This window comes from Vipera berus, assembly GCF_964194415.1.
Source record: "Vipera berus genome assembly, chromosome: 12".
In the NCBI taxonomy this organism is placed as follows: domain Eukaryota; kingdom Metazoa; phylum Chordata; class Lepidosauria; order Squamata; family Viperidae; genus Vipera; species Vipera berus.
The window spans coordinates 17,795,834-17,858,013 of NC_138215.1; the positions used below are offsets into that span (position 1 = coordinate 17,795,834).

At 44.3% G+C, this 62,180-nt stretch overlaps 1 protein-coding gene across 1 annotated transcript; it reads right to left on the reverse strand.

The window, feature by feature from the left end:
• Positions 1-14,410: 14,410 nt before the first annotated feature.
• INSYN1 (inhibitory synaptic factor 1) lies at positions 14,411-60,593 on the reverse strand (the record flags this gene model as incomplete). The annotated part of the gene is made up of 2 exons (XM_081337088.1): positions 14,411-15,115; positions 60,432-60,593. 2 exons carry the CDS (start codon positions 60,591-60,593, stop codon positions 14,411-14,413), a joined length of 867 nt encoding a protein of 288 aa, XP_081193214.1.
• Positions 60,594-62,180: the final 1,587 nt, after the last annotated feature.

The following is a 62,180-nucleotide window of genomic DNA, read 5'->3' on the forward strand; positions in this document are numbered from 1 at the left end:
TTTGTTTATTAAGTCCATCCTCCCTGTATGGATGGAGGACATTTTTTTAAAAAATAAAACTGTCCATAAGTCCATAAGCATTCACACAGTTCCCTAAATAAAATTGCAAGGTGCAATTTGTGGATTGCTTCCTGTATTTCCTGGTTTGAGGGGGGGTGCTTTTGTGCAGGGATTTAAGAGCATCATTCTTTCCCCAGGAACATTTAAAAATTAATATGTACCACAATCAAGATGGGTCCTCCCAGCTTGTCCTGACTTTATGTCTCAGGATGGGCTGGGTGATAAGAGAGGCTTTTGAAAAGCAGCTGGGAAATTTGATTTCTTGGACTTTGTGATTTTGATGGGGGTCAGAATTGTTGGCAAGTCTTACCAGGTAGAAAGTGCTGCTCTCCGGCTGAGAAAAATTATACTCTTTTGAAAGTGTTTGTTTTTTTGTTTTTTTTAAAAAGAACAAAATAAACACCAGAAGCTTTGGAGATGGGTCAACTTACCACTATCAACCCAGGAATCAGGTGTGTTTGTGTGTGGCAATTGGTGAAGTCCTCTGATCCAGCTTGAATCCCTGAAAATTTAAAAACAAATCCAAGCAGTGAGCGGCAAAGATTTTGTTTTTGTTTTTTTTAAAAAAGTGCTTTAATTATTTATTGCTGGCAAAAACCAGGCCACCACCGGGCAGCTTAATTGCTAGCCTATTTTTTCGGCCAGCAAGGAAAAAATAAAATAAAATCAAGAGGTGCTTTTGTGACAGCTAAGCCCTGCTGGGTAGGAATGTCATAACAGAAGCACATAAATTATGGAGACTGTGTGTGAATGACATGTGGGGAGAAGCTTGCCAGCCCCTGTCCTAGTTCGCTGTAGACCTTCTTGTGAGAGTGTTAACACCTGATGGATAGCAATGATGCTCCGCTGGTAAATATTTGAGAGTCTTTACCCCTTTGAGGCTAGAAGATCATTGATTTCCTGGCATCAGGTCCTTCCAATCACCTGGGTGGGAGAAGAAACGTTATTATTTTGACATCAAGAAAAACATCTCCCTTCTTTTCAGAGTTTGACTGACTACATTTTGCTGGCATTCATATTCTGGTTTTCAGATATTTCATTGGGTTTTTGCCTGTGCTAATAATGAACAGAATCTATTGTTTTTATTTTTTTTCCCAGCATTTTAAATACTCTACTAGAGAACTCCAGTTATGGGACAGATTTACAGAAAGCCTTCCCATCCCTTCCCTTCCCTTCCCTTCCCTTCCCTTCCCTTCCCTTCCCTTCCCTTCCCTTCCCTTCCCTTCCCTTCCCTTCCCTTCCCTTCCCTTTCCCTTCCCTTCCCTTCCCTTCCCTCCCCTCCCCTCCCCTTCCCTTCCCTTCCCTTCCCTTCCCTTCCCTTCCCCTTCCCTTCCCCTTCCCTTCCCTTCCCTTCCCTTCCCTTCCCTTCCCTTCCCTTCCCTTCCCTTTCCTCTGCATTCCTGCCCTCCCCTCCTCTCCTCCCCACCTTAGGGGGAAAAAACGCATTTGGCCAAGCAGGAATGACATCACCTACTTCACAGCATCCTTACAAGGGCAAATATGAGGCAATTGCCGACGTGTTTTGCAAGATGAAAATGTAAATAATTGCCAGCAATGTGTTCCAAGAGCCCTGGTGGCGCAGTGGTTAGAATGCAGTATTGCAGGCTAACTCTTCCCACAGCCAAGAGTTTGATCCTGACGGGCTCAAGGTAGACTCAGCCTCCCGTCCTTCTGAGGTCGGTAAAATGAGGACCCAGATTGTTGAGGGGCAATATGCCGACTCTGTAAACCGCTCAGAGAGGGCTGTAAAAGCACTGTGAAGCGGTATATAAGTCTAAGGGCTATTGCTATAAGTTTAAAATCCAGGATGGGGGGGGGTTTCCCCCTTTCCCTTGTTTTTCTTTCCACCTCACCTTTTTCCCCCATCTTCTGCTGAGAAGATATGCCCGTCTAATTCACAGCTCATCCGGCAACTTTCTCTTTAATGTTAATGGCGCCAAGATGTAAGCATTGAAGTAAGGCTAAGCCCTGCAGACCTGCAGCTATGATCATCTCTAACTATAACCATTCTTCACATTTTTCCATTCTTCACAGTTAATGATGCTATAACGTAACAGGATGAGTGAATAATGTCTCAATGTACCAGGCAACATTCTTTAAACTCACATATCTGGTTCCATGTCCTACACACTTTCCCCCCCAATCCCCCCACCCCACCCATGAAAGGAGAATATTTGTAGCTCAGGGTTGAAATGAGGAGTCCTTGGTGCTCTCTGAGCTTGGCGGCTTTCTTGCAGACGTTTCATGACCCAAACTAGGTAACCTCATCAGTGCTAGAAGGGAGTGGGAGAGGAGGAGGAGGGGGGAGGAGGAAGAGGAGGAGGAGAAGGAGGAAAAGAAGAGAAGGAGAAAGGAGGGGGAAAGGAGGAGGAGGAGGAGGAGAAGGACAATTATGGGTTCCTTGGTGCTCTCTGAGCTTGATTTGTATTCTTGCAGATGTTTCATGACCCAAACTAGGTAACCTCATCAGTGCTAGAAGGGAGTGGGAGAGGAGGAGGGGGGGAGAGAAATGGGGTCCTTGATGTTGCTCTCTGAGCTTGGTGGTTTTCTTGCAGACGTTTCATGACCCAAACTAGGTAACCTCATCATGTTTCCACAAGCAATTCCGTCAAGAGACACACTGACCTGCAACCAGCCTCTGGGAAGTCAAATCAACAAGAGACAGCACTGACTCTCAAGCAACCCATGCAACCCCCCCCAACCAGCACTTCACCTCCCAATGACCTCACCTGACCCCACGTGACCTCCCCATCACAAGACCCACCCACAAGACTCTCACTGGTGACCCACAGCTGACCCATCACAAGACCCACCACAAGACCCAGACCTGAGGTGACCCTCACCTGACGTGACCTCCCCAGCCCAAGACCCACTGACCACATGAAGCCCTTATAAACAGAAGAACACCGACGCAGAGAACCCCTAAACGCCACTGAAGCTGTTACCCAGCCTGGTAACGCAACAACGTTCGGAAACCAACCCACCAGCTCAGAGAACGAACCTCCACCCTCCGCCTCTACTGGAGCCACAGATATTCACCCCTGTTGCAAATCACCACGTCTCTCAGAGGCATAACAGAAACGCTTTTTAAAACCAGCCCAGGTACTCCGACACCTCCGTTGCGAGCTTTGTGCAGAATTCTGAAAGGTCTGAGTCGTCTATTGCCTTGTAGGATGTCTGATACTCACCTGGCTGAGTTGGGAAGGTTTGCTAAAGGCTATTAAGGGAAGGGTGAGATCCTAAGGAAGGATGCTGCGACTTTCCTGCTATCGCTCCCTCGGAATAACCATTCGGCCGAACTCACCCACATAAGGGCCCTCAGATTGTGCAAAGTGCTCCCACTCCTACCTGCTTTGCTAAACGGATCAGCGTGTTTTTGAGTCTGATTTCCCTGTATTTAAAATTCAGTTGCCAAGCCGTGCAACTCCTGGGTGTACAATTAAAAATACATTTGAATGCATTACAGTACAATGATAGAACACATAAAATACCCGAGAAGACATAATAAAAGCCTAGCTATAACAACTATCAAACTTAGTCTGGCAGAACCATAATGGGCTCTCATAGGCCAGGAATGCTCTTGGCATACCCAAATCGGCTCTTGTTTTATTTCAAGGGCAGGTCATTCCAGAGTAGAGATGACTAAAAGCAAAGCAAAGCAAAACTTCTCTTTCTCCTGGGTGTCAAATGAAGATCACCTGAGGTCGTAGGAGAAGGGAAGCCCGCGGGATGTGGCCTGCAGACTGTTCTTCTCTGTCTTTCTCTGTCATAGACTCCTAGAGCTGGAAGGGACCTTAGAGGTCATCTAGTCCAACCCCCTTTGCCCAAGGCTGGAGTCCTTATATACTGTGCCAGCCAAATGGTTGTCCAATCTTTTCTTGAAAACCTCCAGTCTCCATTCTTCTTGCATTTCCCTCTCTTCTTTCCCCAGAAAGGAATACTTGAAATGAATTGGTTTTTGTAAGGGCCCAGGACTGCCCAAATGTCATGTTCTTGCTATTAACGGCAGTCATAGGATAGTGGGGTATTTGTTGTTGTCGTTGTTGCTGGGTTTTTTTTTTTGAAAGATAATGGTGTAGAGCCAGGGGTCTTCAAACTTGGCCCTTTTATGACTTGTGGACTTCAACTCCTAGAATTCCTCAGCCAGCCTGGCTGAGGAATTCTGGGAGTTGAAGTCCACAAGTCATAAAAGGGCCAAGTTTGAAGACCCCTGGTGTAGACAGAATGCAAAGCTGAAAGGAAAGCAGGAAATTAGAAGGCAAAGGCAAACAGATTAAATGAGGATAAAGCTTTAAATCAATTTAAATATTCATTTTCACAAGTGGCAAATAGAGAAAAAGAAAAGTTTTGTTGCAGGCATCAATTCACCAGCAACAAATCAGGAAGTGGAAACACACACACACACACACGCACAAACACACACACACACACAGACAGACATATATGAAGATAATTATATGAGAGATTAAAAAATGGTTGATGAGAGTTTATATTTAGCCATAATGCCAAACAATCAATTTTCCATGATGAGTGAGAGTTATTTTTGACCCTTGTTCGCCTTTTGGGGGGGGGGGGAAGAACAGCTTGCCATCCTTTTGCTAGAGTGTCAAGAAGGCTGCCCTACTAAACAAGCCGTGATTAACTCGGAAAAAGTGCAACATAAAGGTTTTAATTTATATCCTGCTGGGAGACAAGGAAAGTTGGGGGTCCCTTGGTAGATCTTCTGGAGATCTTTTATGATGCGCTTAGCCCTTCTGTGTATGCATGATTTTTACCAAGACTATGAGCTAATAAAGATGGACTTTATGATTTTTCCTGAAGCTCTTTTTAATGGTTCTTTTTTTAAAGAAAAGGTCAGCCTGTGGCTGCTATTACAACTAAGTTGGAGACATTTGAACTATGTAGTAGTAGTAAATATTGCATTTGGTGCCTCTCCTGCCAGGGAGATGGAGAAACAGGAGTCATAATTAGAAGGTCAAAAGAGGACAAAGAAGACCAGATTCAAATCTCAAACATGACAGGTTTTTAAGAAGAGGTTAGATAGTCACTTATCTGAATTGGTATAGATTCTCCTGCTTGAGCAGGGGGCTGGACTAGAAGACCTCCAAGGTCCCTTCCAGATTCTATTCTATTCTATTCTATTCTATTCTATTCTATTCTATTCTATTCTATTCTATTCTATTCTATTCTATTCTATTCTATTCTATTCTATTCTATTCTATTCTATTCTATTCTATTCTATTCTATTCTATTCTATTCTATTTATTCTATTCCTAGTCTAGTCTAGTCTAGTCTAGTCTATAATTCTGTCCTGTCCTGTCCTGTTCTGTCCTATCGTATCCTGTCCTGTCCTGTCCTGTCCTGTCCTGTCCTATCCTGTCCTATCCTATCCTATCCTATCCTATCCTATCCTATCCTATCCTATCCTATCCTATCCTATCCTATCCTATCCTATCCTATCCTATCCTATCCTATCCTATCCTATCCTATCCTATCCTATCCTATTTTCATGTCAGAAGCACCAACTCGCTTCTGGGTTGAAAGATTAGCTGGTGACATCACTGTTGTCCAGGGGAACATCCAGGAGGGGACTCCTTACATGTCCCTAGCAGGAGCCGGAATGAAGGATGGGAGCTCCCCCTGACCCAGGGCAGCATTCTGGTCTCCGACAGGGACTCCCTAATCTCCAAGCCAGCGTCGTAACCGGGCCCGCCTAACTGTGATATTCAATCATTTGCTATCACTCCACCCAGCCAACTTTACACAACTGTTTGAGCGTAAACTGGGATGTTTGGGCAAGGAGAACCACACAAACTAATGTTCTTCCTCCTCCTTCTCCAGTCCTCCTTCTTTAGATGTTGTGCCTTAGGCTATGGTGCCCTGGCCATGTCCACGTAAAGGTTGTTCCTTCGGGTTCTTTATAGTAGATGGCATCTACAGAACAGGCTTCTCTCTTGTTTTGACTGACTGAATGATCAACTGCATCAGAACATCTTTTGGTAGAATAGGCAGGTAAAAATGATTTGGCCAAATGCATAAATAAAGTTTTTTCTTCTCTCTGACTCACCTCAGGTGGAAGTAGGTGGAGAGAATGAACAAAGGTTGGGAAGAGAAGTCTTGATTTATGTCTGACTTCCACCAGCCAACTGGGATAAACAAAAGTCCAAGGATAATAGCTGCTCTGGCATCTTTCCCCCCCATTTTTCTATTAGGTCTATCTATATTATAGAGAGAGAGAGATATACATTCTCCGCTTTATTTCATTCTCTCCATAAAAGCTAACAACTGAGCAGCATTAACCTTTACGAACAGAGCAAGGAAAACTGCCATAAAGTTGACGTAAATAAACCTTGGCCTGGGAAGACAGTTCCTGGTCTTGTGGATAAAATGCTTCTTCGTAGCCCCAAAGGTGCTTTTTTTTTGAGGGGTGACTGGACTTTCTTGGTTTTTCCTTGAAGACATTTCGCTGCTCATCCAAGGAGCTTCTTCAGTTCTGGCTCAGTCTTCAGTCAGAGCTGAAGAAGCTTCTCAAACGAGAAGCGAAACTTCTTTGAGAAAAAAGCAAGGAAGTCCAGTCGCCCCTTGAAAAAAGCACCTTTGGGGCAACTGTGACCTGGAGGGCGGAGAATTTCCGTAGCAGCTGAGCAAGGATGTACGAGGCTTGGATGTACGAGGCGTGTGGAGATGTGCGTGTGAGGGAGCTTGGTTGTTGGGCGAATTCCAGTGACAAGCAATCCACGACCACCATGGATCCCAACATTTCCGTGGCTAAGCCACACGTTTGTTAAGTGAATTTTGCCCCACTTTACGACCTTCCTTGCCACAACTGTTAAGTGAGTCATTGCCGTTATTAAGTTAGTACAACGGTTGTTAAGCGAATCTGGCTCCCCCCATTGACTTCGCTTATAGGAAAGGGGGTTACGTGACCCCCTCAGGACACTGAAACCGCCTAACAGTGAGGACAATTAACCAGTGGAACAGCTTGCCTCCAGAAATCGTGGGCGCTCCATCACTGGAGGTTTTCAAGAAGAGACTGGACAGTCACTTGTCTGAGATGGTATAGGTTCTCCTACTTGAGTAGGGGGCTGGACTAGAAGACCTCCAAGGTCCCTTCCAGCTCTATTCTATTCTATTCTATTCTATTCTATTCTATTCTATTCTATTCTATTCTATTCTATTCTATTCTATTCTATTCTATTCTATTCCTATTCCTATTCCTATTCTATTCTATTCTATTCTATTCTATTCTATTCTATTCTATTCTATTCTATTCTATTCTATTCTATTCTATTCTATTCTATTCTATTCTATTCTATTCTATTCTTACTCTTAATCTTAATCTTCTATTCTATTCTATTCTATTCTATTCTATTCTATTCTATTCTATTCTATTCTATTCTATTCTATTCTATTCTATTCTATTCTATTCGAAATACAGAACAGTTTCCAAGCATCTGAATTTCGATCATGTGACCCTGAGGATGCTGCAATGGGTGTGAAAAACGGTCATCAGTCACCTTTTTCAGTGCCATTGTAACTTTGAATGGTCACTAAATGACCTGTGTAAGTCGAGGACTACCTGGACATTTCTAGCCCCAAACAAACAAAATCCTCTTGGTTGCCTGATGAAAGTCACATACCGGGGTGGGGGGTGGGGGAGGGCAGGGAGGGGATATAGAAGAACTTGATAATTCTTGTACCTAACGTTCCACCTTCAGCGATTGATTGATGATGATTAATTGCCATGAAATCTGTGTTGAGTTTTTGCAGCTACATAGATAACGTCTCTCCAAGGTGATTCTCTTGCCAGATGCTTGCAGGCAATTCTGTGGCGCGTTCAACGATGTACCACTTTCATTATTTTTGTGCAAAATATCAAGTCTCTTTTTAGGTGGAGTGACTTTATGGACCTGGCCTCAAATTTTCTGGGCAACAAAGCAGAGATACTGTCTGGCTGTCTTCTTCTGGGGACTTTCTTGTATTCCAACTCAGAGTCCTGGAGTTTTGCTCCTAATCTTCCATTTTGAAATCAGCCAAGATTGGTGAGGTGCTGGTATAATACAGTTTCCCCCCCCCCCTGTGAAACGAGGCTAGACAACTGGGGAAAAAAAGTTAACCTCTAGATTTGGGGGGGGGGATACAATTTATAGAATCCCTTATCACTGACCACTGTTATCTAGAGTTTATAGGAACTTCGAGCTTATCAGAGAGAGCTCCTAGAATTAAGGAGAAATTTCCTGACAGTGAGAACAATTAATCAGTGGAAAAGCTTGCTTTAAAAGTTGTGGGTGCTCGAACACTGGAGGTTTTTAAGAAGAAACTGGACCGCATTTGTCTGAAATGGTATAGGGTCTCTTGCTTGAGCAGGGGGCTGGACTAGAAGACCTCCAAGGTCCCTTCCAGCTCTGTTTTTCTGTAATTCTGTAAGACCTTCAGATGAGATGATCTTGCTCTCCTTACCCAATATGATTGGGGTCTATGTCCATCTCCATCACCATCTTGGGTGGCCTGGGTATCTGAGGGACTATCTTGTTCTTCTTTGGTGTCTGCCATCTTTTTCGACCTGATAGAGTTGACATATTTCAGGTACTATGAATTAAAGGGTCGTCTGATGGGATCCAGGAGATGGACCTTCTCAGTTATAGAATCTGGAAAAATATCCTCTAGAAGTCAACATGGATCTTGACAAAAACTCACTTGAGTCTTGAGTGAGGATGGATGTTGCATGTTGGTCAAAATAGTGTTTTTCAGACTTGGCCAGTTTAAGATGTATGGACGTCATCTTCCAGAATTCTCTAGCCCCCATGCAGCAAAACACTGGACTAGATGTTTATGGAGATTCTCAATCATCCAGACCATGGTTCTCCCAAAAGTGCTGGTTTTTCTTCCCCAAAAGGCAACTGGATTTTCTTGTTTTCTTTTTTCCTTTGCAAACATTTTGCTTCTCATCCAAGAATTCTGGTCTAGATGTTTTATTCTCCTCTAGATATTCATCGTTATTTTCATTTTTATATTGTTCCTTGCTGTTTTTAGTGATAAACATTATGGACCCAGCAGCCTTACATAAATTGGATAAATAATAAATGAATAATAAAATAAATATGGATATGCATGTCTGTATGTCTTGTGTATATATGAATGATAGGCCATAAAGGGGAAAATAAGAGCTAACCAGATGTTAGGAAACATCTGTCGGATTTCAAAGCTGCGTCTTCAATAAACATAGCTTAGGAAAAAGTCCTTCAGAACTCAGAGGAAATAAACACATACGGTTTGGTTGGATAGCAGTCAAATTTATGGGGATTTTTGTTGTTGTTGTTTTTAAAAAGGTAGAGATAGCCATCTTGGATTGCATATTAGTTTGAAAGAGAAAGCAGTGGGTGAATTGTTTAAAATATAGATCTGAACAATGTCACTTAGATTCATTGTTCCATTCATGAAGCTGCTGTTGGCTAAAAAAAGGAAGCTCTTTTTAGGACCCACAACAGCTTAATTCGGTGTAAAATGTTGGGCTAGGGGTTGTTGTTGTTAGCTGCGAAGTCGTGTCTGACCCATCGTGACCCTATGGACAACGTTCCTCCAAGCCTTCCTGTCCTCTACCATCTTCTGGAGTCCATTTAAGCTCACGCTAGGGGTTGGTGTGCCCCAATAATTCCTTTCTCTCTCATTCTTTTGGCTGCCACAAATGTTTTATTTGCTGTTTCAAGATAAAATCCATGCAAATTGCAATACTAGACCCATAGATCAGGTTTATTGCCAGGCAGAACAGTAGGTATAAGACCACATTATGGTTTCATTCATCCCCATAAGCAAAAAAAATGATATTATGCCTCTCTCACAGATGGATGGATTCATACATCATGGGTAAAAACAGCCACTCTAGCGTGTGAACGTGTTTTCTCGCTGAACATGTAGGGCAAGTCCCCCAAAATGGCATTTTACGATATTGCTAAATATCGTAAAGCATGGTTGAATAAAAACCACATCCTAGCATCATGGCTCAACCTGTTTTGTGTCTCTTGATGGCAAAAAGATGCTTTTGTGCCAAAGGGAACTTAATTGTTCCATTGTTATTCTTTAGGGACGCGGTGGCTCAGTGGGTTAGGACGCTGAGCTTGTCGATCAGAAGGTTGGCAGTTTGGTGGGTCGAATCCCGAGTGCCGCATAGCAGAGTGAGCGCCTGTTACTCGTCCCAGCTTCTGCCAACCTAGCAGTTCGAAAGCACGTAAAAATGCAAGTAGAAAAACAGGGACCACTACGGTGGGAAGGTCACAGCGTTCCGTGCGCCTTTGGCGTCTAGTCATGCCGGCCACATGACCACGGAGACGTCCTCGGACAAGCGCTGGCTCTTCGGCTTTGAAACGGAGATGAGCACCGGCCCCTAGAGTCGGAAACGACTAGCACACATGTGCGGGGGAACCTTTACCGTTTACCTTTTACTACCTCCAACAGCTAGATGGTTTAGCATATCATCTGAACAAGACTAGTGTTTCAAAAAAGAAGGATGTAGTGCTCTCTGTTTTGTTGCAGACGTCTCATTACCAACTAGGTAACCTCATCAATGCTAGAAGGGAGTCGGGTGTGCAGAGTGAAAGAGGAGGACTATGGGGTCCTTGATGCTCTCTGAACTTGGTTGTTTTCTTGCAGATGTTTCATTACCCGACATCATAAGTGCCAGAAGGGAGAAGGGTTTGCAGAGTGAAAGAGGAGGACTCTGGGGTCTTTGGTGTTCTCTGAACTTGGCTGTTTTGTTGCAGACATCTCATCACCCAACTAGGTAACATCATCAGTGCTAGAAGGAAGTGGGATTTGATCTCTGTCTAAATACAAGTGGCTTGCTCCACTCGCTTCTAGCACTGCTGATGTTACCTAATTTGGGTAATGAAACATCTGCAAGAAAATAACAAAGCCCAGAGGGCACCAAGGACCCTTCATTTCGACCCTGAGCTACAAATATTCTCCTTATAAAAGAAAGACGTCCCAGTTAATTTTGTTTTCCGAAGCAGACGAAAGCTCTTCCCAAAAGCTTATTTTCTAAGTGCCGGGAAGAGAAAATCCTCCCAGTTTATTTTTGTTTTTGACATTCGAGCCTGCGAGAGACTGTGGTTTGATATGTTGTTTGTTTGTTCTTAAAAAGCTGCGGCTCCATTTTTTTTCCTCCATCAGCCTCTCCTTGTCAACATGGCTTTTATATATTAGATTTCGTTTTTTCTTCAAATTTCTTCCACCTGCAGGCAAAGAAGGATTCATTCCTTTTGCGTTTCTTTCTGGGTCTGGTAACTGCCTGAAGATGAGATATTGCTTTGTTGTCAGTAAATAAATGATTTCTGACCATGTAGATAAGCTGGATAAGAAAAACAGAAATAAGATTTTGCACGAAATCACCTGCCGGTCAATAAAAACTATAAGTGATAAAAGGCATGAGTGGCATTTTTCTATCTTAAAACACCCCATTGCTACCTGGTTAACAAGGCTAAGAACTTAAAAGTTAGGCATAGCAGGAAATCAGATTCTTATTAAAGGTAACTCTTTAAAAATCCATGAACGAGCATGGCTGATTTCATCCCAAAGATGGATTACAACTTGGGATCAGGGGAAAATGTGAGAGTTTGGCTTTAGACATCAAAATGAAAGGCGAGATTCAGGGTTGAGATAATAACCAGGAGACAATCTGTAACAAGAACCAGGCCCAGCTTACCAGATTCTACAATATTACTATCCTTATCCAGCTGGCAACTTGATAGCCACCGAAGAAATCAAACCTTGGATGTTAGGAATTTCCAAAAAAAAAAGACCAATTACCAAAATTGTTGGAAGACATAATTACAGATTTTTTAAAAACACCTTCTAAGAGTACAAGTAATCTTCAACTTACAACCCTTTGTTTCATTACAACAGCACTGGGGAAAAAATAACCTAGGACAGGTTTTTTTCGTGCTGATGACCGTTGCGGCATCCCCAGGGTCAAGAGATCAAAATTCGGACTCTTCGGACTCCTATTGACGACAGTCTCAGGGTCTCTGGTGTGTGTGTGTGTGTGTGTGTCACGCAACCCCCTTTTGTGATCTACTGACAAGCAAAGTCAGCAGGGGAAGCCAGATTTGCTGAACAACCACGTTACGAACTTAACAACCGCAGCGATTCGCTTACCGAGAGTTGCAAGGAAGGCAGTTTAATTGGGGCGAGGCGAAACCTCCCTTAGCCGATGTCTCACTTAATGACAGAGATGTTGGGCTGTAGCAGTATGATGGGAGGGGAGGGGGAGTCAAAATGGCAGCAGCAGGATGTCCTGTTCCGTGTCGCTTGCTGTTGGCCGGACAAGGGCAGCTGGTTAGCGAGGGGGGAAGGAGTAAAAAAAAAAATAGGCCAGTCTCGGGACCGCTGTAGATGCATCGGAAGGCCAGGAAATAAATAATAAAGCAGACATCAGGAAATAAGTAATGCTAAACAGATGCCAGGAGGCATCTCCCTCACTTTGAGGTTCCAGCCTTAAATAAACACAGTTCAGAAAAACTCTTTGAAGTTGGGAGGCAGTAAATAAGCACGGGAGGTCTTGGTGGTGACAGTTTATCATCCTAGAATATTTTTTTTTTAAAAAAAAAAAAAGCTCAAAGAAGGAGAGGTTGTCACTTACTGACCCGATTTGCGACTTCCCTTTTAGTTCCCCTCGCTTTGAGCCTCTCCACCCCACCCTCCACCCCCCCACCCCGCTCAGCGAGAGGTACCAGTTCAGAAAGAGGAAACTAGCAGACTGCAAAAGAAGAGTTCTTTCTGCGTTGGGAACTTTATTTCTGCAGGATCCTCCTATTCTGCTTGAAGCTTTCTGTTTACTTTTAAAATAGGAACACGCACCAGATATTCCTTTCCCCCCCCCCCCGCCGTCTAAAAAAAAAAGACTACCTAACGAGAGTTTAGGGTGCAAATGATTTCAGATTGTGTGAATTCTGTGGGTTGCAGAGGAGCAGGAAGTCCAAACAATCAAAATGGAGGCTCTAAATGGTGTGATCCAGGTTAAAAATCTCCCCCCCCCGCCCTCATAATAACTTACTTATGGAGAAGATGAGTCTTATGTTTCTTTCAGAATAAACAGATAACTGGTGCGTGTGTGTGTGTGTTTGTGTGTGTGTGCGTGTGTGTGTGTGTCCCAAATGGGCTTCACAGACCAGACACATCCGCAACGATCTTCACAGATTGCACCAAAGTATAATTTTTAGTGTAGCAGCAAGGAGATAGGATTAAATAGATGACTAATGAATTACTAGTGAGTCAGTGTGAAGGAATGGTGAAGGTGTTGGACTACAGGTGAGGGCATACAGATTCTGGTCCATCATCAGAGATGGAAGCTGACCTAGAGATAGTCTCTTTCTCTCTCCATCTATATGTTTGTCTGCATCCATCCATCCATTTCCTTCCATAATCTACCTCTATCCATTTCTCTCTCTCTGCGTCTCCACCCATCCATCCATCTCTATCTATAATCTATCTCTATCCATATCTATCTTTCCATCCATCCATCCTCTATCCATCCTCTACTTCTATCCATCTCTCTCTCTCCATCCATCCATCCATCCATCCATCCATCCATCCATCTCCATCCATACTCTTACCTCTATCCATCTCTCTCTGTCTCTCCATCTATCTGTCTCAATCCATCCATCCATCTCCCTCCATAATTACCTCTATCCATCTCCCTCTCCTTCCATCCATCCATCTATCCATCTCCATCCATCCATCCATCTCCATCCATAATCTACCTCTATCCATCTCTCTCTCTCCATCCATCCATCTCCATCCATAATCTACCTCTATCCATCTCTCTCTCCTTCCATCCATCCATCCATCCATCCATCTCCATCCATCCATCCATCCATCCATCCATCCATCTCCATCCATAATCTACCCCTATCCATCCCTCTCTCTCACACACACCCCATTACTCAATTCCTCTATGTTAGTCAGGATCAGGCAACCATTAACCAGGGAGCAGAAGGGGAGGAAAAAGCTAGTTTGTCAAAAACATGCTATTTTGAAAAACTTAGAGGAGCTTGTGGATCTTACTCTTCCTCATCTTTGTGACTTGAAGCGGGGCAGAGTGTGTTTCCTTTTATGTATAAATAGGCAATGCATGGACCGGGAGAAACACGACATTCGACAAACAAAACAATTTAAATTCCCTGAGTCTTGACCTGGTGGTTAGGTAGTTAGATGATATGCCGTTTCCATTTTTTTTCATCATATCGTGATTATTTATTGACTTAAATATAGAGAGAAACTTATCTATCTATCTGTTTATAGATCTCTCTCACCGCAGCTTCCTCGTCAGCCCAGCCCACCCTTCCCCGGCTGGTCCTCAGTTTTTGTGGCTGATTTTCTGCTTGTTCGAAACGTAAGGGAGAATCGTCTGAGTACTTTTGTCCGACACGGTTTGGGTGCCGCTGTTCCGTGTCAACTTCCGGACTTGGCCGCTGTCAAGATGAGGGGACCGTCGCATTGCCGTCTTGGCCACTAACGCCCCCTTCTGAGTTGTCTCATGGGGCTCCTCCGGAGGATCGTCCCGAAGGGGCCCGCTGTCCGCCTCCTCATCGTCATCACAGCACAAAGCATGGTAGAGGACTTTGTCACTAAAACGCACCCTCTCCCTGGTGCCCGGCGTCCTCTGAGGTTGAGTTTTGTGACTTGGTGCGGAGCTGAACGCTTCCTCGCTGGAAGAGTCTGGGGTTTCGATCCGAGGTCCATTGGAGATCAACACCCCACCATTCATGAGCTGGTAGTCAGGCTGGTGCCCTGGCGGCTGCTGTGGTTGTGGTTGCTGCTGCTGCTGCTGCTGCTGCTCCGACCCATCGCCTGAATCGGAAGGGGTGGAGGCCTCAAGGAAGGAGCAAAATTCCCAGCTGTCAGAGAGGATGTCCGAGGTCATGAAATCCAGGTGCCCAAGGTCAAACAGGCCTCCCCCTTTCTCACTGCTGGAGGTACTGCTCACCGTGGTGGTGGTCCAGTCGTCGGGCTCCAGTTCAAACTCAAAGTCTGAGGTCAACTTGTCAATCTGGCTGACCACCTAATGGGCAGAGAGAAAGAGGAGCTGGTTAAGACCCACAGAATAGTGTTGGGCATCTCTGCAAGCAACCTTTTCGCCCGCTTTCAGTCTGTTTCAACACGGCCTCCCTACTCCATGGAGAGGGTCCTCGGCAACCTTCGGCAAGGCCGAGACTTCAAATCAATTTAATTTCATGCATTTCAATGTAGGGGGCCACATGATTCCAAACAAGTGCCAGAAGCTTTGGAGCAAAATTCTTCTTGTTGCCAGCCAACAGGCTAATAGCCCCTTTGGCCAAGCATCACGGGACCTGTGGTTTAATTTGTTCAAAGGGAAGGGGCATCAGGTTGGAGAAAGCTCATTTCATTAAAAAAAACAACAACACCCATCTTCAGGCTTAAAAATCAGATGAAGTCGGAAAGGTAAGCACTAATAAGGGCTCAAGAAAGAGCATCCTACTACTTATTTCCTCCGTTTAAACTATTAATTTGGTGTAGGGTTAAGGTGCTGCCCTAGAAACCAGGAGACAGAGAGTTTTAGTCCTGCCTTAGGCATAAACATTGGCTGGGTGGCCTTAGGCCTATCACCAGGAGGTGGAGAGTTCTAGTCCTGCTTTAGGCAGGAAAGCTGGCTGGGTGAGTTTGGGCCAATCACCACGAGATGGAGAGTTCTAGTCCCACCTTAGGCATGAAAGCCGGCGGGGTGACTTTGGGCCAATCACAAGAAGATAGATCTAGTCCTACTTTAGACATGAATGCCAGCTGAGTAACTTTAAGCCTGTCCCTCTTATCCAGCCCAGCCCACCTCACAGGGCCGCTGTTGTGTGGAAAATAGGAAGAGGAAGGAATATTAGGTATGTTCACCCCCTTGAGTTTCTTGTAAAGTGATAAAAATGAAATAAATTATTTTTAACCAGACAGCAGAGCACCGTAGTCCTAGCGCATCGGATGACCTGTAGAGCCCATCGCGAAAAGCATGACCTTCCCAGCCTCGATTCACGGTGGTTATTCCATCACTTTCCCTTTTCCCCACCCCCTCTAATCCTGGGACAGGACGAGAGCCCCCCCTTGTGAGGGATAACGTAAAGCCACGCCAGCCTTGTGGCTTTCTAACCAGCCTTCTTCTGCTCTCCAGCGTACGGAGAACACGGGAGACGTAAGGTCATGCAGAGCCGATGGCTTTTTAGAGCAGGAATTAAGCTTTCAACAATCGCTTTGAGCCTACCCAGACCAAATTCATTTTGACCGTGAAGAATTTCTTTTTGGGAAAATCTTGTACGCTTTCAAGAGGAGAGCAAAAAATATGCCTCCAACCTCAACATCGCGGCTTTGCTCTCTTCTTAACAAAGGGAAAGAGAAGGGTGGCGCCACACTGACACGAAGGAATGGACATGGCAAAGGTTTTCATTGAAAGGAGGGGGGAAAAAGGGATATATTTTAGGCGCCGGCTTATTGGTACAAGATGCTTTAAGCGGCAATGTCTCTTCATCAAGAGAATCTATTTTTTAAATGAAGGTGGGGAAAAAAATCAATCTCGACATTAATACTCATCATCATAGAATGCCAAGCTTCCAATAACCGATTCCTTTTCTTCTTCTTTCTGTTTGTATTTTGTTTTTGTTTTTAAAAAAGGAGCTGTGGGTTGCTACAAAATGAAAAAAAAGAGAGAGAGAGAGATGAAAAGAAAAAGTCGCAGCGTATCGCTTTCTGCTCTACCGTGGAGAATATAGTTATGCCATTAATTGAAGCATCAGAGAGAATTTAAATGATAGCTACACTGGTCAAGGCAAGCTAAAGGCCTCAGATGAAGAGACAGAATGCAGCTCTTCTGTAAGACGGCGGTGAAAGATTTTCATAATGGGGGGGGTGACCTAATCATCACCATTATTGGCAGGGAAAGGTTCACATTTTACCAATGGAAGGGAATTGTCTTCTTCTTATTCATGTTCTTCTATTAAGGTAAATCTCAGGTTCAATTATTTAAGTAAAGGTGTTGAGAGTCTGGAAAAAGTGCAGAGAAGAGCAGCAAAGATAATTAGGGGACTGAAGGCTAAAACATATGAAGAACGGTTGCAGGAACTGGGCATCGCTAGTCTAAAGTAAAGAAGGACTAGGGATAGCATGGTAATATTTGGGGGGCTGCCACAAAGAAGAGGGGGTCAACCTATTCTCCAAAGCATCTGAAGGCAAGACAAGAAACAATGGATGGAAACTAATCAAGGAGAGAAGCAACCTAGAACTGAGGAGAAACAGTGAGAACAATTAACCAGTGGAACAACCTGCCTCCAGAAGTTGTGGGTGTTCCAACACTGGAGGTTTTTAAGAAGAGACTGGACAACCATTTGTCTAAAATAGTCTAGGGTCTCCTGCTTCAGCAGGGGGTTGGACTAGAAGACCTCCAAGGTCCCTTCCAACTGTTATTCTGTTAAATCTGTCCCATAGACGTTCTCTAATTTTCCCCCAAGTTGAGCTGTCCATGGTACTGAAACATAATTCTTCTCTGCAGAATAAAAAGGTAAAGGTAAAGGTTCCCCCGCACATGCGTGCTAGTCATTTCCGACTCTAGGGGCCGGTGCTCATCTCCGTTTCAAAGCCGAAGAGCCAGCGCTTGTCCGAGGACGTCTCCGTGGTCATGTGGCCGGCATGACTAGACGCCAAAGGCGCACGGAACGCTGTTACCTTCCCACCGTAGTGGTCCCTATTTTTCTACTTGCATTTTTACGTGCTTTCGAACTGCTAGGTTGGCAGAAGCTGGGACGAGTAACAGGCGCTCACTCTGTTATGCGGCACTCGGGATTTGATCCGCCAAACTGCCGACCTTCTGATCGACAGGCTCAGCGTCCTAACCCACTGAGTCCCCTTATCCGACACCCAGAGAGTAGGAAGGTAAAAAAACAAAAATATAATTTGTGGCTGGATCTGTGAGATCTGTCAAAAGCTAACCGTGGACTGAACTGACTCCCCTTTTGTCCATCCATATAAAAATCTACACAAAAATAAGCGATTAGAGGAAGACGTCCATAAAAAGTGTCATTCTTTCCTAACGTGGCATTCAACTGTCTCTCTGGAGGCCCTCGCATTTTAATACTGCATATATTAGAGGAATTTATTTAAAGGGGGAAAAAGTATCTTTAAAAAAGGCTGCTTAAAAAGGGTTCTCACAGGAATGCAGGTTACCAATAGACACACACAGATATGCCGTTCTGCCTATTAAAAAAGGTCAAAAATGACAGATTGTTTCTAATGAATCTTAAAAGCAATCACAGGGAGAATTCATTCCATCAAGCCCCAGGACTGCCAGCACAAGTTAGAAAGAATCTCTACATAAACCAGGATGCAAACGAGCAGAGAAGCAATTTCAGAAGGGATTCATTCGCACTTCCATCTCAACCCAGGATGATCTTTCCAGCATGGGATGGAGCAGACACAAAATCTTCTGCTAGAATAAATCTCTCTCTCTCTCGTTTTTTTTTTTTTAGTGCCGCAGTGATCTTGGTTGTTTCTGCACTACTGAAACAGCAGATGGCAGATAAAAATTAACCAAATTTCAGTCTGTTAAAGTATAGATCAACTCAAAGGCACAAAATAAGGTCTGAATAACAAAGGAAGGTCTTGGCCTAAATCCTACAAGGAAACTTAAAATATCTGCAAAGGTAAGAGGCCTGTTTTGAAGGCCAGGCTTGCCCACTAAGACTATGAAAAACAGTGTTGGTGAACCAAGACTTCAGGCTACCTTTAACAAAAGGCTATGGACATCAGAAGGACACCACGTCCAACTCTTTGAATTTATTTACGCAGGTCAGCTGAAACCTGGCAGCTTAACAATATGCCAAACATGGTTACTATTAATCTTGGGTTTTCTTAGCTGGGCTTTCTGGAACTTTTTGGGTGGTCTGACTGTTGTGTGATTTTACTGAGCAAAGGTATAAATGGGTTGATCCCGTAAGTTCTGTGCGGTTGTACGCAGGCAGCTAATACCACCATTTTTTTTCTCCTTGCCGATGATTTGCTTTGCATCATCGAGGTGGTCATGCTTCTGGAAGAGGCCACGTTCTTCCATAGAGCTAATCAGACTCTTTCCTGTGCACTGGACAGATCAGAGTAGAAGTATTGCACCCAGTTCTGGATGCAACATTGTAGGAAGGACATTGACGATGAAGAGCGTGCCCAGAGGAGAATAATCGAGAGGATGAGGAACTTGAAAACAGAAAGTTTAAGAGAAAATGTTGGAAGTATCAGCTACGTTTAGTCTGGAGAAGAAGAAAAAAAAATGCCAGGAGGCCTGATGGCTATCTTCCAGTATTTGAAGACTTGTCATGGAGAAGATGGGGCAGAATAATTCAGAGCTGTTCCAGAAGATAGGATCAGAAACAATAGGCTTACATTAAAACTAAACAGCTTTTGGCTGGACACCAGGAAGAATTTCCTAGTGGTTCAGCAATAGAATTGATTGCCTTCCCAGGTGGTGGATTTCCTTTCATTGTTGGTATCCAAATAAAGGATGGATGTCCACCTATTGAGGATGCTGTAGGTACAAATTCCTGCATTGGATACAGAACTGCATGAGACGATTTCTAAGGTCCATCCTGACTCGTAACTTCTAGGATGCCAAAACTTTCCTCCTGTCCAGCCTATATCACATTTGTCAAGTGCAAGCAATCAGGGCCACTCATTGGTAGCCTTAAGCAGAAGCTTTACTACCACTCACCTCTGTTACAAGAATCTCACCAGACCGACTGCCTTCCCTTCGGAATGGTCAGATAAGGCTTCAAGGATTGTGGGGGGGGGGGGAATTCAGGCCTGTTCTGCTTTCTCCAGTGCAAGGACTCTTAGCTTAACCCCCTCTCAACGCCTCCCTTCAATCTAGCTGGAGTTTCCATCACAACATTCTTCAGGGGAGCAACGTAGAGTGTGATGTCCCCTAATATGACGTCAAGACAATATAGCTGCAAGACAACTCATCACATGTAAACATTTTCCTTGTTTGCATATTCGTTTGTGTGTCTATTCAGTGCGTGCTCCCCTCCTCTCTCTCTCTCTCTCTCTGTTCTAGCCATGTGGCTTCATTCACCCCACATTCTTAAACACAGATACAGGATGAATCCAGGATCTGCATTTTCATGACATACTGAACCATATGCTATCCAAGTGAGCTGAATTCACTCAACACCCTAAGTTACACATCCACAAGCAAGCTCAATGAACACTAGCAAGCTTCGCATGTTGTGTCGGGTGAACACAATCCAGTCTTTCTGTCTCTGATTAGTCAAACATAAAGAGGCTAACTCTAGTCTTCCAGGGGATGATGGAACCACCTCCCTGACGTATGGTCTCGTGAACCCTCCATGTTCTGAGGCACCCTACTACTACCGAGTAATACTTGCAGAGCAAAGAGCCTTGCTTTTCTGTTCTGCTTCAGCTTTGCCTTGATCTAGTAGGATGCTCTTCTCCGTTAGAGCTGCCTTCCCTGCTTTTTCTTATAAGAAAACTCGAGCGTCCAACCTCTGCAGCTTTTCAAAATCAGCCTTTGATCACAAAACCTTCTGAGTCGTCTGCAGACTTCCACAGTTGCCCGGCTTTCCACTCGGGTCTCTGAATACAAACACATTTAGCTGCCCTTGTCATGTTGAATAATGAATGCCTACTTATGTCCTTACACATTTGGTTGGGTTAATAAATATTCATGCGTTCACTGCACGGTGCTACAAGCACTGGGAGAAGGGACTCTTAGCAGGAGAGGAACGGTGGCATGACCATGGAGCTGAGGACAGGATGCTGCTTTGGGAAGGAAAATGAAATAGAGGGGCTTCCCCAAGGAGGCAGAAGAATGTAAAAACGGGATCTGGCTAGGGATTCACATCTGGATGGCTTTGCTCATCTTGAAAAGCTAAGCATGATCAGATCAGGGTTTCTGAGGATTTCCCACTTCCAAGATCCCACTTTGAGAGATGCTGGCAAAGCAGCTGAACCCTGAAAAATGACTAAGAGTGACTACCTGTTGTTTTTAACAAGATAGCTTCCGGAGGTGAACGTGCAAAAGAGAGAGGGAGAGATAATATGTGTGTGTGTGTGTGTGTGTGTGTGTGTGTGTGTGTGTGTGTGTGTGTGTGATTAGTTTGTTATGAATGAAGTTAGCAGCTTTGCTTTCTTCTAGAATCTGGATGATGGCGAAGATGATGATGATGATGGGAGAGGAGGAGGAGGAGGAGGAAGAGAATGAAAAGAAAAGGAGAAGGTTATACCCTACTTTTTCTAATTCTGATTCCTAACTAATCCTAATCAATTTATTTCTAACTAAAGCAATGGATGGAAGCTAATCAAGGAGAAAAGCAACCTGGAATTAAGGAGAAACTTCCTAGCAGTGAGGACAATCAATCAGTGGAATGGCTTGCCTTCAGAAGTTGCAGGTGCTCCATCACTGGAGGTTTTTAAGAGGAGACTGGACAGCCACTTGTCTGAAATGGTATAGGGTTTCCTTCTTGAGCACAGGGCTGGACTAGAAGGCCTCCAAGGTCCCTTCCAGTTCTATTCTGATTCTGGTTTTTTTCCTCCAAGAGCTCAAGACAATATTCGGTCTCCCTTCCTCCTACTTTATCCTCAGATCAACCCTGCAAAACAGGTTGGACAGAGAAAGGAATTGACAAATCTGGTCCAAGGCTAACCTTCAACTTTTGCCTCAGGAAATTCGACCAGCCTGTGTGAAACAAAGCCCCCCCACACATGCGTGCTAGTCATTTCTGACTCTAGGGGCCGGTGCTCATCTCCGTTTCAAAGCCGAAGAGCCAGCGCTTGTCCGAGGACGTCTCCGTGGTCATGTGGCCGGCATGACTAGACGCCAAAGGCACACGGAACGCTGTTACCTTCCCACCGTAGTGGTCCCTATTTTTCTACTTGCATTTTTACGTGCTTTCGCACTGCTAGGTTGGCAGAAGCTGGGATGAGTAACAGGCGCTCACTCCGTTACGCGGCACTCGGGATTCGACCCGCCAAACTGCCGACCTTCTGATCGACAAGCTCAGCATCCTAACCCACTGAGCCACCACAGATTCTCAAATATTTGACACCCCCTCTACAGTTCTTCAGCTTCCTCACCAGTGACCCCCAAAGACCTGGCATTTGCATTCAGTGCCCACCCACCCCCAACCCAACTCCTTGCCAAGCATCTGTGGGAAATTCATTGCATCCAAAGGTGGCGTTGAATATTCATTTCTGCTCAAAGGCAAGATGAAACTCATTAGGGGTATGAAAATGAGCAGGTTGAACTTGGAACTGAAAGAATGATTTCCTTAGGGAAACGGAACACGTTCATCTGCCTGGGGCTGTTAAAACTTGCAGTCAGGTGGTTGGTAATATGAAAAAAAAATCATCCACAGAACAATTACACGTGTTCCACACACTTTTAGCTCTCGCTGATGAGAAGGAATGATGCAGAACCGCTTTTGGAAATGCAGCGTAATTATCGACGCACAGCACTCTTGATAATGCCAGAGTGGTTTCAGAACCTTTAGCTGCAATTCCACGCCTCTAGGAGAAGAAGAAGCAGAGCCTGGAGGTGGAGTCAAGAGAGGGATCAGCCTGGAATCATTATGTTCCCAGAAGCGATCCAGATCCAACCCTCTTGAATCTCATTAACTCTTGTCTAGCTCCAATTTAGTGCCGAGCTTTGACTAGATCAGGGGTGTCAAACTGCCGGCCCGCGGGCCAGAGCGTCACGGAGAAACCGTGCCCATCCCATTGCCGGCAATGGGAAAAAGTTCCGATACGTCACGCGACGTCATGTGACGTTGTGACTTTGACATGTCTGGACTAGATTCTTGAGTATAGGTGTGAGCAATAATTCATTTTAACTGGAACTTAATGTGTGGTCCTGACTCTTCTCACCTGACAACACGGGACTTCAGGGTGGAGACTAACTGGGAATATCGTGGTAGAGTCATAGCCTTGAATGTAGGCATTTCCTGCTCTTTCCAAACAGACTTAGAAAAGGCCAAAGGGATGCTGCGACATAATGCTTCCTTCTTATCTTATTTAATTGCCAAACATTCTGATCAGCTATGCCTGTCTTCCCACTCAGTGAGTGAGTCACTAGATTTCAAAATTCTTGGTGGGTTTTACTTCCGGAGTTCAGAAAAGTAGTTTGTCAAGGGCTTGACATGACATGGTGAAGGTTTAAGTGGGATGTGTATATGTGAATGTTGAGTTCGTTCCAGCTTGCATTTCCATACTTGAGGGATAGAGAATGTCTATTTGCGTCTAAAAATTGCTACCTTGGGTAGGTGCCAGGAGCCAGGATGTCTGGGGTAACAAATTTAAAGTTGAGCCAACATTGATAGTTTGGAAGCTTTTCGCCTTCCAAACATTTTTCCTGGTAATGGGAATGCACCTCCTAGGGTGTTGCCTTTGGACTGGGATCGTGGCTCAGCAGAGCACCTGCGTGACTCTGCAGAGATCCCAGAGACATCCCTGGCTTTTTTACAATGTAGAAAAGATGTCGAGACTCTAAAAAGAGTGCAGAGAAGAGCAACAAAGATGATCAGGGGACTGGAGGCTAAAACTTATGAAGAACGGTGGCTGGAATTGGGTATGTCTAGTTTAATGAAGAGAAAGACTAGGAGAGACAGGACAGCAGTCTTCCAATATCTTAGGGGCTGCCCCAAAGAAGAGGGAGTCAAGCTATTCTCCAAAGCCCCTGAAGGCAGGACAAGAAGCAACGGATGGAAACTCACCAAGGAGAGAAGCAACCTGGAACTAAGGAGAAATTTCCTGACAGTGAGAACAATTAACCAGTGGAACAACCTGCCTCCAGAAGTTGTGGGTGCTCCAAAACTGGAGGCTTTTAAGAAGAGATCAGGCAACCATTTGTCTGATATGGTACAGGGTTTCCTGCTTGAGTAGGAGCTTGGACAGGAGGATCTCCAAGATCCCTTCCAACTCTGCTATTCTGTTAACTTTGGGTCTCTCAAGCTGTAGTCCAGCACCTTAATCACCCCACCACTTTGACTCCTGTGAATAGGCAGGGTTGATGCTATGAAGACCGTGAAATATAATTCTGGACCAATGTAGAAGATATAAGCTCCAGCTGCTGGAGGTCTTTGGGTGTGCACGAGAAATCGGGTTCAAAAATTGGCAGCCAAAGAAAGTTTGCAGCTGTGAGACCAGCTTGTAATTCTGGCTATTGTGTCCCCACACAAAAGAAGACCGAGCATTTATGCCATTATTGTAATTGTGTGGAATCTCAAAAATAGGGGGTCAGGCTAAAGGCCTCCCCCCCCCGTGATGGACACTGGTTGGTCTGTAAAAGAAAAGAATAGAGCATCTACATGCAACCACCCTGGATTTCAGCTGTCCAACAGCTGAGCCTAAAGAGATTAAATCAGGGTGAGTGTTGCAAAATTGGCCTGTTTTGGGCCACCTAATTCTAGCTTTACCCAATGCTGCAATGAAGCTTTTGATTGAGACGATATGGATCTCCCTCAGAAAACAGACTGTGTCTTTTTCGGTAGACGACCCATCAATCCATTTTATTTTGGCCACAGACCAGCAGAGAATTAATAACTCCATCATTACTCTAAAATAGAAATACAAATAAAAAAGTCATCTCAATAGAATAAATGGCGGTAAAGATAAAATTATTCAAGTCAAATGACAGAGGGCAGGAATGAAAACCGCAAAAGAAGCCTATGAAATACATTTTACAGTGAATAATCTTAATGCTATAAAATAATAACTAGCATAGATAACTATTTTTTTTCCCTCGTTCAATTATGACCGATTCTTGGAGAATGCCTGGACAAGTCTCTGCAATTTTCTTGGCTATTAAATATAGCCAACTATTAAATGTATTTGTGAGTCAAGGACTAACCATACTTGCTGAAATCCTGCCAAGATGTGTTGGGATTAACAGAATAACAAAGTGGGAAGGGATCCTGGAGGTCTTCTAGTTCAGCCCCCTGTTCGGGCAGGAAACTGTTTGATTTCAGACGAATAGTTGTCTAATCTCTTCTTGGAGATTGGAGCACCCACAACTTCTGGAGGCACGTAGTTCCACTGATTAATTGTTCTAACTGTTAGGAAATTTCTCCTTAGTTCTTGGTTGCTTCTCTCCTTGATCAATTTCCATCCGTTGCTCCTTGTCCTGCCTTCTGATGCTTTGGAGAATTGCTTGACTCCCTCTTCTTTGTGGTAGCCCCTGAGATATTGGAACACTGCTATCATGTCACCCCTCAACCTTCTCTTCATTAAACTAGACATACCCAATTCCAGCCACCATTCTTCATATGTTTTAGTCTCCAGTCCCCTGATCATCTTTGTTGCTCTTCTCTGCACTCTTTCCAGAGTCTCAACATCTTTTTTACATTGTGGTGACCAAAAGGTTAAAAGTCTGCCCTGGACACCAGCAAACGATTGGAGACCTAGGATAGGCCAGTCAATCAGACTGGAATAACATTCGTTTCTATCGTGGCTTCAAATGTGTGTTGCTTGTAGCCTGGCCAAAGAAGTAATATTGAAGATGAAAAGGTGATCAGGCACACAGCAAAAACTCCTCGGAAAAAGCCTGTGGACATCTATTAAAGGAACGCAGAGGAAATATAAGCCCTTCTCTTTGAGCTGTTTCCATTCCAACTGTCACAATAAAATACAAGTTCTGGTTGCGTTGCTGAATTGCATGTACATCTCACCCAGTCTAATATCCAAAAAGCATTACACATTAGCAGCTGGGCACTCGTAATTCCCTCTGACCTATTTTGTGTTTCCTTTTGGGTAATTTCAACTGAAGCCTGGAGGAAAAGCTTTGCGCCTTTTTCTTTTAATTGATCAAAAGCCAATCTGCAATGTGTTTATTTATTTTCTCTGCTAAAGGATATTGAAGGATGGAAAGATGCATTTGTTCCCTTGTATGGTTGAGTTTTTACGGATGTTTGTGGCATGTCGTAGTTTATTCTTTTCTCCTGTTGGGATATTTTTTTGTTTTTCACAGAAGTGCATTTTTTTTTAATTTTGGAAAGACATCTAGAGTGGTTTGCAGCTGGCCAGCCTACAAATTAATTAATTAATTAATTAATTCAGCCACTTGGGAACCAGCAAGCTAGCAAACACTGTTGTAAAAAAAATATCTGCATGTGTTGTAAAATTACCTTAAAAAGAATATGTGGGAATCGTGAACCACCATTTTGTTCATGCTGCTGCTGCTGCTTTGAACAATTTTTTTTACATGAGAACGATGCTTGGGTGAACTTCTGCTGCAAGGCTGGGTGGGGCCTCCAGTACGGTACAATGCTCTGACGTCAAAGGACACAATGGATCTTTTGATGCACAACACGGAGCTAAGCTTCATGCTGCGTTCTTTGCGCGTTCAGCAGCAGTGCTAAGCACTGGGAGAAACATTTGAAGCAATGTTCAAACATTCAAGATTCTGTTCATGTGTAAGGTAAAGGTAAAGGTTTCCCTGTTCTGCCTCTAGGGGGCGGTGCTCAACTCCATTTCTTGGCTGAGGGAGCCAGCGTTGTCTAAAGACATTTTCTGTGGTCAAGTGGCCAGCAAAGCTATACGGCAAAGGCGCACTGAATACTGTTACTCCCCTACCGAAGTGGTACCTATTGATCTACTTGCATTTGCAGGCTTACAAACCGCTAGGGGAGCAGGAGCTGGAGCAAGGGACGGGAGCTCACCCCGTTGCCCGGTGCTTGGGTCTCGAACCTGGGCTGTTAGCTTTCCAGCTCACCAGCTGAGCATCTTTAACTGCTGTGCCCCCTTCTGCTCATGTAGCTTTACAGTAAAGTAGAAATAACTCATTTGGTTGTGCTTCCTGTCTAGTAAGGCTGATATCCATCTTGCATGTTTGAAAGTATCTTCTACCCCTTCCTTCCTGCACACCCTTACAATCCCCAAACTAGGGAAAGGTCTCTTCTGAGTCTTTTGCCCCAACCCTTTCCCTGTTGTGGACTCACAACCACTCTCTTTGCTGGGACTCTGTCCACTCTTCCAAGGCCATTCTCACCTTACATTTAGGAAACAACCATTCGGAGTAGTGGTTAAAGTGCCAGGCTAGAAAGCGAGAGACTGTGAGTTCTAGTCTTGGCTTAGCCATGAAAGCCAGCTGGGTGGATGCCAACAAAACCAGTGTTTACACTGACCCACAACCACACAGCCGACTTCCATAACTAAGGGAGGACTAGAACTCGTACTCTCCTGGTTTTTAGTCTGGCATTTTAACCACTACGCCAAATTCTTTGTATGATCCCCAATGGCCTCAGGTTATTTAACGGAACGGCTTGCCTTCAGAAGTTGTGGGTGCTCCATCCCTGGGGGGATTTTAAAAAGAGGCTGGATCGCCACTTATCTGGAATGGTATAGGGCAGGGGTAGGCAACCTCGGCTCTTTTATGACTCATGGACTTCAACTCCCAGCATAGCTGACTCAGGAATTCTGGGAGTTGAAGTCCACGAGTCATAAAAGAGCTGAGGTTGCCTACCCCTGGTATAGGGCCTCCTGCTTGAGCAGGGGGCTGGACTAGAAAAACTGGAGGTTTTTCAGAAGAGATTGGACAACTATTTACCTGAAATGTTATAGGGTTTCCCGCTGGAGCAGGGGGCTGGACTAGAAGACCTCCACGGTCCCTTCCAGCTCTATTCTCATTGATTGATCCCTGGAGGTTTTTAAAGAAGAGATCGGATGGCCATTTGCCTGAAATGGCATAAGGCTTCCTGCTTCAGCAGGGGGCTGGACTAGAAGACCTCCACAGTCCCTTCCAATTCTGTTATTCTATTATTCCATATGCTCTGTCCAAGGCGAAGATGGCTGCATCCTGCCTCGGCATTGTGCCTCTGTCTCAATGGAGGCGTTATCCAATTTCTCCTTGCATTGATGAAGAGGGGAGAATGTCTTTGAAAAGCAAGCATTATCCAACTCTGTGGGCCTGGAAGGAATTAGAAAGACAAACCCAATTCTGAATAATGTCTCTCTTCAATATCCCCAGCGAAGCCGCAGCTGAGCCAGCGGTAACTTTTATGCCCAGCTATAGCTCGTCGGAGAAAAAAACCCAGCAGGTAGCAAGAAATTATTCGGCCCCGGCTTCAGAGGGGAAACTGCATTTCTTTCAATTCTCCTCTTTGTAAGATAGCCTTCGTCCTCAGAGTGGACAGATCAGGCTGTGCCACACGGGAGGCATCCGGGAACGTGGGAGGGAGACGAGGAACATCTTAAGCGTCGTAACATTGCTTTGAGTCACAGCATTCTTGTTCTTTGCGCAAGGATAGCATTCTGCCATTTTGGCACCATGGTGCCATTCCACAATGTAGGAATGGCCTTGGGAGACATGGAAAAGCCACAGCTGGTGGGGGGGGAGGATGGTCAGACAAGAGGCAGCTTAGCCCCTCCCCCCCAAAAAAAATAAAAATAAAAATGTGGACATAGCAAACATCTGAGAAGGGACCTTCCCTAGTTTGGTGTAAAGACAAAGAGGGAGGGGGCAGATACTTTGCTACTTGCAAGATTGAGGACAGCCTGGTGAGGCAGCCCAGACAGGAAGCATGACCCTGTGGACTAATTCTATTTTATTGTAAGGTTACATTGACAGAATAACAGAGTTGGGAGGGACCTTGGAGGTCATTTAGTCCAACCCTCTGCTCAAGCAGGAAACCGTATGCCTTTTCAGACAAACGGTTGTCCAAATCTCTTCTTGAAAATATCCCATGATGGAGCACCCACCGCTTCTGCAGGCAGGTTGTTCCGCTGATTGATTGTTCTCATTGTTAGGAAATTCCTCCTTAGTTCTAGGTTGCTTCTCTCTCCTTGATTAGTTTCCATCTGTTGCTTCTTGTCTTGCCTTCTGATGCTTTGCAGAATAGATTGACTCCCTCTTCTTAGATATTGGAAGGCTGCTATCATGTCACTCCTAGTCCTTTTAGTTAAACATACCCAATTCCCGCAACCACAATTTTGCAAGTCTCAAAGTTGGCTAGGGAGTGTCTCTCCTGAGCCATTCACCATGCCTATAATTTTTTTTGAGGGCTAAGCTCTTCCCTGATCCCTCCCCTGGCTGTGGCTCTCTCTCTCTCTCTCTCACACACACACACACACACACACACACACACACACACATTCTCCCGAGGTCATTCTCACGCATCATTGCTCATGGCATATATGATATCATTACAGGTGGGCCCTCTCTGTCAATTTCATATTGCTTCATTCATCAGAATGTACCCATCCGTTTTGAATATGCTGTGTGGTTTTAGTTTGCGTCCCTCTGTGTGAAATACTTGCACAAAATCTCATGTTTCAAATAGACATTGTGGAACATTTTCGCTTCACCAAATGTGCATTTTCAAATAGCATTGATCTGGCAGCCTCTGCAGGAATGGTAAATAGCAGAGTGCAGATCTAATTAGATCTGGGTCCAATAGAAGTCTTGTACATATACATTTGTTATTCCAGTCTATCACATTTCCTATGGAGAAGGAAGGAAAGGGGAAGGAGGGAAAGAAGGAAGGAAAAAGGGAGGAAAGAGAAAAGGGAAGGAAGGAAGGAAGGAAGGAAGGAAGGAAGGAAGGAAGGAAGGAAGGAAGGAAGGAAGGAAGGAAGGATCTGCATGCTTCACCAGAAAGAAATTCACCATAAACCTGCTTTTAAAACAAGTGCCCGAAATAAACTACTTTTTAAAATTCATCTCTCTTTTATATGCTTAAGATTATTTATAATATCCATTTTTTTAAAAAGCCCCCTAAACATCATTATGTATGCAATAGAGTTATTTTGAGAAATACTTTCTTTAAAAAAAAATACACATGGCTGTGTAAGGATTTTTTTTAAAGCTAAGGATGACATATGCTAGCTGTATCCTTGCACCAAAATGCAACGTTGTCAAGTATAATATTCCATTCCTTTCCTTTCCCCTTCTGTTCCTTCCTTGGTACCAGCAGCAAGCTCGCTTTTCATTCAGAAATAGACACACAACACAGAGAGAGAATAAAAGCATGTCCTGAGTTTAGCTCATCTTGATATTTATACATTTGTGTTCTGAACAAGCCACACACAGAGGATCTGCTGACTGCCAGCAACTTCCAAGTTGTCTTGATTTTGGCTCCAATAACTCCACGTCCCCTGGATATAATTATCCAACCAGCTTCTTGGCCCCTGGTTGTAGTCAGACATAAATGGAGATTTCCTGACCTTGCTCGCCATATGCTCTGGGAAAAGAAGGCACAGGGCCAAGGAATTTCTGGTGTGGAATGGTGATCCAAATCCTTAATAGATCCTGCTGGATTTGGCCACCCAGTCCAATCATAATATCTTCCATGATCCTTCAAATAGCTGCGGATTATGACGGCTTAGGATTCCTCCACCATCAGTTGCCACACGGAGCAGGCTCAATGTAATGTTTCTTTTCAATGGTGTGTGAGACTTTGATAGATAGATAACCTTTGTTGTCATTTTTTTACTTTGGGCACAATGGCACACATTAAAAATGAAATTGAGTTGCTTGCTGTCAAAGTGCACACATACGTAACACATATTTAAACATACTATATACAACATATGTATAGACCTACACCCTTACATATAAGTAACATATGAATATTAATCACTGTTCTTCTATTATCTATTCTATTCTATTCTATTCTATTCTATTCTATTCTATTCTATTCTATTCTATTCTATTCTATTCTATTCTATTCTATTCTATTCTATTCTATTCCATTCTATTTGCAATAAAGATTCTATTCTATTCTATTCTATTCTATTCTATTCTATTCTATTCTATTCTATTCTATTCTATTCTATTCTATTCTATTCTATTCTATTTGCAATAAAGATTCTATTCTATTCTATTCTATTCTATTCTATTCTATTCTATTCTATTCTATTCTATTCTATTCTATTCTATTCTATTCTATTCTATTCTATTTGCAATAAAGATTCTTTTCTATTCTATTGTATTCTATTCTATTTGCAATAAAGATTCTATTCTATTCTATTCTATTCTATTTGCAATAAAGATTCTATTCTATTCTATTCTATTCTATTTGCAATAAAGATTCTATTCTATTCTATTCTATTCTATTCTATTCTATTCGATTCTATTCTATTCTATTCTATTCTATTTGCAATAAAGATTCTATTCTATTCTATTCTATTCTATTCTATTTGCAATAAAGATTCTATTCTATTCTATTCTATTCTATTCTATTCTATTCTATTCTATTCTATTCTATTCTATTCTATTCTATTCTATTCTATTCTATTCTATTCTATTCTATTCTATTCCCATTCCCACTCTTATATCCCTCGGTTGCCCATCAAAGGTAGTAAATACTGTAGTCCTCCACTTACAACTTATTCTATTCTATTATTTTCTTTCACTCCATTCCATTCCATCTCTAGTCCAAAACATCATCTTGCCATATTGCATTAGGAAGCAAATGTAGCAGACATAAAGCCTTATTCCCATCATCGTTTAGATCTGAAAATGCCAGCATCCCTCCTCCCCCCGCTCAGCTTATTCCTAACAGCTTCTCATTTGGATGGGAACCCGCGGTTGTACAGATGGTCCAGAGTAGTTGCTCCCAATCCTGCCCAAAGCTGAGCTGGAGAAGATTAAAAACTGATCGGGCGGATGAGACAATGCTGAAGGGGAGAACTCCCCACCCCACCCTGAACCCAAATGTTGAGTTAAAGGCACATTTCTGGGGCAATTCTAGGTGCTGCAACCTGTGCCTTTATCACATCACCCTTTGACCATTGCTATTGGCTTGGGGGGAGTTGCCCTTCTGGAAGTTGCAATTGGTGCAAGGCACAGCTGCCCCTTCCTGACTGGTGTGAGCTGGTGTAAGCAGGAGAACACTGGTCTGGTGGAGCTGCACTGGGGCCTTGCAGCCGGCTTCCAGATCCTAATCAAAACTCTGGTTGCTACCTACAAAAGCCTTTGTGGCTTAGCTCCTCATTCTCTTTGGAACCATCTGCTTTGGCTGGAAGCATCCCATCCCATTTGCACTGGCCAAGGGACCACCACCTTCTCCACGGCTCCCTTCTCCAAGGTACACAAGAGGACAGTAGCCTAAAAATGTGGGTTGTTGTTGTTGGGTTTTTTTGGTTGTTGTTGTTCATCGAAAACCTCCAGGTTAGAATTGGGTTTGCTTGTTTGATGGATTGCTTGTTTCATTGGATTTAGGATTAGTTCAGGGTTCCCAACTCGAAAGAATGGTCTCCGCGGTTTGAGGAAGGCTGTGGAGGTACAACATGACTAGGAACTATTGTTCAGGAGGGAATTGTGGAGGGAGGGAGGGAGGGTGGGAGGGAGGAGAAAGAAAGGGGAAGGCAGGAAGGCAAGGGAGGGAGGGAGGGGAAGGAAGGAAATGACAGAAAGAAAGGAAGGCAGGGAAGGAGGCAGGATGGGTGGGAAGGAAGGGAAGGAAGGGAAGGAAGGAAGGAATCAAGAGAAAGACAGGGAAGGAGAGAGGGAGGGAGAGGAGAGGAGAGGAGGGAAGGGAAGGAAGGAAGGAAGGAAGGAAGGAAGGAAGGAAGGAAGGAAGGAAGGAAGGAAGGAAGGAAGGAAGGAAGGAATCAAGGGAATGACAGGGAGGGAGGGAGGGAGGAGAGGGAAGGGAGGGAGGGAGTGAGGAAGGGAGGAAAGAAGGAAGGGAGGAAGGAAGAAAGGAAGGGAAGGAGGGAGGGAGGGCAAGGCTGATACTGCAGGGAGGCTGGCAAACAGGTCCACAAGAGCTGGTGAGGTCAGAAGTAATTAGAAAGGATTACAGACCTCCCAAGAGGATACAATCTGATCTGCATTAACAGATGGCAGCAAATCATCTGCCTTGCAGAAATATGCTTTGAAAAATGAGTCCGCGCAATTGAGCACCGCCCACGCCCAGCACCTGGAACAATCAGGTCCCCAACCAGGTGACGGTCAAAAAAGAGCTCCCAATGTTTTCAACGAAGGCTCCATTCAAGCATCCAAAGACTAGTCTCCTGTGCTGGGCTTTGATCCACCGCCAAGTGTACCATCCTTTTTCCATGCTCTAATCTAACATGATACAATTATGGTTCCAAGCCAAGAGAGGAATCTAGCCAAGTCTATGAGAGTCACAATGTAACCAGCAATGTGCAAGAGGAGGGCCAGGCAGGAATCTATCAGAATTTCATGTTTATGTGGAGACACCGAAACGGCCCTTTCTGAACGGAGATGCAAGCTGGAATACCATTTATCCTTTGGCATCCAACGCGTTCCAGTTTTGCGATGAGGTTTGTTTTTTTTAAATCAGATGTGCATTTGGAGAAACTGCATTTGAAATTTCGTGCATTGGAAAATTGCAGGCAAATTGCATACGAGGATAAATTCTAGGCCTAATCTTGATGGCCAGCTTGGATTAAAACAGCAGGGCTTCTTACAATGGGGAGAGGCATCCAACTTAATTTTGTCCAGCCCAGAAATGGAAAAATGCCGGATCAAGTAGGAAAGAGGCCACGGAGAGATTACAGTTCCCAGACTCAAATAAATGTGTCTGAATGTTGGCGTTCTCCTCTACGCTAGCTTTGATTCCATCTGCGAGACCAATTTGCAGAGGAACGTGCTAGCGATGGAGAAGAAGAACGTCGATAAAATGGTTTCTAGTAAGGAGAAAGGAGACCAAAAACTAGGCAGCTATTTTTAAAAGGCCACATCAGAATATAAAACCCTGTTAAAACTCAGGGAACGGGGGTGGGGGTGGGGCGGAGGTGGGAAACAGAAACATTTTCAGCCAGCCCTGTCAAAGAAGATAAAAAAAGGAAGAAGAGGAGGAGGAGAAGGAGGAGGAGAAAGAGGGATATTTTGCAAAGAGGAAGCTGCAATTCACATGAGAAGGAAACAAAGGGATATTGGCATACTCATTGTAAAGCAGAGGGGGGGAACTGAGGATTTTGTGGCACAGAGAGACTGGAGCAAAAAACAACAACAACACAAAACCACATTAACAAAAGCCCTGTGTAGGGGGTGTAAATCGCTCACACTAAGACTGAACGCTGAAAAGAGACGGAGCTGTGCACAGTTGTCCCATCCTTGCTTATTCTCTGCCTCGTTGAAGGACTAAAAGAAAAACACTTGAAGCAGAATTCAGGACCCTGGACAGCGCCTGACGAACTAATAAGAGTCAGAAGATCAAAGATAGTCCTTGAGTTACGGTATAACCATCCCTGGTACCGGAACGTCCATCGGTAATTGAGATGGTTGTTAAGTGAATGGAGGCCAATTTTACAACCTTTGACATCCCGGTTATTAAGCAAAAAATCACAGTGTTATGTGGGTTCTTAAAGATCCACTTCCGGTTTTGGTCCCTTTTTCCCCCTCAAGATTGAAATAGAGGAATTGCTGCTGGAGATTCGTCTAAATTTATAAGTGAGAGGAACACAGGGAGGAATTTCCTGTAAGGGGAAATATAAAAGGGGTTTCCATTCATGTCTATCTGAATGCAAATAGAAGCCTCTATGCAGCGCTCTCTCTCTCTCTCTCTCTCTCTCTCTCTCTCTCTCTCTCTCTCTCTCTCTCTCTCTCTCTCTCTCTCTCTCTCTCTCTGTGTGTGTGTGTGTGTTGTATAAATCTGGTCTCTTTCAGCTTCACACGGATCGGTTGTAATTCAGTTAAGTCTCTGCATCATTCAGCGACGAAAAAGAAATGACAAGAAATATTCCTTCATGTATTTTTTTGGGGGGGGAGGGAACAACTGTGCCAAACATATGCATTTGTATGCAATTTCTGAGCCAAAATAACAGTGCACCAATCACTTGTAATTAATGGCTGCTGCTGGACGTATAAAATCTCTATACTGCTCTTCGTAAAAAAAAATATGGAAAAGCAGTGTGCAATAAAATGTAAAGCAAAATTAAAAGCAACACTATATAAAACCCGACTGAGCAGTCAGAAGGAGATCAGAGACAGAGAGAGAGAAAGGGAGGGGGGGAGGAAGAAGGAAGGAAGGAAGGAAGGAAATGGGAGGGAAGAAAAGAAAAGGAGGGAGGAGGGAGGGAAGAAGAGAAAAGGGGAAGGAAGAAATGGGAGGGAAGGAAAGGAGGGAGGAGGGAGGGAGGGAAGAAGGGGAAAAAGGGAGGGAGGGACTCAGTGGTAGAAAACTGATTAGAGTATTTCAATTTTCATCTTTAACAATCTCAGTTGGACCAGAAAAAAACAACTTTATGAAACCCTTATGAAGAATTATCACATTTTAGTGCAACTCTACTAGGCCACATGAACAATGGGATCAATTTACAACAACACACTTTCTAATCATGCCAATTAGGAATCTGTAAAGAAAAACCGGGTTTCATTTCCCCCATCAATTCAGTCTGATGAAAAAGAGCCTGGTTCAGAACATGGCTTGCGTGGAGAGACCTGCTTAACAACCGCCATAGCTCATGACTGGGTTCAGTTTCAGTCATAAGTTGAGGACTTAGTTTGGTGTAGTAGCTTTAAGGCACTAGGCTAGAAACCAGGGGACGGTGAGTTCTAGTCCTGCCTTTAGCACAAAAATCAACTGGGTGACTTTGGGCCAATCACCAGGAGACGATGAGTTCTAGTCCCACCTTAGACACGAAAGCCAGTTGGGTGACTTTGCGCCAATTGCCGGGAGACGGGGAGTTCTAGTTTCACTTTAGACATCTAGCAAGCTGGGTGAGTTTGGGCCAGTCCTTCTCTCTCAACCGTAGGAGGAAGACAATTTCTATGAAAACCTGCAAGAACTTCTCCAGCCAATCATCAGAAATCAAGAATGACTTGAAGGCGCTAAATTAGCAGTAGCACTAATAATGATAGTTAAAAAGAAAAAAGAAAAACAAAGAAATTTAGAAATTCTCAAGAGAAAAACACCCCAGAAGCCTCTTTCTTAGAAAGATGCTGATCATCACCTCTAATGACTCACAAAGCAGAGGACTACCTTATTTGCAGCACTGCCTGTCCATCAAAACATCTTTTTTTGTTTATTTTTTGTTTTTAAATTAGATCGACAGAGTTGGCACTTTCCCGTCCCTTCCCTTCATTGTTGCCATCTAGTGGGACCTAAAAAAAAATCATTCCCCCCCCCCAGCATTATTGGCAGCCAAATGTCAAGGTAAAGAGAACTTATGTCTGACAACTCGAGGGGCAGAGATGAAAACAAAAGCTGGAGCCTAGCCACGGGGGAAATCTAAACTAGATTAGTAGTTAGATGAAAGAGAGTCTACCATTCGTCTTGCACCGGGTGAGCTGTTCAAAAGGCTTGAGCAAGGACAACGATGCAATAAAACGTAACCCCGGAGTAGTACGGAGTAGCTGCAGTCGGCTGGTGCTGCCGATCTGCCTTTCTGAAACAGCTTTAAAAGCTAATTGTGCTGGGAAATTGTGCTAGAGGCAGCCAAGCAAAAGACTGGTGCAAAGGGGAGGGAAAAGCAAGCTCAGCGTACCAGCCCAGAGACCCCCACGAAGACCCCCACAAGCCCGGTCGAGGCAAATGCTCACCATGCACCGAAGGTTGTGTACCTTGGTGGTTGGGAATAGAGAACCTGGATAAGTAGGGTGGATGAGCTGCCTCGTGGAGTTGGCCCAGGCGGTACTCCTTCAGGAGCAACTCTCAAAATGTGGGAGCCAGGAACCCATCTGGAATTCCTAAGTGTAGATAGGAGCCCTAGATCTATAACTCTTCCCTGCCCAGTTACACCTAGACCAAATCATAGGGTCTCAGGGGAGCTGGTGGCAGTTGGGGAAGGGGACGGTTCTGCAGGGCATCCAGATTGGATAAATTCATTATTTCCAGATATTGAGGTAGTTCTGTTAAGTATTGCTTGAAAACATTTCTTTTCCTCCTTCTCCTTCTCCTCCTCTTTCTTCTTTTCTCCTCCTCCTCCTCCTCCTCCTCCTCCTCCTTCTTCCTTTCCTCCTCCTCTTCCTCCTCCTCCTCCATCCCTTCTCCATCCCTCCTCCTTCTCCTTCTTCCCTCCTCCTCCTCCTCCCTCCTTCCCATCAACTCAACATAATACTCCTTCCTCCTGCTTTCTCCACAACAACAACTGGCCAACAACTGGAGAGTCCCCCAGCTGGCTTCCATGCTGAAGGGAGGCCTAGAATTCACAGTCTCCTGGTTTCTAGTCCAGTCCCTTCACCGCTACACCAGACTCCGTGGGCTAAGCGGTGGATTTGGGTCTCCCCACGGAGAGCTCTAGAGGGTTCCTCTGATCAGTCTCTGAACTCTGAACCCCCCTGCCCACATCTTGCTTTCTTCTGTCCTCAAGATGACCTGCGGACAAAGATCTGGCACCAGGGCATTTTCTTTCCTGCTGGCTAATGGGTGCCGGAATCCCATCCAGCCTTCTGTTAACCTGTCACTCTGCACAGCAAAACTGATTCTTCCCGGTGCACTTAGCAGGCCAATTGGTATTCTCTCTCTCTCTCCCTCTCCCTCCCTCCCTCCCTCCCTCCCTCCCTCCCTCTCTAAGCTTCTTGGATGAGAAGTGAAATGTCTTCAAGCAAAAACAAAGCCCAGTTGCCTTTGAAAAAGCACCTTTGGGTTTTACTGTGACAGTAATAGTAGTATGTCTGAAGACCCATCCTTCCTTCCTTCCTTCCTTCCTTCCTTCCTTCCTTCCTTCCTTCCTTCCTTCCTTCCTTCCTTCCTTCCTCCCTCCCTCCCTTCCTCCCTCCCTCCTTCCTTCCTTCAGGCCTTCCTCCCTCCCTCCCTCCTTTCCCCTTTCTCCTTCCTTCCTCCCTCCCTCCCTCCCTCCCTCCCTCCCTCCCTCCCTCCCTCCCTTCTTCTCCTTCCTTTCCTCCTTCCTTTCCTCCCTCCCTCCTTTCCTCTTTTTCCTTCCTTCCTTCCTTCCTTCCTTCCTTCCTTCCTTCCTTCCTTCCTTCCTTCCTTCCTCCCTCCCTCCCTCCCTCCCATCCTTCCTCCCTCCCTCCCTCCCTTCCTTCCTTCCTTCCTTCCTTCCTTCCTTCCATCCCCCTCCCTCCCTCCCTCCCTCCCTCCCTTCCTTCCTTCCTCCCTCTCTTTCTTTCTTTCTTTCTTTCTTTCTTTCTTTCTTTCTTTCTTTCTTTCTTTCTTTTTCTTTCTTTCTTTCTTTCTTTCTTTCTTTCTCTTTCTTTCTTTCTTTCTTTCTTTCTTTCTTTCTTTCTTTCTTTCTTTCTTTCCTTTCTTTCTTTCTTTCTTTCTTTCTTTCTTTCTTTCTTTCTTTCTTTCTCTCTCTCTCTCTCTCTCTCTCTCTCTTCTTTTCTTTTCTTTCAGGAGCTATCTGAGAGATTTTCTTGGCTTGGACTCAAGCCCCTCTTATCTGACTGTTGCCTTGGTAACTGCTCTTAATCTTCTCCTCCAAGGCCACTCCCTGTTTCCTCTAGGATGATCAAGGTGTCAACAGGAGAGAATATATATGTGGCTCCAAGTTGAACAGGGGCGTCTTGGGGACTCTCTGAGTTTGTTCAAGGACTCCACAATCAGGGTGTTTCAATTCCTGGTGCTAACAAAGAACCGGAGACACACCGGACGTGATGGAATCTGCCCAGTCCTGAGGTGAGCAGAGCAAGACCCAATATTATTAAACCAATGCCATACAAATCACCAAGATCCAAAAAAGCAGGCGCAGCAAAATAATAATAATAATAATAATAATAATAATAATAATAATAATAATAATAATAATAATAATAATAATAATAATAATAATAATAATAATAATAATATTGAAGAAGAAATCAGTTGCCATAAAATGGCTAAAGCTTTCCTGGATCCTGTTAGCCTCACTGGAATTCAGAAATCATACATAATGTAATATTTTACAAAATTATATGTTCAACCATATCTTGTCTGCAGCCCGTACAATGCAGTTAGTCCTTGACTTACGACCCACAGTTAAGCCTCCAAATTTCAGTTGCTAAGTGAGACATTTGTTAACTGAGTTTTGCCCCCTTTTACGACCTTTCTTGACACCGTTGTTAAGCAAATCACTGCAGCTGTTAAGTTAGTCACACAGTCGTTAAGTGAACCTGGCTTCCCCTGTTGACTTTTCTTGCCAGAAGGTCACAAAAGGGGATCAAGGGACCCCGGGACGCTGCAACCGTCATAAGTATGAGTCAGTGGCCGAGCACCTGAATTTTGGATCGTGTGACCCTGGGGATGCTGCAACGGTCGTATGTGTGAAAAACGCCCCTAAGTCGCTTTTTCCCCCCGTGCTGTTGTAACTTCAAATGGTTACCTATCAAATGGTTATAAGTTAAGGACTAGTGGATTGCATTAAAAGCCTTCAAAACAGGATTGAAGAAAACAGTATGGAATCTTATTTAAGATTTAAGGCCGTAGGTAAAAATATCCTCCCTCCTCTAATCAGAGGCGAGTCATGACGCGAGTGATTCCATACGATGGAAAGCTGAGGGACACAGGCAGTCCTCGACTTACAACAGTTTGTTTAGTGACCATCCGAAGTCTCAACGGCGCTGAAAAAAGGGGCTTAGCACCGTTGTTTTCACCCTTACGACCGTCGCAGCATCCCCGTGGCCACGTGGTCAAAATTTGGATGCTGGACAACTGGCTCCTATTTAAGCCGCGTCCTGGGGGGGGGGTGTCTCGTGATCCCCTTTTGTGACCTTCTGACAAAGTCAACGGGGGAAGCCGAGTTCGCTTAACGACCAGGTGACTAACTGAATAAGTGCTGCGATTCAATTAACAACCGTGGCAAGAAAGCTCGTAAAACGGGGCAAAAATTCACTTAGCCACTGTCTCCCTTGGCCACAGAAATTATGGGCTCAGCTGTGGCCCTAATCCGAGGACCTACCTGTACATGTTCATGAAAATGAGGTACTTTGCAAAGTGTCAATAGCATGCTACAATGCCGGGTGTGTGTTTGTGACTTGAGCAATACCACAGCCTAGTTCATTTTTTCTCCCCCCCCGCCTCCCCCAGCTTTTAAACAAGATTATTTCTTGGCCCTCCCATTAAGGCAGCGTTGCCTCTATCCCTCTACAGTAATGACTGCGTAAAAACAATTAGATAAGCCGTTGGTGCTTAGGGAAGTCGCCTTAATGTGTTAGTTAATAGCCATGGGTGTTATTATTATTATTATTATCTCTTCTCCGCCATGTGAAGTCGTGGCTGCCCGTTCTTTAGCTGCTCGTGGTCTTCATTTGCACCGAGTTCGGCTAGAGAACCGAGGATGTCATAATGCTGTTGTTTTCTTGCAGACATTTCATTAGCCAAAGTAGGTAACACTGCTGGTGCTGGAAAGGAATGGGAGTTTTGCTCTATGTTTGTATGCAAGTGGCTTGCAAATCCCACTCCTTCGGAGCACTGATGATGTTACCTAGTTGGGTCATGAAATGTCTACAAGAAAACATCCAAGCTCAGAGAACAACAAGGACCTCCTCCTCCTCCTCCTCCTCCTCCTCCTCTCCCTTCTAGGACTGACGATGTTACCTAGTTGGGTCATGAAATGTCTACAAGAAAACATCCAAGCTCAGAGAACAACAAGGACCACCACCTCCTCCTCCTCCTCCTCCTCCTCCTCCTCCTCCTCCTCCTCTCCCTTCTAGGACTGACGATGTTACCTAGTTGGGTCATGAAATGTCTACAAGAAAACATCCAAGCTCAGAGAACAACAAGGACCTCCTCCTCCTCCTCCTCCTCCTCCTCCTCCTCCTCCTCTCCCTTCTAGGACTGACGATGTTACCTAGTTGGGTCATGAAATGTCTACAAGAAAACATCCAAGCTCAGAGAGCTACAAGGACCTTCTCCTCCTCCTCCTCCTCCTCTTCCTCTTCTCCCTTCTAGGACTGACGATGTTACCTAGTTGGGTCATGAAACATCTACAAAAAAAATCCAAGCTCAGACAAGAAGCAATGGATGGAAGCTGGTCAGAGATGCCTGCTGGAACTAAGGACATGCTTCCTCACCTTGTTGGGTGCTCCATCACTGGAGGGTCTCAAAATAGATCGGACAACCATTTGTCTGGGATGGGGAGGGAAAGGGTTGGGCTAGAAGACCTCCAAGGTCCCTTCCAACTCTGTTATTCCTGATATAGACTAACATGGCCACCCCGCCTGTTGGATCTTAGTTGGTTTGTCTTTACTATCTCCATGAGGCTTACATTATTTGTTACATCCGTAAGATTTATTTTACTTACAATTTACTGCACGCGTGAGACTTTTGCATGCCTTTGTTATATAAAGCGGATGGCTGAATGTTTGTTTTGGTTCTTGCAGTAATCAACCTTGCCTCAAGATTGCCCACCAAGCTTGTACATCAAAGAGTAGGTCAATTAGATCAGCCATCACCTTGTCCTTGACGCTCCTGGACCTCAATTTAGTTCTGTGTCTTCTGGTTTCTTTGCATCTGTTTTTAATGTTATTGTTCTTCAATTTTGGTTCTTCTTCTTGGGAGTGAGTTGGACTTAAATTGATCTTGCTTTGCTTTTCTTTTTTTAATCACATTACAAGCAGGTAAAAGCATTGTTTGTCCCTGGTTTTTTTTTTACCCCCCCCCCCCAAATGGTCCTTTTTCTTTTGAGCTGCAGATAAATGAGTGTTATTTTGCCTTAGCCAAACACCAAGGGAGAGAATAAAGTATGAAAAGCATATAAATAAATACATGAAATTATTACAGGGCTGTTGCTTTGCAATCTTCTTGGAGATTGTTGAGGGACTACGTTTCCCATGCCCCTTGCTCATGGTCCATGCTTGATGTGTCTGTGTGTGTGGGGGGGCTAATGGGGATTGTAATTTGAGAGGCCGAAGGCAACCAGGTGTGCTACCTATGACCTATTTTATCAAAATTGAGAAGCAGCCACGGTAGCAAGAAGTAATGTGGAGACCTGCCAAAATCAGCTTCAGACCACAAAGGCAGCTGGTAACTGCAGACAAACTCATATTAGTTGTTCTTCCTCCTGTTAATCTTCCCAATTAAAACTCTCTTCCATTGATCCCATCAGCAAGGAGCTGCATCAAGGCCAAGTTGGCCCCAGATCCATGCTGTAGGTCTCCGGGAGGTAACAAGATCAGGGTCAGGTCAACAGCCCTCAAATTGTCCATTTTGCAGCTTGCAAAATGTGGTCTGTCAAGGCAAACGGTTCCAAATCGGGACTTGGTTCCAGCTGCAAAGTCCTCAAAAGCCAAGAAAAACCTCTTCTTGTGGATTGGTGCCCGCTAATACTGGGGGTCAAAGTGCCCCTTTTATGACTTGACCTTTTGTCAAGTTTATTTAAGGGTTTGGAGAAATTAATTTGGAGAAAAGGAAGAATTTCCTGACAGTTAAAATCATTAATCCGTGGAACGAACAACTTACCCCCCAGAAGTTGTGGGTGCTCCATCACTGGAGGTCTTTAAGAAGGGATTGGACAATCATTTAGAACAGAACAGAATAGAATTACAGAATGAAATAATAATAGAATAGTACAGAACAGAACAGAATAGAACAGAACAGAACAGAACAGAATAGAATAGAACATTGTAGAATAGAATAGAATAGAATAGAATAGAATAGAATAGAATAGAATAGAATAGAATAGAATAGAATAGAATAGAATAGAATAGAATAGAATAGAATAGAATAGAATAGAATAGAATAGAATAGAATAGAATATGGGATGGAATAGAATAGAATAGAATAGAATAGAATAGAATAGAATAGAATAGAATAGAATAGAATAGAATAGAATAGAATAGAATAGAATAGAATAGAATAGAATAGAATAGAATAGAATATGGGATGGAATAGAATAGAATAGAATAGAATAGAATAGAATAGAATAGAATAGAATAGAATAGAATAGAATAGAATAGAATAGAATTACAGAATGAAATAAGAATAGAACAGAATAGAATAACAAAACAGAAAAGAATTACAGAATGAAATAAGAATAGAATAGAATAGAATTACAGAATAGAATAAATAGAATAGAATAGAATAGAATAGAATAGAATAGAATAGAATAGAATAGAATAGAATAGAATAGAATAGAATAGAATAGAATAGAATAGAATAGAATAGAATAGAATAGAATAGTGGTGGGATACGGCTTGCAGCTTAGTGGTCCCTGGGTTGTGTTTCCCTCCCATAAACTGCATCCGACGTGGCAGCTGGCAAACTGATTGTCTCAACCGGGTGGCTTCCTTGCTAACTCCAGGTCTACATCACAATGTCCTTAAGTCACCATCTGCCCTTCAATAAAACACCGTCCGGGTTGTGTGGGAAATTCTGTTCAGAATAGATTAGACTTCATTGAGCAAAATGGGAGTGCAGGCAAGGTCACGGAGGGATTCTTAATTTTCCTCTCCTCCTACCAGGTGAAACAGGGTTGCTTTTCTCATCTCTGCTCCTACAACTACAGTGTCTTCATTCCCCCCCCCCCACCATCTCATAAAGCTTGCTTTGGGAGAAAAAATGGTTTACTTAAAGGAACAGAGCACCAAGACAAGATCCTTTCCATTATTCCCTAAATAATAAACGAGAAATGATTTTATACTCCTAGTTTTATGTTCTAAGAACGTGCGACAGGCTATCCCTCCTGATCACAGGGTGCCAGGTCTTTGCTCTACTCGCATTAAAAAGAAACACCTACAATTTTATCCAAAGATACCTTTTCACGAGGCCTTTTTTTTCTTTGAAGACGTTTCGCTGCTCATCCAACTCAGCTGAAGAAGCTTCTTGGATGAGAAGCCAAATGTCTTCAAAGGAAAACAAGAAAGACCAGTTGCCTCGTGAAAAAGCATCTTTGGGATAACTATGACCTGGACGACTGAGCGTTTCCATAGGTACACCTACAATTTTTGCAATACTGAGACAGTCTTTTTTGGATTGGCTTGAAGATACCCACGTGTTACTGTACTTCATGCTCTAATCCATCCTAGTGTAGACCTCCATTCTATACCTCAGTGGAACAAGCAATCTTTCAGTTGTGCTAAAAGTCAACTGTCTAAATTTGGAGGGGGAAAAAAGGCTATCATCAAAATAGAACATCAACATAACATTAGGCTGAAAGAAGGGTTCTGCAGCAGTAAAAAAGCATCTACGAACACAATGGATTCTGAAGTATTTTAACATGACATGTGACTAGCATTTCCTAGTAACGAACATCTTCATACCTAAAGGTGATACGGCACCTTCATTTCACTGAGTCCGAATTTATCTGGAACCATGGGAGAGAGGCAGAAAAAAAGAGCCATAATTCCAAGAACTCTTGATACATTCTTAGGCTCATCTTAAGATGGTCAGAATAACAGAGCTGGAAGGGACCTTGGAGGTCTTCTAGTCCAGCCCCCTGCTCAAGCAGGGGACCCTATACCATTTCAGACCAATGATTGATCTTCTAAAAAAACCCTCCAGTGTTGGAGCACCCACAACTTCTGGAGGCAAGTCGTTCCACTGGTTAATTGTTCTAACTGTCAGGAAGTTTCTCCTTAGTTCCAGGTTGCTTCTCTCCTTGATTAGTTTCTATCTGTTGCTTCTTGTCCTGCCTTCAGGGGCTTTGGGGATTAGGTTCACCCCCTCACCTTATGATCAACAAAGATACTCTGATTTTGTTTATCTACTGGGGATCTGGAAGGAAGCGCAGCGTCACCTGGTCTTCTGTAAGACCTCAGCTAGCTACAAGAGAAGAGAAGAGCAGCATAACACAGCTTGGCAGCCCTTCATGAGTAATGAAACTTAGAGACAGGTCAAACAACACTTCCCTTGTTTGGAGTTGCATGTCCTGCAAAAGGAGCCGTGCTTTAAATGAAAACTGGGATTATTCTTGGTCAGTAGAGACCATGGAATTCCCCTATCTTTTCTTTTCTCTTTTTTCTTTTTTGGTAGACTGGCATCACTTTTGCTAGCCTACAGCAGACAAAAATAGACAGCTGTGTGTGTAAAGACCAGGAGACATTTATTCTGTACATTTTAAACAGGTGAGGAACTGGGTTAATTTTCCACCTTCTTCTCCCACACAAACTCGGGGTTTTGGAGTTGGGAGCCAATGCTGGGCCTTCATTCTCGGAGATCAGTAGGCTACTCTACCCACAACGCTACAGTACGGCAAGTTCTCTCCAACCTAATTATATACACAGAAGCACACGCAGCAGAGGTGAAGAGACGGTTGCAGGAAAATCAGGGGGGAAAAAAAGAAAAGAGGGGGGGGGAATCTCCCAAGAATAAAAGAGGAGGGGACAGAAGAGCTGGGTTGAAAAGAGGAACCCCATTGACCTTGGCTGGTTGGGATCGAAGAGGTGGCCCTGTCCTTCAAGTAAAATGAGAAGAAGAAAAAGTCCCAGGGAAACAGGATCACCACCCATCTAAAGGATCTCATTTGTAGATAGAATAGAATAGAATAGAATAGAATAGAATAGAATAGAATAGAATAGAATAGAATAGAATAGAATAGAATAGAATAGAATAGAATAGACAGATTGTAGAACAGAATGGAATAGACATTGTAGAATAGAATAGAGTAGAGTAGAGTATAGAGTACAGTAGAGCAGAGCAGAGCAGAGCAGAGCAGAACAGAACAGAACAGAACAGAACAGAACAGAATAGAATAGAATAGAATAGAACAGAACAGAATAGAATAGAATAGAATAGAATAGAATACCAGAGTTGGAAGGGACCTTGGAGGTTTTCTAGTCCATCCCCCTGCTCAGGCAGGAAACCCTATATCAACAATCCCTCACACCAAAAAAATCCAACCTAGGACATAGCCGTCAGCCCCAGTCCCAGGGAAGCAGGATATGACCTTTGGGACATAATAGGATTAACCCACCACCATCAGGCACACAGACTCAGGTCAAAGTTCATGGCACAGGAACAACTCCAAACAAAAAGCCCAAGAAGGGATAAAAACCCACCACTCCCAGCTACATGTGGTCAGTTTCCCCAGAGCCACATTGCTGTCTGGCTCTGCTCTTCAATAAACTGCAACCTTCTTTCTAAAGCAGTCTCCATTTTGTTTGTTCCCGGCTTGGACCGGACCCTGATGAAGATTTTTTTCTCTCAACAGAAGGAAATAAGGATGGAAGGAAAAAAGAAGGAAGGAAAGAAGAAAGGAAGGAAGGAGAAACAGGGGGTGGAAAGGAAGGGAGGCAGGGAAGGAGGAGCATACCAGAACTGAAATCCAAAAACCTTTGCCAAATTGGAAGCTTGATGTCTTTTTTTTTTTTAATTAATCTGACTTCAGAGGAAAGAGTCAATTAAGATCCTGTATTTAACACGTCTGAGAAAGACCGGGAATATAAATCATATGGCTCGAAAGAACTGATGTTTGCTTTAGGCTCCGCGCCATGGTCACTGCAATCGCTATGGCAACAGCTGGGAGAGAGGCCTGTCACTGAAGCAAAAGGAGAAACTGAATCAATGTCGGCAGTGGGAAAGCGGAGGGGGGGGAGGAAACTAGGGGGGGGCAGAACTGGAACAGTTCCCGCCACCTCCAGCAGAGGGCGTGATGCCAGAGGCTGGTTCTCAAGAAGATCAAAGGGAAAATTGCTGGAGGGGACGGTTCAACCCACCCACCCACCCACCCACCCCAAAACAGCTTGCTGTGTCTTTCCTTGGTTTACCTCATCCCTCCTCTCCTCCGTAGTGGTTGCTTTAAAGTCGCTGCCTTTTGCTGGGAAAACTCCAGCCTGAAGAAGCCCCCCGGGAGACTGCAGGCAGCCTGGCAGAGGGATGCTAAGCTTGCTTGGTCAATCCGGGCGCTCAAAGCGCCGTTTTCCCCTTGAGCAAAGTCAAGCAAGGCTGCTTTCATCAAGAAGGCCAAGGCTCCAGGGCCAGGGGCAGTGGTGGGATTCAAACAGGTGAACAACTGGTTCTCTGTGTGGATGCCACTTCCAGAAGTCCATTCCGGGCCTGGGCAACAAAAAATTAGCTACCGGCTCTGCCGAAGGGGTGAGAACCGGCTGAACCCCACCACTGGCCAGGGGAAAGTGGGAAGAGAGGCTTTGGGGGTGGGGGGGTCTCCGGGCTTCTTCCAAGCCAGAGAGGAGGAAGAAAAATGGGGGGCAACTCTCTTCCATTCGGGGGGGGGAACCACCTCTCTTACTGAAATTTGCCTGGGTTCTGTGAAATGCTTTGAAACAGATGGGCGTTGAAATCAGATATAGCCTGCTTATGTTCCTATTGGGATTCTTGATCAACCTACTGGAAGGGAGGGAGGGAGGGAGGGAGGGAGGAAGGAAGGAAAGGGAACAAGGAAGGGAGAGAGGGAGGGAGGGAGGAAATAACAGAAGGAGTGAAGAAGGAAGGAAGGAAGGGAGGGAGGAAGGGATAGAGGGAGGGAGGGAACAAGGAAGAAAGGGAGAGAGGGAGGGAGGAAATAACAGAAGGAGTGAAGAAGGAAGGGAGGAAGGGAGGAAGGGATAGAGGGAGGGAGGGAACAAGGAAGGAAGAGAGAGAGGGAGGGAGGGAATAACAGAAGGAGTGAAGAAGGGAGGAAGGGATAAAGAGAGGAAGGGAGGGACTGAGGAAAGGAGGAAGGAAGGGAGAGAGAGGGAAGGAATAACTAGAAGGAAGGAAGGGAGGGAGGGAATAATAGAATAACAGAGTTGGAAGGGGTCCTGGAGGTCATCTAGTCCAGCCCTCTGCTCAAGCAGGAGACCCTATTTCAAACAAATGGCTGTCCAGCCTCTTTTTAAAAGCCTCCAGTGATGGAGCACCCACAACTTCTGAAGGAAGAGAGGGTTAGGGTGTAACGGAGGGAGGACTATCCCGCTCAGGATTTCTGTCTGTAGGCCTCAAATCGGGGGAAAAACGCTAAGCACTTACCTTTTGATTACCCAATAACCTTGCTGTCTCTTCAACTGTTTTGCCAAGCAGCCCAACACCGGTTTTAGGAAACAAGAGAGCCAAAGAAGAAGGACTACTCTTTCTGCCCATTTCCACGCTTGATCTTTCCCCCTCTTTGACGTAAATCTTGCCGTTGCTCCATTTTGGTTCTCCTTCCATCCCTCCTCTGCTTTCACTACCTTCTCAGCCATTTCCCCACACACACACACACCAATAATGCAAGAAATGCTTGCATGTGCTCTCCGGCCACCCCAGATAGACCAAGGGAAGAACGGCGTTCTTCTTTTGTCTTCACTTAATGACCCACATCTTTGACAGGTTGGCTGCCGGAGAATTGTCAGGCTAAAGAGCTGACAATATATTTTTTTTGAAATGTGGGACATAAATTGTGACTCTATTTTTTTTCTTTCAGATATGTCTGCTGTGATCAGCTTGTCACAATTTCTTCCAGGAGTACTTTGGTCTCCTAGAGGAAAACATTTGTCAAAACAGAGGGATGTTCCCTTCATTGTATCAAAGAAAAATATACCATCGCACAGGAAAAGGGTGACTTGGGCTGTCATAAATTGGGCGGTGTCCACTGTGAATCCGTTGACGGGGCAATGGTGACCACGAAAAGAGCACAAAAGGATGTATTTTCTGGAACTCTTCCTCAAACACAACAAATAGGAAAAACAAAGGATGCAGAAGAATCTCCTAAATGATGCTCCATGTTTAAGCCCTATGACCTGTTTAGACACACATGGATGGAAACAGATATGTTTTGCTAGAATTGCTCAATACAACAAAATTATGAAAAATTAAGAAAAGAAAATGAAAAAAGCAAGAAAGAAAACATAGAATCATGACTTCCACTCCTCAATTCTATTCCCTAATTGCCATCTTATTCTTTCCCCTTTTTCTTTCACCCTTTTTAACCCCCAAATCAATTCCAACTTTCCTGCTTTCAACGAATAATCCACGTTTCCAGTCTTCTTTTAAAAAAAAAGTTTTATCGTTTTTCGTCTGACCAAACTGGTCAACAAACTCCGCCATTTCTGCGAGCTCCATCAATTTTATAATCCAATCTTCTACGGTGGTTATTTCATTATCCTTCCATCGTGGTCTGTACAATAACAATTTTTGCCTCAGATGGCAACCATGTGTTAATGAATTTATCACTTATTTACTTAGCGTAGGGCATATCACACATGGACTAGCAATATATATATTAATGTTTCACCTAGATTAGTAAAACACAATAAAATATAAATGTTAAAAAGATCTAAATTCAAACGCCAATGTCTAGACCATCTAACCACTGAAGCGCAGCATCATTTATATTATTTTTTTAAAAATCAGATACCGGCCCTCAACTTACAGCCAGTTAATGGTAATGTGTTAACAAAGAAGTTATTAGAAACCCGAACCCATTGGTAGCCTCAGATTTCAATGAACATAGATTCAATTTTGCAACTACTAAGATTGTCAGACAAGCAGGATCAAAAACAGCCAGGGAAATGATTGAAGCCTGGGAAATAGACCCCTTGTCAGTCAACAGGAGTGCTGATTTACCACCAGCTTATCTAGTACTTAGGAAGTGAGGGTTGAGCAGCACAAGGAAACACAGCCAACAATTTAATAGCCAGCCATCAACACTGCAATGCAACCAGGCACCACATAAATACCACACACAGAATAGTCCAAAGCACACATTCTGCTAAACAGAAATTCCCTGAGGATGGGCTCCAGCATGAGTCCGGAAGCTCAGAAAAATAAACCTGTGGCCAAGTGACTGGCCCAGATTGGATCCTGCAACATTATCCTGGGACAATCATTCATTAATCATTCATTATTAAGAACCTGCTGGATTAAACCATCTTTGAATGGTGTGGACTGGATGTTTATTAATCATGTTACGGGCTGGGAAAATGACTTCAGTGGGGGAGAGGTTTTTGGTGGAAGCCCAGTGTTTTGCTCTCATAACAAGTAGTTAGGAAAATAATAATATCCTGGTTAGGGACGCAGTGGCTCAGTGGGTTAGGATGCTGAGCTTGTCGATCAGATGGTCGGCAGTTTGGCGGGTCAAATCCTGAGTGCCGCATAACAGAGTGAGTGCCTGTTACTCGTCCCAGCTTCTGCCAACCTAGCAGTTCGAAAGCACGTAAAAAATGCAAGTAGAAAAATAGGGACCACTCCGGTGGGAAGGTAACAGCGTTCCATGCGCCTTTGGTGTCTAGTCACGCCGGCCACATGACCACGGAGATGTCCTCGGACAAGCGCTGGCTCTTCGGCTTTGAAACGGAGATGAGCACCGGCCCCTAGAGTCGGAAATGGGGGAACCTTTACCTTTACCTAGGTGTGCCTCTGGGTCAATATTTCATCTCCAGCTGTGCTGTTCTGCTGGCTTTGATCTCCACTGCCAGAAGTGATGAGGATGTGATAGGAGTTATTAAGCAATGGAGACAAAGCTCTATCCTAATAAGTACAGAGGTTTTCTAAAATAGAAATTGATGGGGAGAGAGAGAGAGAGAGAGAGAGAAAACAGGCAAGGGCAACGGTGGCAAGGAATGGATCCTGGTGGCCAAGAGGATAAATTAATCACCAGAGGGACACAAGATTAATATTAATGAGCTTTCCATTCTGAAGCTGAATGTCAGCCTTCAAAGTGACCCTGTGCTGGAGGGGAATTGAAGGAGAACAAGGGATAAGAGATTAGATTGCAGAAAGAAGCTATTTGTAATGCAGGAAAGGCTGGTCTAGGGATGGAAAGCAGAGGGGATGCTACAGTGCTCCCTCCAAAGAAGACTGGGTCAGCCTCTTCTCCAAAGCACCTGAAGGCAGGACAGGAAGTGATGGATGGAAACTAATCAAGGAGAGAAGCCACCTAGAGCTAGGGAAGAAATTTCCTGACAGTGAGAACAATTCACCAGTGGAGCAACTTGCCTCCAGAAGATGTGAATGCTCCAACACTGGAGGTTTTCAAGAAGAGATTGGGCAACTGTCTGAAGTGGTATGGGATTTCCTGCTTGAGCAGTGGGTTGGACTAGATGCCCTCCAAGGTCCCTTCCAATTCTATTATTCTGAGTTCCAAGTAAAGGTCCATGGTTTTTGACTTCCATAGATTGGTATCTTGGTCCAACAGTTGAAGGTGACCAAGCGGTTAGCCATCCCAACACAGATTTTGTAAAAGAGCTTTTTTCAGACTAACAAATCTAATATTTTGGCTTTTTCATAAAATGTGTTGGTCTGAAAAAGGTGCTGCCGGGTTACTTCTGGTCTTCTATTGATTTCAAATAACACAATAAATCCTGTTAAAGGTATACACCAGGATGATGGCAACCCGAAGCTCTCCAGATATGATCAGCTCTCCAATCCTTCATCAGTGGTCGAGCTGGCTGATACTGAGAGCAGTTGCCCCAAATAGCTAAATATCAAGAAGAGACTGGACAGCCGTTTGTTTGAAATGGCACAGACTCTCCTGCTTGGGCAGGGGGTTGGACTAGATGACCTCCAAGGTTCCTTCCAACTCTGTTATTCTGTGTTCTATGTTCTAAAGAGAACCAGGCTGCTAAGCCAAAGCAGATACCTGATTTTTTTTTGGTATCGCTTTGGGGGAAGAAAGTCCTGTGGGCCAAAACTAGACTATCAATCTACAGAATTCATTTCTATTTCCCTTCTCTTGGGAGACTAGAATGAATGAGCTCATTAGAAAATGCACATTTCCATCACAATAGTACAAATAGTGTGCCAGAATAACACACACACACACACACACACACACACACACACACACACACACACACAAAATTTACTAAGTCAGAACTCCAAGACTAATCTATGACTAAAGAGTCACTACCAGCAACACATCTTGGAAATACAAAATGTATATGAATTAGGGGAGACGCCTTAGTTAAGAGATTCAAAGAAGAGACCCATAATTTCTGAAGGCCTTAAACGGATATTGGAAGGTAGTCAAAAAATTAACTTTGTCAAAGGTTGCTCTTTAAAGTACAACAAATAGCAATATCAATTAGACTTATATACTGCTTCACAGTGCTTTATAGCCCTCTCTAAGTGGTTTATAGGGTCAGTATCTTGCTCTCCAACAGTCCAGGTTCCCGTTTGATCGACCTTGGAAAGATGGAAGGCTGAGTCAACCTTGAGCCAGTCAGGATTGAACTGCTGGCAGTGGGCAATGTTGCATTCTAACCACTGTGCCACCAGATAGATAGATAGATAGATAGATAGATAGATAGATAGATAGATAGATAGATAGATAGATAGATAGATAGATAGAGATAGATAGATAGATAGATAGATAGATAGATAGATAGATATAGCAATAACAATAGCAATAGCCCTTAGATTTATATACCACTGCACAATGCTTTACAACCCTCTCTAAGCAGTTTACAGAGTCAGCCTGTTGCCCCCAACAATCCGGGTCCTTGTTTGACCGACCTCAGAAGGATGGAAGGCTGAGTCAACCTTGAGCTGATCAGGATCGAACTCCAGGCAGTCAGCAGAGTTAGCCTGCAGTACTGCATTCTAGCCACTGCGCCACCACAGCTCAATGGCTACAAAGTTCCCCTTAGGAAGACTAAGATACGTGCTTCCTATGTCACACTTCTGGAGAAGGAATATCAAGTCCCTGAGAGCCTAAGCGATTGCAATAGGAAGAAAAAGATACGGTTCATGATGAAATTACAGAGAAAAGGAAAGTGGGTGATGAACCAAGAAAGTGAGATGGAACACCTGGCCTGAAAGAGAGGCATCCATGAAATGGGTCCTTAACTATTGGTGATAACATTGAAAAAAAGGGGGGAAAAAACTTGGTAGGACTGACAAAGTTTTCCCCCATCCTCCTGAATCCAGGATAAGAGGAGAACTCCTCTGCTACACGCCGGATCTGACTTCAAAAATAATTGCATCTGAATCCGGAGACACCATTTCTTTTCTGATACTGCCGTTGTTTCCCCCAATGCCTCTCCAAGCCTTCAGGCTGAAGGCAATGGGTGGCGGTCTTCGCTTCTGTCGACGTGAGGTGCTGAGAACAAGGAGAGAAAATTGCTGCCTCAAACTGATGCAGGTTCTGCAGCAGCAATACTCCCCCTTCCTTTCACGCCGTAAAAATAAATAAATAAGAGGAATGTTAACAAAGCCAACAGGGAAAAAACAACAACAACAACAACCCAGCGGACAGATGCTTTCCACAGCACTGGTCTATTGCTGAAGGGAAGGAGGAAACTTAACTAAAGCTTTCCAGTTTCACACCTGTTCATTTTCTCTGGGGTGTCGAGAGGCAGCTGCAAAGCCAACCAGTTAGCCCTCCCCTTAGAGGGCCGGAAGCCCAGCGGCTCAGAGGACTTGGAAAAAGCAGCTACAACACCTGAAAAGAAAAACCTAGTTTGGGAGATGACTCCGGAGATGCTCAGTCATCCAGGTTGTCCCAAAGGTGCTTTTTCAAGAAGCAGCCTTTTGTTTAGCCTTCTTTCAACAGAATAAGAGAGTTGGAAGGGACCTTGGAGGTCATCTAGTCCGACCCCCTGCTCAGGCAGGAAACCCTTTACGGTTTCAGACAAGTGGCTGTCCAGTCTCTTCTTAAAAACTTCCAGTGTTGGAGCACCCACCGCTTCTGGAGGCAGGTTGTTCCACTGGTTAATTGTCCTCACTGTCAGGAAATTTCTCCTTAGTTCCAGGTTGCTTCTCTCCTTGACTGGGGGGTGGGTGGGTAGGAGGGATATGACACTACCTATCTCCTGTTTACAACATAGTGCTTTCATCAGTCCCACACCCATTTGCACTATCCAGGTGACTCTGAGGGCCCGTGTAAACCTCCAAGTGGCCTCAACAATTCTCAGAGGGAGTGCTAATGACCAGGAGTCTGCCAAGAATAGAAATCCTTCCGTTCCCCACCATTCAGTCTGAACTGAAGAAGCTTCTTGGATGAGAAGCAAAATCTCCTGAAGGGAAAGCAGAAAGTCCAGCTGTGTCTTGGAAAAAGCACTTTAGGGACTAGCTTCAGTGAGTTTTCTGGCTCACCCACAGGAGAACCATCATAAACTAGTCCTGACTCATGCGAGCGGCACACCTCTTTTAAACCGGGACAGGTAACACCTGCTATGGGTTCCTCAATTTCTTCAGAGGTGACCAGGGTGTGGCAATCCTGTTATTACTGCTCAGGATGACCGGTAAGTGGAGGAACATTGGCGTTATCACCTGTAACCTTGGAGAATTGACTTGCCCACCTCATTCTGGACTTCCACCAGAACAGCTGTGGATCACGTGCTTTACAAGGCAGCCAAGATTCATGGCTCTGTTAATGGATAGCAAGTTTGCCCCATGCTCTAGGTGAGCAGCAAGCTCCCTTCCAAGTTTGCATTTAATTTAATTAATTTAATTTAATAATTTTATTTATATACCGCCCTTCTCCCGAAGGACTCAGGGCGGTGAACAGGGCAGATATATAAAAAATACAAAAATACAAAAGTTAAAAAGAATTAAACATATGCCCAACTAAAAACAGTAAATACATATATTAAAAATGACAATAAAAAACCCAACCCATCCCCCATCAGGCCAGGCTGGCTTGCTCAAATAAGAGTGTCTTCAGATCGCGACGGAAGAAGCGAAGGTCGGGCGCCATCCGGAGCTCAACTTGAGGGCCAGTGAACAAGCTGTCAGCAACACTGGGAGGTAATTTATGAGCAGGGGTTCATCCTTTCAGGCATAAGGGACCCCAAACAACATTGCTGGGAATAAATATTGCAGCTTGTTTCCACGCCTTATGGAGAGTCACGGAAGCCTGTTGGGTGATACAGAGATATTTTTTTCAGCCTTTAGATGAGAGAGAGAGAGAGAGAGAGAGAGAGAGAGAGAGAGAGAGAGAGAGAGAGAGAGAGAGAGAGAGAGAGAGAGAGAGAGAGAGAGAGAGAGAGAGAGAGAGAGAGAGAGAGAGAGAGAGATATTTAAGGTTTACATTTGGGAAATGTTCAAGGTGGAAATGAATGGAGAATAGCTTTGGAAGGCACACCACATTCAAGCCCACGTTTAATCTTCAGCAAGATCTCCAAACAATCCCCAACCACACCTCCCAAAGAGGACCATTCGGCCACCAAATTTTGGAGTGGTTGACAGACCGTAAATGGCCTTCAAGATGACCTAAGGAAAGAGAAGGAGGTTGGTGAAGCACTAAGCAGGATGGAGGAGAACTAGACCTCCAAGGTCCCTTCCGACTCTTTTACAGGACGAGGGAGGGAAAGAAAACCAAGGACAAGCGAGTATCAGGAAGGAGAGACGGTGGTGGTAGCACTTCTTTAGGAGACCGAACAAAAGATCTCAGATCAAAAAAATAAAAAATAAAAATAAAATCAGCCATTGATCTCAGCTGGGCCTCAAAAGCTGAACAAAAGCTGAGGGAGGGAATGACTTCAAGGGAGATATGAATTCAGCAGTACATCACTGAGCTGCTCAAATTTAGCAGCAGTTTTAAGAGAAGGCACCTGGAACTCTAAATCCTTGCCAGAGGGGAGGTTTACAACCTGCCGCTTGCACAACTCTGCCTTCAGTGAATAATTTGTGGATTTAAGGGCAATGTATTTGAAGAGGAGCAGCCTGATGCGGTGGGGATTCAGCTGCTTTCTTTCATTATTCTTAAAGGGGTTTGAAATTTTAAATATCTTTCAATGTATGGCAGGTGGAGGAAGGAGAGCAGCCAAGGCGTGTGATAAGGAGAATCTGCAGAGGGAGACATAAATATCCAGATGTTGGCTGCAATTGCATGATCGTTGCAAGTAAAAAAGGACTGAGCTCCATCTGCACAGTTGAAGCCACCAGCCTAACTCCCCTGCTTGCCATCTTTTCGTTAACATGCACATAATCAGCAAAGGGATCACAGAACAAGCCGTAGTTTTCACCTCTGAGACTTCTGGCGAGCATCAGCTACACTTGGCAGTCATGACCAGCCACAGTGGGTCAGCCGTCAGATTGTCTCTTTCCCCCTGACCTTGCAAGCCCCCCCCCAAAAAAAACCAACGACCTATAGATCAGAAGCTCAAATTGTGAAGAAGCAAGCCAGTTTCATGACCCACACTGCTGGGTGGGTTGTCTCCAGCATACCGAAGTTTGAGTTAACCATAGTTTCTGGCAGAGGAGCTTCATTTCAATCGGCTTGAGGATCAACACTGCCTTTGGAAGATTCATTGAAGGCTGCACCCCAAAAGTAGGCAGAGCTAATGCCAGTATTTCTAGGAAGATTCTAGGAGTTGTAAGAGGTGACGAGTGGGTCTTCAACATCTGGGTCAAAATGCATTAAACCAGGGGGCATGGCTGGCTGGGGGATTCTGGGAGCTGTGTCTTAAAGCTGTGGTCCACAAGTTTTAAAGTTGCCAAGGTTGGGCACCCCTGCATATTAAAGAGTCTCTGGAGGAGCAGGAAACAGTCAAAAAAAGTCTACATTTTCTACCCTGTGAAGATGACTAGAGAGATGCTGGCAAATTGAACGTGCACTAGCCCGTTTCCTTAGAGCTCAGACTTTTGAATTCTCAGCAAGGAAAGGATTTCTGTGTAACCAGGCAACCAACCAACCAAACATCTATTCTGTCTACCTGCTTTTAACCTGTTGCTGCAGGAAGTCCCGGAAAATTTTTAATTGCTGAATCACAGGGAAGCTAAACTTGGCTTGTTTCACTTGAGGCCTTCCCTCCTATCACTTTTGGTAGCAAACAGAAGAAGCGAGAGCTGCTGTTCCTTTGGCAGGCTGGAATCGAAACATTAAGATCTAGAGAAGGGTTCTCAATCTTGTCAACTTGAAGATCTATGGACTTCAACTCCCTGAATTCTCCTGCCAGCCATGGAATCGAAGTCAACACATCTTCAAGTTGACACGGTTGAGAAAAACTTCTCTAGATGATTACCACACTCATAATAGCAGCGTTCCAATATCTCAGGAGTTGCCACAAGGAAAAGGGAGTCAAGCTATTCTCCAAAGCACCTGCAGACAGGACAAGAAGCAACGGATGGAAACTAATCAAGGAGAGAAGCAACCTGGAACTAAGGAGAAACTTCCTGACAGTGAGAACAATCAATCAGTGGAACGACTTGCCTCCAGAAGTTGTGGGTACTCCAACACTGGAGGCTTTTAAGAAGAGATTAGACAAAATGGCATAGGGTCTCCTGCTTGAGTAGGGGGTTGGGCTAAAAGACCTCTAAGGTCCCTTTCAACTCTGCTATTCTGCCTCAGAAGGGTTGGGAAAGGCCTCATCCATAAAAAGTAACTCTTAGGAGAAATGGTAGAAATAGCACCATTCCTGGATGCTCATGTGGGCAAGGGAGATGTGATGTCACACGCGTCATGCACAAATGAGATGAACTATGGAATCTATGTGAGGTTGCATGCCACGTCATGTGCGCAGTGGGGTTCTCTCTGTCCTTTGCATGATGATGTCCTAATTTGCTTCACAGGCAGGGTGATCTCATGAGGGTACACAAAGTCATCCCAGCTTTTATTAAATGCCTGTATTATTGGACGGAGAAAAGATAGTCAAGGTTTAATTTCCTCTGTTATTTTTTCCCCCCTCTTTAGACCCCTGAGCCTCCTGACCGCTGAAAGCCTTTTAAGTAGCTCTGAACTAAAGGAGTTCATTTCAGGCAGCTGTGTGTCTTTCAGTTCTGAGTTGCTTCTGTTTTATTTCTTGCAGGAGTTCTTATCATGATGATGCCTTGAGTGAATATTGTTGCACTTAACAGTTAGATTTCCTATTGATTTTTTTTTTACTGTGTTGTAAAGTGGTTTGTACCCTTCCAGTTGGCAGGCACTGGGGGACTTTGGCAGAAGGAGGACGTGGAGGAGGAGGAGGAGACAAGGAGAAAGAGTTGGACCATGCTAGTACTTGGATGAGACATCTCCAGGAGATCCCTTTGCCTAAAAACTAGGCTGAGAAGCTGAAAGGTCATCCTGAAGAAAGCAGCGGGGGAACCCATTTTTAAGTTTCTGCTATGAAAACAACATGTCTCTGGAGTCATCAGGGATCAAATCTGACTCCAAGAAGTCTATGTTTTTTTTGCCAGAAATCTATTTAATGGTGCTAACTAATATAATATTAACTTGTACTGATTTTTTTTTTAAAAAAAACCCTGATAAATAAGGAAAGAAGAAGCTGCGGAAATTTAGTAAGGAAGTGGGAATATATTTTACAACTTGAGGGTCCCAAATTAAAAAAAAGAAATAGGAAAATGCCTATTTAGAGCTAGACACCATAGATAAATAAAAGGTCCAGGAACTCATGTGTTCCCTAAGAATGACATTTATGGGACTCTCCAAAACTTACCTCGAATTGAGATTTATTTATTTATTTATTTATTCTTTAAGTGAAAGAAGGAGAAATCTTGATGCACAGAGGAAAACATGAGGTCGCTACCTATCAATCTACTTCTAATTCTGGATTGGATTTTTTTAAAAAAAACCCAGATCCAATTTGATTCAATTCAGTTTGACCATTGGACAACAATGTCCAAACTTGTTTAGAAGCATGTGATTTTCTAGGAGCCCTCTGTTGAATTCAGTACAGAGAATTGATTCATAGGTCAGCGGAGTCATCTTGCAATCGAATCCCACAGCTGAAGATAACCTAACCCTTAGCCATTGTAATCCTTGATATCAATCCAATTATGAGTTTGGGTTGGGTTGGGTTGGGTTGGCCTTAGCACATTCTAGATGTTTACCTTCCTGGCTTCTCCTGTTTTGAGGATTGCGATGCCAGGACACCACTCAAAGAGAGTGATTTTTGGAATTCCAAAAGTTGTACATCCTTGGAGAGAGAACCCCACTGCGCACATGACTATAAGGGAAGTATTACTGGATTCTGACCTAAACAGTTTCCTCCATAAGATATATAGAAATTCACTGTGAAATCCGGCTGATAAGTACACACATATATACACACATTCTCTCTCTCTCTCTCTCTCTCTCTCTCTCTCTCTCTCTCTCTCTCTCTCTCTCTCTCTCTCTCTCTCTCTCTCTCTCTCTCTCTCTCTCTCACACACACACACACACACACACACACACACACACACACACACACTCACCCTGTTTCTGTCTTCCACCCAGCTGGTTTCTTTGTGAATAGAGGCTGAACTGAGAATCCCAAAGACAACAGGACAGACCATAATATGCCCATCAGTTCCTTTGAAGGCTGAACTCCTATTGCAGTGATTGGGAGAGAGACAAGGATGGAAACTTTTTTTAAAAAAATGTGTATTTTAACCAGTAGATATTGGCTGAGACTTAACGAGTGATGAGCAAAGGGGGTTTATAACAACTCGCCACAAGCAACTCGCAGTGGTTCAAGAGTTACACTAATATCAAAGAAATAGTAGACTAAAATCATTAAAGAAAGGATGCCCAAGGAGGGACAAAATGAAATGGGAATGAGAAAAATTATAATATTTTTTAAAGTATTTTAAGTAATTAAATGGAATTGTTGAATTGTTCTGCAGTGAGTTGTCCCATGACGAGTTGGCTACGGCAAGTTGTCCCATTCTGGAGCAAAGGTCCTCTGTTCCTTTTGGGGCTGTAGATGTGCTTTTGGGGGGTGGGGGGAAGACCTGGAGTGCTAATTAAGGAAATTCACTTCAAACCCTTGTTTCGAGCAAGTTCTTCAAAAGACACAATGCTGTTTGAAACTGGAAGGACTTTAGTTTGGAGGCTACCAAAATGGAGATCAAGTTAGATGTTGAGCTGGTAGGACATCTGCAAGGCCCATCAACCCATTAGCAGTTTTTGGACTGGATCACTTTGCTTTGCTTCTTCCTGGCTAAGGTGCGCTTTCTATCTCCAGAAAACAAGCTAAAGTGAAAAAAATCCCATCTAGAACAAAGGACACGTTGATCCCAAAGGGAAAGTCAAGAGAACATCTCTCAAGAGAAAGAGAATCCAGCTAAGTTGGTGATGCTACCCAATCAGCTTGGAAGCTTCAGGTGCCATCTTCTAGCCATGATTTAAAAAACAGGGCTTTTCTGACAAAGAATTTCACAAAAAAGACTATATTCCAAGCACGGTAGGTATGGCCACTTCTGAGTACCACTCCACAAACCTTGATGGCCTAAGTTTGACCATCATCTCACCCCCATCCATTCACAAGATATTGGCAACTGAACCAACAGTTGTATTCTTTTTCTGGTCTTATTTTTAAGCTACACCATCTCATAGTATCCACAACGGTCAATGCACCCAGGAATGATCTCCAGAACTTCATATTTGACAAAGAAACATGTTCACAACTTGAAGAACAGAGACTATTATCCATAGCCACCAAAAGTCAGAAGTGCATCAAGAAAACATTTCAGCCACCTTGGAATGATCACACCCTTGAATCATGGAACTTCTTACATGCTCCCAAACAACCAAGAGCTCTGAAATAAGACAAATCAGGGTTAAGAGCAAGATAGAGCTCAACACAACTAGGGTCACTTTTTTTTCCTGCCCAATCTACTTCCTGCAACTTCTCTGCCACTCTAATCCTCTTTACCCACAACCATTTGACAAAAGCACAATCAGAGCCTCGTTTCAGGTCCTTTACCGCCCCCCCCCCATCACAATTTCAGACGCGCATTAAGAACCACACTTACGTCTCGAAGTTCCTTCGCCACCTCCTTGAGTTCTTGCAGAATGCCTTCTAGCTGCCCAATCACCATTTTCATGCGCCCTCGGATGTGCTCCCTCTCATTAACGTTGTGGCCGTCTGTCGTGTTGTTAGTGGGCTTCCTATCCTGCAAGTCCCGGTTGTTCATTCTTCACAGGGTGCCGGGGAGCTGGGGCAGAGTTGTGTTGCACATTCTGCTGTTGCCCAACCAGATTGTGCCTCCACAGAGCCTCTCTTGGGTGGGGAGATCTCCACATCTTAACGCTCCCCGCTTGCCCAGAAAGTCCCAGTAGCGCACTCACTTCCTATCCTTTGTTCTCCCCAGGGTAACTGGAAGGGGCCAACCAAGCCAGAGAGAATGGGATGGGAGCAAGGGGGTGATGAATCCAACAGACATACATCTCCAACTTGGCCATCTGCCCATCTAGGCAGCCAAGGTTTGGAATCACCCTCAGTCTGCCAACTGGTTCGGGAGAGAATGCCACAGACCGTGAGCTTAGAAATAGGTTCAGGTGTGTTATTTGTGCTCTGCTCTGCAGAAAGAAGCCAGTGGTCCCCGCCAGTCTCTATGCCACGCTCCCCTTCCCGACAGAGAGGGCATCACCTCCAACTAGTTCCTCATCATTACTCTTGGGGAGAATCCCTGGGAGACCTTGGGTCTTGATTCCTTTCTCAGGGCCTTCTCCACCTCTGCTGCCCAAGAGTCTCCTGCATGGGTAGCTGGCTTCCACTGCCATCCATACAACTTGGGCAAATTCAGAGGATTCATGCAGCAATTCCAGCCTGGCCAGGATTTGGAGGTGTCTTGTTGAGATCTTAGGAAGCTCCTTAAAAACGAGGAACATGGGGAGGTTTAGCCTTTAAAGGGGCCGTTGGGGAGTTGCTGGAAGCACGGAGTATTGCACACCATTTCCTGCAGTGTGAGAGAAAGAGAGAAGGGAATGGAGGGGGGGAATTAGCACTGCCAGAAACGGCTTTGGGTAGAACACCACCAGCCTTCCAAATCACTGAACTTCAACTTGACGGGGTGTTCCCATGGTGACTCCTGCTTCTTCTTCCTTCCCAGAAGAATTAGCTTCTGCTCACCCCGTGGGGTTCAGCTCTGTGTTTCAAGGCAGCCCCGAGTCAGAAACTGCCCTGTGGGCTCTCCTCCTTTGGGTCCTCCCAAACACCATCCCTTCTGGAGGAGGCCCTCCTCCCTAAGATGATCCACCTGGAAGAGGAAACCCTGAGCTGCATGGGCAACACTCAACCACCCCAACCTGTGAATGTGCTGATTTCTACACACCACCCAACCCAAACTTTGAGACCTGCTCTCCTCCTTTGGGGCCCCTGACCTAGCAGAGGTCCTGTGGATCTAGCCCATTTTATTTTATTTTATTTTTTTCAAGTCCAAAAGATCAGCTCCCTTTTCATCCACTAAGACAACTTTAAAAAGCGGCAACTTACAACCACAGCAGCTGCTTGGGAACGCATTTCGTACTCAATGGATCTCTTGCTCTTCCTTCCGGGAGCACCTTTGGATTCCAACCAGATTCCCAGGTCCCATTCTTATTTTCCAAGACCAAGCAACCGTGGACATGGGTGATGAGGCATCAGATACATCCAATAAAAAAATAGAAGATTTTTTTTTTAAAAAAAAAACCAACCACACACACACACATGCACACACACACACACACACACACAACCACCCTCACCCACAGTTTCTCAGGTTAACCCTTTGGCTCTTGAG